Source organism: Pipra filicauda, unplaced genomic scaffold (genome assembly GCF_003945595.2).
Source record: "Pipra filicauda isolate LSUMZ 115617 unplaced genomic scaffold, ASM394559v2 scaffold2_size9829703_pilon, whole genome shotgun sequence".
Classification (NCBI taxonomy): Eukaryota; Metazoa; Chordata; class Aves; order Passeriformes; family Pipridae; genus Pipra; species Pipra filicauda.
Window position 1 is genome coordinate 168167 of NW_024104421.1, and position 71801 is coordinate 239967.

The 71801-nt window shown below is 43.9% G+C and overlaps 1 protein-coding gene across 1 annotated transcript; it reads right to left on the bottom strand.

Moving 5' to 3' along the window:
- Positions 1 to 816: 816 nt before the first annotated feature.
- On the bottom strand, positions 817 to 26995 carry LOC113990861 (myosin-IIIb-like). The gene is made up of 29 exons (XM_039383222.1): positions 26815 to 26995; positions 26679 to 26744; positions 26474 to 26604; positions 23577 to 23679; positions 21261 to 21363; positions 20644 to 20800; positions 20221 to 20323; positions 19827 to 19955; positions 18505 to 18613; positions 17185 to 17301; positions 16674 to 16774; positions 16148 to 16234; positions 15908 to 15973; positions 15475 to 15588; positions 14327 to 14438; positions 12923 to 12969; positions 12548 to 12613; positions 12150 to 12269; positions 11174 to 11259; positions 10878 to 10925; positions 9322 to 9369; positions 9043 to 9134; positions 7725 to 7847; positions 7256 to 7371; positions 6745 to 6944; positions 4705 to 4794; positions 3669 to 3834; positions 3078 to 3350; positions 817 to 1449 (listed from the first exon to the last, which is right to left on the bottom strand). Exons 1-29 carry the CDS (start codon positions 26938 to 26940, stop codon positions 1381 to 1383), a joined length of 3168 nt encoding a protein of 1055 aa, XP_039239156.1. The 5' UTR covers positions 26941 to 26995; the 3' UTR covers positions 817 to 1380.
- Between the last annotated feature and the right edge of the window lie 44806 nt (positions 26996 to 71801).

The following is a 71801-nucleotide window of genomic DNA, read 5'->3' on the forward strand; positions in this document are numbered from 1 at the left end:
ATGAGTTCTTAGAAATGTTTTGGCTGCAAAGTGGTTCTGTGTGCTACCCAAGAGGCAGGCTTCCCAGCTGCCCAGCGTTGGAGGAAGCCAAGAATACTGGCAGCCAAGGCTGCCCAGCAAAACGCCCCTGGGTTCAGCCAGCAAGACTCTGCCAACAGCAGCCTTTGACTGCCTGGACCGGTTCTGTCCTGAACACCTTCAAAGCAGCTGCCAAAACCCAACACGAGGAAGAGAAAAGGTGTGTTAACACTGCAAGGCAGTGCCAGGGAGAGCCAGGACACTGGACTGGAATAGCCACCACTTACCTATCTGGAGCCAGCAGTATGCCTCAAGATCCAGTGCAGCTCAGCACCAGAGCACAGGGCAGGAGGAGGAACAGCCACTCACACCGTGTCGCATTAGTAACAGCACCAGCCTGGACTCAGCTGTGCTCGTGCCTCTGAGGGAGGAGGGAAGTGGGGTGGGCAGCATGGTTGTCCTTCAGAGTAGGGGGATCTTCCAGGGAACCAGAGGCAGAGGGAGCTCAGCACAGGCTGCAGAGGGGAGATCTCACTGATGGTATACAGAGGGAGATGAGGCTGGTGTGGGAGGAGAGCATTACAGGTGGAGTAAGGAGTACTCCAGGAGAAAGTACAGCAAGAGTGACTGTTAGAGCTGGTAGTTGTAGCCAGGTTAGCGGCCCATGAGCCTTCAACTTCTCCACTGAGATACTTAACGTGATCCCGTGTCTACCCTCAGAGGTGTTAGCCTTTCATTTGCAATCCATGGCCAAACTGAGTGCAGGTAACAGAAACAAAGAAAACACTGAGCTCCTCCTTATAGCATAAAAAGAGATTTACTTAAAAAGGTAGAAAAGACAGTACAAGTAGTTTGGTCCCTTATATTCCAAACCCTCTACACACAGTGTAAAACAGTATGTTGTCCAGCCCAGATTTGTAGTGATTTCAGCCAGGATGAATGAGTGTTTCACCAATGATTCCCTGACTTGAGCTCTTGTCAAGGACTGGGGAGCAGCATGCTGCTGATGCAAGGGCAGGAAATTCCCTCTGCAAGAAAGATCTTCTTGACCCTTCTCAGCTTCTGCTCAAGTGCTCCTGCACTCAAAAACAAAGGACAGATCAGTTTTATTTATATCCCCATTAGCTCCCAGAGCAGCAGATACACAGGACCAAAACAGAGAGAGAAGACTTGAGGAGAAAGAGGTAGGCAATCAGTACAAGTACTTGTGACAGAACAGATTGTTGGGAGATATGCAGTTTGTGACTATTCAAAGTGCTAAGTGAGGAGTCTCCAGGAACACTGAAGTATTGACATGCAGACTGTCAGGCACTGTGGGTCCGTGCAGAGTGTGACTGCTCCCATCCTCTCCCTCTGCCAGGGTCAGACTGGTCCAGATACTGCAGTTGCAGTCACTGAGACTGGGTGAGTTAATTTCTTCATCAGTCCTGTCTAAAGGCACAGGGCCAGGTGGATGCAGCAAAAAAAAAAAAAAAAAAAAAAAAAAAAAAAAAAAAGAGAGAGAGAGAAAAAAGGAAAAAGGCAGCTCTGTGTCTGAATACATTAGTACATTCACTACTAGGCCAGGGCCAGCAGCACTTCAAGAAGATAGGGCTGAGCCATTTGGACCTGCAAGAAAGTCAAGAAACACAGCTCATTGGAGGACATAAAAGGAGGGTTTCATTCAGCTATCCCAGTGCTGCAAGTTGTCTATGCAGTTCCCACATGTTTTGTCTTTCTTCTGCCTAATCTCAGACACAGGGAGCATCCCCTGGGTATATCAATGAATGGTACGTAGAGAAATGAAGCAATTGAGTCAAACATTTCAGCGAAAGGATTTTCTCAGCCATCAAGAGAAAGACAAGACAGGCCCCAGCTAAAAAGCTTTGCCACAGCATGAATTCCAGGTGGGAGTGGAACCATACAGGAAGCTCAGCAATCCTGGTGCAAGGCTGGAAGCCCTGTGGTGGGTCAGCAGCCAAAGACATGGTCTTCTGATCCTTCTCCACTCCCAGCTGACATATATCCAGAGATTATCCCACTACAGCTTCCACCTGCCTTCAGCAACTGAGTGGGACAGGGATTTACCCACTGGAGAGCTGCACATCCACTAGATGCTTCAGACATCACAGGGTCTGCCAAAAGGCCCTTCCTGGCCCACTCCGTAGATTCCTATAACTCACCCAGTGGATCACAGTCTCAGTAACCATCTGTGCTTCCAGCTGCTGAGACCTTGTTTAAAATCCTCTTCACAGCAATAAAAGTCACTGCCTTTTCCAATGTTTTGAGTCTTGCCTTCAGCTCACTGCCCCTGCTATCCCTCAGCACCTCCCTCCACCACACTAAACCACTGCAGCTGACAACCATGGCATGCAGACAGGCATTCCAATAGTTCTAGTCCTTCCAGCCCCAGGCCTCCGACAAACTGTGAGCTCCCTCCAGCAGCCTTGCCATTGTACTGCAGGCACTCTGTGCACCAGAGCTGCTGGGAACCCAAACCTCAGCTAATTTTTCCCAGTTTTCCTGGTCTCTTTGCAGTCCCGGGATGGAAGCTGGCTGCTGCTCTCTGTTTCTCCTGCTCTATTTCTATGTAGCTTGTGGCCAAGAGATGCTCCAGGTGGAGCATGAAGGGAAGAGCCCCTTTGCTCCTCCATTTCCCTGGGAGCTGCAATTGCTGTTTGCCCTCGTGCCTCCTCCTTACCGAGTCATTTGGGCTACGCATCCTCAGCGGTGACGGCTTGAGTGCCCCTGTTCTGACATGTTCGTGGAATAGGAATTGAACTGCAGTGAGGAGCAGAGGGACAGCATTAGGGGAGCAGTGCCTGGGACACTGGTCACATCACAGCCCTTCTGCCTTGGACTTTTCTTTGGGCATCTCAATGAGCCCCTCTCAGGGTCTCCTCCCCGGATGGCACTTCCAAAGAATACAGTCTTGATGCCAAGACCACCAAACCCAAACCCATCGCCCAGGAGCTAAGAAACCAAGTGCTACTTGTGGAAGCCTCCTGTCTCCCCTGGGCAGGGCAGCTCCACATGTCCCAGAGGGGCCATGGCTTGGCAGAGGATATGCCCCCGCTCACCTGCTGGATTTCCTGCATCGCCAGTCGTATGGAAGAGCGGAGACGAGGGAAGGCTTGTTGTCTGGTCTCTCTAGAGCTTGGATTTGTCCTACTCTTGTCCGAGGTCTGTTGGTTTTGGAAATTCTTGCTCCTTCTGAGACACGGCAGAGTAGGTTTGCTGATGGAAGGCATGAAGGGACAGGACTGCTTCTGTGGAAGGGTCTCTGCTTTGCCTGCTGGTGAACTCAGCATGGGGTACTCCAGATTTTCGTAATCCAAATTCTTACTACTTTTCTGAGGAAAGGAAGAGTGGATTCAGCAGTGGTTTGTAGACCCTCCAAACAAACAGCACAACAAAGAGGAATACACAGCTGTGTCCACTGCTGACATACTGGGGTCGGGGGGTGTCATCCATCTGACAGTGCCTCTCCCCCACCCCAGGACTCCCCAGCTAATAGCGTTTCCCAGAGCCTGCAGAAGCAGCCAAGCCACTTGGCCAGAATGGGACACTCCTCAACAGGAAAACAAAAGAGACATGATGCTGCTGTCCCTCTATCCACTCAAGGCACAGTCCCCCATCCCCTGTTCCCACTGCAGATCCTTGGCATTCACCTGCCCACAGGGAACAGTCAGTATCTCCATGAAGGGCTGGATGCCCACGGTCTGGTGGTACCGAACCAGTGCGGTGAGCGAGGCATGAGCCTGGTGCTCCCCCAGGATGATGTAGCGTGCGTTGGGCTGCACCTGGATCATGTAGTGTCTGCAGCGGCCTTGGCCCCTGGGGACATGCACAGACAAGAACAGTCACGGCACAGGGCTGCAGCGTCTCTCCAGCACCTGGTTCCTGCTTCCTCCACTTGTGGTCTCAAGTGGCCAGACGTGACCAGCACCCACAGTAACAAATACCAAACAGGGGCAGGAGATGTGCTGTGCACTAACACGCTGTGCTTGTAGGTGCTGGAGAAGCAACAACCTCAATGCTTCTTTCAACCTGGTTTGTACACTCAGCCATATAGTACAGGATCTCTACCCTTGGAGCAACAGCACACCACCCAAAAACAGGTCTATTTTTTGGCAAGAGACAAACTCTGCAGTGCCCTATCTGCTACTACAAACTGTCTGAGGCATCCAAAACAGGAGAGGCTGAGCATCCTTATTGGACTCCTGTGTGGAGCAGGCCATCTCCTCCAGTCAAGCAGAATCACAGAATTCTAGAATTCTATGACTGTAAAATTCCAGGATCATAGAATTTCATTAAGTGCTCAGTTTCACAGAACCACAAAATCATTTAGATTGGAAAAGACCTTTAAGATTCTTGAGTCCAACCACTAACCCAGCACTGCCAAGTCCACCACTAAACCATGTCCCCAAGTGTCACATCTATGTATCTTTTAAATACCTCCAGAGATGATGACTCCACTCTGCCCTTTGCATCCTCTTCCAGTGCTTGACAGCCCTTTCCATGAAGAAATCCCTCCAATGTCCAACCTGAACCTACCCTAGCACAGACTGAGGCTATGTCTTCTTGTCCTGTTGCCAGTTGCCTGAGAGGAAAGGCTGATCCCCACCTTGCTAGAGCCTCCTTTCAGGTAGTTGTAGAAAGCAATAAGGTCTTCTCTGAGCCTTCTCTGCAAGGTTCATTACCTACCTGTATGTCAAGATGTAGCCTGGTTGGCTTTGGCTAATCCGAACAAGGAAGCAACCCAAAGGCTTGTCATGCAGCAGGTTTTCAGCTTCCCTGGAATCAGGAAAGAGTTTTTCAGTGGAGGGTGAGCAGATGCCTTGTCACACAGCAGGGATTCCCATCCTATCTCATGTGCTACCAGCATGGTGCTCCCACTCCAAGGGAGTAGCCAGCATCTGCCCTGTGAGTTCCTAGCTACAGGTTTCCCGACTCGGGCTTGGTGGTGCAGGAGGCATTAGGGGGCTGAGGAGGCACAATACTCTCAGCAAAAGCTCCTCCAAGCAGGGCTGCTCCAAACCTGCTCCAGCAGTTTGACTAGTGCAATAGCAACAGCTGCCTTCAAGCACAGAGCATGTGACAAAGCATTGCTGAGATGAGGGGTCTGTGCCTGTGTCCATTTCCTATGCGCCAGGGCTGAAGAAGTCAGGATACAATGGGATGGGGGGTAAGCCCAGTGCCCTGGAAAAACACCAACTTGGATTACACCAGTCTGGCTCTCTAACTTCCTGCTGGAAGGAGGTCTTCCCCCTCTCTGCCCAACAGACAAAGCTCTGCTTTGTGCTTGTCATGTGCCTTGCTCCAGGCTAAAGGTGACAGCAAATCACCAGTGTAATTCGGGATTGCTCTGTCTGCTCCATTTCATGAGGCTGAGTTTACACTGCTGTATGGAGACTTTAATCTCCACTTAAGCATCAGTGTCTTTAGTCCTTCATTGTGAAGTGCTCATAGCTACCCTATATTTGAATTTAGACAGTTTTGTCTTCCAGGCACAAGTTCCTCTCCTGCATTCTTCCATTTATGGACAAAAGCATTAATGCAGGTTAAGGCATCGATAATTATCTTAAAAAGGGAAAAAAGAAATGCAGCTACCAGGGAGTTGTCAGCTATTGTAGTGTCCTTTACTAAGCAAATGTGCTATGTAATGGTCTGTGAGTAAAGGTTCACACTGATAATCTGACAAAATCCAGGCACCTGTGATCTCATAAGACTGAAATAGAATTGCAGTATTAACAGATAAAAAGTTAGAAATTGGAACAAGATGATGAGAGTGTTCAAGTGACAGCTTGAATAGCAACACCAACACAGAAATCCCACCAATTTTGGGATACTGGCAGTTAGCAAGCATGGAGAACCATAGATTAATTTGCACACAGGTGAGACTATACTGCAATTCTGTTCACCGGCATAACCAGTATTTCTGATTATCACAGTGCTTGGAAAGTAGTGCCTAGCTCAGCCAAGAGATTAAGTGTGAGGCAGACCCAGTAGCAAAGCTTCAAGCATTTAAATAAAGGTTTTTGCAAAAAAGCTTTAGAGTTCACAGTCTTGTAATCAACTGTAAGAAAGATGGGCATTGTGGATGTCTCTCCCAGCTTAAAGAGAAGTAAATTCCACCTATGCTGCACCCTTCTTGGATGGGCAGAGGTATCAACAAAAAAACCTTCCTTTTCCTCTGTTGGGGGGCTTTGGAGGAATTTTGCCATGGGGTTCTCACTAAAGCCTGATTTTAATATTTTTTTAAACAATTGTACACTGAATTCTGTATTCTCCTGCTGTAAACTGAGGTTTCCTCCTGACCTGGACTGAGATACAAAAACAGTCATAATGAGTCAGACCAAAAGTCCATCTTCATGTCTCTGCAAATGGTCCACAGCAGGGTATAATGCAAGTGTGTATTTCCTTTCCCATTACTTTACAAGCCTCCCTTCCCTGCACAGGATCTGTATTGAGGAACCCAGAATGGACGTATTTCCTATGACTTTCCACAGTCTTTCCTTGGACCTACGTAGAATGTCAGCATTTGCATCCCATGACAGGGACTTTCAAGCTTCCTCCTCAGGGTTTGACACTCAGAGATTAAAAGGGAAAGGTTATACGGGTCACTCCCATTCCTTAAGGAAGTAAAGCCTGGCAAATCCAACCTATGCAGTCCTCGTAAGGACATGGTGGCTTCTGCCTACCTGTCACAGCCCAAGCTGCAGCCACTGTGTCCAGTGTGCTCACCTCCTGCTGATCATCCCATACAGCCAGCTTGGAAAGGCCCCATCATCCTGCACGACCTTCTCAGCCTGTGTCTCTCTGAACCAGCGGAGAGTTGCTCCTCTCCTGATTTTCTTTATTTCTGCTTCTTCTCCAGCGTGTTCCTCTGTTCCCAGAACAGGGTGAGGTACAGAAGGGTCCAAGAAGTTATCAAAAGGAGTGGACTGAAAGTGAGGACAGACAGAAAGTTGGGATGAAAGCAAAGTCAAAGGCAAGGGGTCTTTGAAGGCATCACTTTGGTAGGTGATCCCATTCCTGAGTCCCTTAAGACAAGATCAGTTGCAAACTATCAAATGCTGCTCTCAGTTTCTCAAAGGTCCTGACCATGCTTTCTAACTAACAACACTAGGAAAGGACTCACGCTTCTCATAACAAAAGTGACATTCTCCTGGGACCACACGCAGGAGAACATGTACATGCAAAAGGTAGATGGAGCAGGGAACCAGCACATCTGGCTAAGGGGCCCCAAAACTACCTCTTTTAGTTTGCTGCGTGGCCGTGGCACTGGTAGCTGTTGTGACTTATCAGAAGGATGGGGATTAGGCTGAGGGTGCCTCTTCCGTGGCGTGGGAACTGGAAAGTGGCTTCTTTCTGCAACAAGAGGAAATAAGTAGGTGAAATCTAGCATCCAAGATCCATCCTCTGTGTCCCCATGACAGGGACAGTCTCTGCTGCACAAAGTATGTGGGAAAGACACAGCCTGGCACTCCTTCCAGCAGAGTCAGGCAAACGACCTTCATGATGCTGCTTCTGCTCCCCACAGACAAAGCTACACTTTCAAAAAACAGAAATGTCAGCACCTCCCTGCCCATCATCACACTGATGGAGCCCCCAGCCCCAGGAGAGCTGAGGGCAGGCCACCATCCCCTGGAGCTTACAGCACTTCAGGGTGATCATCACAACAGTGGCCACACACGGGGGCAGTGGGAGTGGGAGCAACTCACTCTGGGCCTCTGCTTCCAGGGCCAGCTGCCGTCTTCTTTCTTTCTCTGCCAAATTCTGTGCTTGAGCTCTCAGCTCAGCCACCAATTTTACGTAACTCTTCTTGCATCTGAATCCCCTATAAACTGTTCAGAGAAAAGCTGTGGTTAGAAAAAAAAAAGTGCTGTTCATGCCTCAGTCACTCTCTCAGGGAAGAACACCAGGTAATATTCTTTTATCCAGGGCAAAGTCCTCGACACTTGAATCATGTTAATAAAGATCAATGGAAACTCTGCTGTGAGCAAGTGGTCAAAACCATGTGAGAACTGTCTTCTACTCTCTAAGTTTCCAGATCACAGATTTATAGAAATCCAACTACAGATCTAAGCCCTCATCTCTAATGCCAAGGCACTGAACACCTGAAAAACAGTCTCACAGAAGGGCCTGTTAACCCTCTATCTCCCTGGTACCCTTCAGACACCATGAAGGAGACAGGATTTCCTTGGTGTCAGTCCCCAGGATAACCTTTACCATAGGCAGCTATCCCAGGGTTCATTATAGACACTGCATGATCCCTCCTACTCTACTAGGTATTAAAGCACATGAACTGAAAGCTGCACTCTCTCAATTTCTTACTACCCACACATCTTCCCCATGGATGAGAACAATGCACAGCATGTGACAGTCTGACATTTGTCACACTGTATGGTGCACATCTGGAAGCTGCTCAGATGCTTCAGCAGTGCAACAACCCATACAGAAGAGAACTACAACAGAGAAGAACTAGGCAGGGTGACAGCCTCCTCCTCCTCCTCCTGGTTGCACTTTCCCCATAGACCCTGTGCAAAGGGAAGTACCAAACTGCCCACAGCCACTCTGGAGAAATAGGCTGCCAGAGCAGATGCTATGTGGAAAGAAAAAAAAAATCAAGCCAGATCAAGACTTCATCCTCTTTGAAAGCAGGAATGAGATCTGCTTCACTCATTTCCCTCTGCTCAGTTCAACACAACTCACAAACAACTTGTTACTCCAGAGGACAGTCAGCCAGATTTCAGAACGAAGCCAAATCACATGCCTGCCCTGCTCAGCTCTCTTGAGCACATGCTTTCTCTTTCCAAGGCTCACACTGTCTGAGGGCTGTCCCTGACTGAGGATGAGCACTGAGGACGTGAGCATTTGTAATGAGCACTTTGACTTCACAGGGCCTTGATAGGGAGATGGCACCTGCCCTACCCTTCTGTCATCTGTAAAGGTGCAGAGGTGGAGTAAGGACTGCAGAAAAGGTTCTCCTTCCCCTGGTCTGAGATCAGAGTTGAGGGACTCTCCTCTTCCAGTGCTCACCTTTCTGTATGACAACTGCTGCTCTTTCCAGTCGCTCCACACACTTTGCCAGCTGTTCCTGATGCCAATATTTAAAGAAAAGTCGTGACTTTCTGTGAAGTTGGGAAGAGAAAGATGCAGGGAGTAACCCTGTTTATATAAAATGGCATACATCATCCTTTGGACAGGCCTTTCCTACAGCCATAAAGTTCTCCCTGAAGAGAACCAGGTAACAGACTACATGTATGAAGTCTCTGCAGTTTAGGCTCCCCACTCCCAGCAACAATGATCCATACCTACCCACATATCCAGCCTTTCAGCTCTGTACTTTGCAGTATCTCCAAGCAACTGAAAAAGAGAAAAACAGTAAAATAAATAACTTTCCCCCCAAACTGAACACGATATAGCCAGTGTTTTTAGGTGCATAAGGGGGAACAAAAATGCCTCAGCAATTCTCAACAGTCAGTAACTTGTCAGTCTGTCTACCTTGAGGCACAGCTAGTATCACATTTGAGAACATCAGCAAAGGGGTTCCCAGAGGCAGATTTCCTTCAACTCCCTGGGAGGCAATTCTGCAGAGCCTATTTTATTCTTAGAACTGTTCTTCCTCATTTCGTTTTCAAGTCATTTGAAGGACAAAAGTTGCAAGGTCGGCACAGCAAGACTTCCGGGAGAAAGTCTGTTTCCAATTCCAGTTTCATTTTGCAGACTCTAGTGACAAAATGTGGGTCACTCGGAAAGATTCCCTGACACTTGGAACTGAAAGCACTACTGTAATTGCAACACACAGACAGCTTCCTCCCTCTGCCTGCAAATCCAGGCTGTGAAATCATAGTGACACTTTTTGCTAATATCTCATACAGCAAAGCAGAAGTGGTTTTACTTCTATCTCAGCCAACTTCCACAGTGGCACAATCCAAATCCACAGGAATTTTTTTTCTCAAATGCATCCTATGTTTTTTGTCTCTGAAAACACACCACGCTGCCTGTTTACAATCACCTCTCTCCCATCTACGAGATTCTCTTGTGATCTCACTTTGTTTGCAATTATTATTCAGAACCGTCAGGAAGTTCAAAGAAGCACTGTGAAGGCTGGAGGAGCTACTGCCAGGAGAGAACTGTTCCAGGAGATCATTCAAATCCTTTTCTTAAATGACTAGAAAAAAAACCCTCCTTAGCTGGCTGCCTTACGTGTTTCATTCTCACTATCGGTCACAATTGACACTGGCAGGAAGAAGGAACTGGGAAAGTGGAGAAGAGGAGGTGGGGAACTGCTGCCCTAGATGTAGGAAGGAGAAAGCTGACAGGATAAGACTCTGTCCCTCTGCTGAGATGGAAAGACATTTACATGTGTAAGGAACGGTCAGGTTCTGAAAGTGCTGAGGGTATATTTTGCCTGTAGACATACAAAATACTTGGACTAGACACATCCTCTCTACCCTGGGAGACATTCAATGATGGCTGCTTGTTCAGCATTGTCTTTATTTTCTTCTCCCATGAAGCCATTAGGAAAAGTCTAGAGAGGCCCTGCCACACTGAATTCACGGGACAGTCTTGACCACTGTTGTCACTCCCTAAATAAAGTATCTTGGCCACTTTTCATTCCACAAAATAGCAAGGCTTTATGATAATTGAATGGAATTGCTACATAACAATTCAAGAAATATTTCATTGATCATTGTACCGAATGCTTTTTAAATATTAAATGTCCTTGCTGGGATCTTTGTTCCCCACCACCTACCACCAAAAAAACCCATCCTGTTTTTGTCCCTTTTACTTGGTTTGCTATACTACTCTCAGAGTAGGAGCATCTGAAGAACAAACCAGACTGCACACAACAAAGTAAGTGTTCCTACCTTTCTTTTGTGAGGGAAACACCAGGTTTAACTAGAAGAATTGCATACCTGTGGAAAACAAACCCATGCAGACATGTAAGAGCCATATCCCTGACGTGCTGAGCTGACCCATGTCACCCTGACAGCAAACAACAATAAATCACTGTCTTTCTCACTCAGCCTCCCACAGCAAACAATCCCATGATCTCAGACAACATGAACTTTAAAGAGGCTGTTTTACTCCTTGCCCATATCTGCTTATCAAGGTTGATTCCCTAATAATACCTAAGAAGGAACATTTAGAGGTTTTAACAAACCTCTCAGCAAATTCCTCAAAGAAGGGTCTCCAGGAGAAACCATCTCTTCGGATACGGATTGTCTCCAGCAGTCCATTGTACTGGAGCTGAAGAGCACCACAAAGAGGATCCAAGAAACAAAGAGAAACAGGCCATTAGGACATCAGTTTGTTCCTTTGCAGCCAGAAATTACTTCATTCAGCCTTAAACTTCTCCAGTTCAAAATGAAAAAGTTTTTTTCTGAAAATGTTTCCTTGGTTAGAGACTGAATTTACCACATCCTGCAACTCTGATGATTAACCACTCTGAGTTAGAAGTTGGAAACCGTAAAAACCAATGACTGAAATAACTTCACCTTCCAGCCATGGGTACTGCTTTGCCTCTGTCCCTTAGAGGATCACTTTTTATTTCCAAATCTGGGCACAGAAGTACTCTGAGGCATGGATGAACTTCCTCTTAATCCTATCCTTTCTTATATACATTAAACAGGCCACTGAGCTTTCTGAACTCTTCTAATCATTTTCAGTTTTCTTTAAAGCATCCAGACCTCAGGCCTGACACAATATCCAAATACAGTCATATCAGTGCATTTCAACTCCTATCAAAGCAATCCCATTTTGGCTCCTATTCAGAGTTGGCCTGGCTGCTGGGTGAGAACAGTCTCCTCTGGAAAGGATTTTTTCTGGAGTACTGTCTGTATCAGTCACCATCCAGGAGGAGATGCAAAGGTGAATCCTAGTGCCTGAAAAGCACAGCTCATTGCATTTATGGAAAAGAAATGGGAGAGAACTAAGATTGCAAAATCTGGACCTAGCAGTCTGTGTCACAAAAACAACCAAGTACTTAGAACATTCACATGTATATAAAGTGTGGTCACTCTTTCTCTTGCAAGGGGAGACTCAGATGAGTCAGCTTCCACAGCCTTTTGCTGGGGTCTGCCCTCCCACTGAGACACGGCAGAGGTACCTGTAAAGGACAAAACACTGCTTTTCCTCACCTGCAGCAGCACCATCTGGTTGTCTACCACACCTGGTTCCTTCTGGCTGTTGGGCTTTACGCAGCGCACAAAGTGTGGGTTGGCAGAATACAACCTCTCCATGAGCACCATCAGAGAATGCTGCCAAGGGCACAGGAAGATCAACAGTCCATCAAGCCAAAACGCTGCCAGAGCCTGACATGCCATACCCTGCAGCGGGAACCATTTTCTCACCCCACAGCAACCTCCTGGGCTCTGACAACATCCTGGTCAGCCCCACCATGATCAGCCATGCTTGGCACCTGGGAAAACCCCTGTTTACACCACGGATGCTTTAACTATGCATAGCAGTCTGGAAGCTCCAATGAAAACATCACTGCACTCATCTCACGGGGCACTGCAGGGCAGCAATACCGTACCCGGAACTGAGCTCCAACAGATTGTTTCCGTGTGCTGTTGAACTTGTCGTCTGCTCCTGGTATAACCTGAAAACACACCAAAACAAAAGATCAGCCTTGGAAAAAGTGCTTGATTGATGGACAAAGAGCTCTGCTGGAAGGCAGATTGCAAAAAGGAGAGAGAATGGATTTCTGGCGAGGGAAGACAAGTCGAGCAGCAGAAGCAAGCAAAAAACACAGTAAAAAACAAAGGATAAATTGCTGCAAGCTGATTGCGGTCTGCTTTTATTTTAAACCCACTTCTGTCTGCTCTTTTTCAGCCAGTTTCTCAAACAATATGACTGTGGTAACCATGCCAACATTCATCAATTGCCACATAGACCTGAAGTTCAATACCTTGGCTTTCATATGAGGCATAAGTGTCCCCGTCCTGGAAACAGTGGCTGGAAGAACAGAGACAATAGTTAATTTTGTATCTTGGCTTGCAATCAACCATGTCTAAACATTCAAACCTCACTTCACACACAAGCCTCCTCACAAATACTGAATCACAGACAAGGCATTAGGTTTCACCATGTAAAAATACAAGGAAAGAATTAGAAAAAGGAAGAAGAAAATGCAAATGTATGAAGCCTACGATGTAGGTAATATTATCTTCTGCCACTGAGAAGACAAGGCAATCAGGTTATTAAACAAACCTAAATGACTTTCAAAAGAAATATCATCAGCAGGCATTTAACAATGCAGAAAAAACCAGTGCAGATAGCAAATGGGAAGCTTCCTTACAGCAGTCAGGTTATCTAAAGTCAGATGAAAAATTCAGGGAAGCTGAATTTACTGAGGGACCTGATAACAGTCTCGCACACCCTTGATGCGATGGTTTCACGTGAATCATAAAATCACAGAACGGTTGAGGCTGGAAGGGTCCTCTGGAGTTCACCTGAGCAGACCCCTTTGTTGAGCAGGGCCACCTAGAGCCATTACCCAGGACTGGACAACTAACCTGAGGTTATTTCTGATGTTTATGAACTTTGAAAGAGTTGGGACTAGGCTAAGTAGCTTCAGTAACAGTGAGAAAGAATAAAGACAGTCCTGAGCAGAAGAGTTGAAAAACACAGTGGAGAATAGAAATGAAATTATCAGTTTCTTGTAAATCCCAGGAACTGACATGGACTGAAGGGGACAAAAAAATTATAAAATTTGTGTTTAGCCAGCCAACTTCCAAGGAAGCATCCACCTGACCTTTCTTTAAATTTTTACTTTCATAGAAGCCGTGGAGATCTGAGGGCTTATTGATAACTGGAAAAAGGGAGTGCAGTGGTAGGAAAAAAATAATGCACTACTTCAGAGTTTTTTAACAATTTGTACCTGAAAAAGAAAATGTATTTGAAAGGAATAATCTCTACACTCATTGCCCGGGGTTTTACAAGACTCCGTTTTCAATGTGAACAGGTAGAAGCTATGACCTTAACCAGCTTCATTTCTAGACAAGAACAGAGCAAATGGAAAAGGCCAGTGGCAACAGTCCTGCACTGGCCCTGGAGAAGATAGGAAAGCATCTTAGCAGTGACTAATTAATTCTCTGGAAGAGGATACAACCTGCCCTGCTTTCCATGCAGGGGGAATATACAACTCCGAAAGCTCAGTATATGCCAGCAGCCCACTCCAAGCTGCAGCATTCCTAGAGTCTCCCAGGGGCTGCCAACTGTGAAACACACTCTCAGAATATGAGCCTGATCCCCACACTTAACTCTTGCTAAGGTGGGCCCTGGTTCATGATGGATGTGCAGAGGGACTTGCCTGTGAACAGCACACTGAGCAAGGGGGTGACACTGCTGATGAAGAGCCCACGAACATTGGCTGGCAAGGTGTCTCTGTTCTTCTCTAGGAAGCCCCTGGCATCATATTGTACCTGGAGAAAGGACAGCAAGTCACTAAAGACAGCACTGAAAGCCACCCCTACAGCTCGCCAGGAGCAAGTGTTCAACTGAATGTACTCCGGCTTCCACATGAATTCTGTAAAGACATGTGGACCCCATCCAGATGCCAATCCTGAGGAACAAATCCCTGCAGATGGCAGAGGCATCAGAACCACAGGAGTGCAACATAACATTGAGACATCCACCTCTGCTTTTTCTCCTTTCCTTGATTATAAAGTCTCATTTACTTCACTCTCCTTGCTCTCCCCCTCTTCCCCTTGAATAGGCTTCCACTCTGTTGTCATGCACTCCCTTGTTTCCATTGCTCCCTTCTTTTCTCATCTCTAGCCTGCCACTCTCCTTTCCATGTTAAATGTTAATTTTTGTAATAATGAACATCACAAACAATAGCTTAGTCAACAGTGGTGAGATTAGATTACTAAACTACATATTGCAATTACCTGAATTGTCATATCTGCTCCTGTTCCAAAAATTATCTCCAATCAATACAACTTACTTGGATCAAAGCTTTCAAAATTGGTGGCAGTAAAGTTACATGCATTAGCACTAAATCTCAAGTTGCTTAGATACCACTGAATGTATAAATAACTGTCTCCACTTTCAAAACATTAATTACCTGGCTGTTTGCACAGTGTTCCTAAGTGTTTGCAATAAAAAAGTCACTGCTATGCTGTGAAAACCAATAGGTAAAGGAACAGCCGTTATCCTGTCCTTTAGGAGTGCACGGTGTGCATTTATAAAGTACTGTTTTAGGACTAGAGTTCTAACAGAATGATTATTTCTAAAACCCTACACTTCCCAGAAGTCGCTCCACTTTCCTCAGGGGTCCTCTCTTCCTGTATGGAAATCCCACAGAATTGTAGGAGGCAAGCCGTGGGAACACATCGCTTCTGTTATTATCATTGTCAGACCATACACTCCTTAACATCAAAGCCTTTTTTGTCAGGCAACACTTTCTTCCCCTCCAACATACACTACAACAGCATTCTTCTTGCAAACAGTACATACTTTCCCAGCATAGTGAGTGATGCTGAAGCCCAAAACATGGCCTCGGGCTGGCTGGAAGTGTAAATTGCCTTTGAAGCTGCTATTTAGTTTATCCACAAAGGTCTTATCGGTTGCCTGCAAGAAAGCAAATTTCAGAATCAAAGGATCAGGCTGCAACAGAGATCTGATCAGGCCACAGAGAAACAAAGCAAAGTGTTGGAAGTGTCCTTGGCTGTGCAACAGTGTTCTGTTGTACCTTCTGATTCCTCACAGGGATGCCAATACCATTAGACTGTCCCTGATCTCCATGTCCTGTCTCATCAGTCACACACAAGGACACCTCTGTTCATCTTGCTCTTTAAAGTGCACTCCCCAACTTCAGAGCTCTCTCTGCAGCCCAGATATTCATTTCTACATCCCCCACAATATTGTCTTCCTCCTGTCTCATGCATACCTGAGGGAATGCACTCTGCTCGTCCAGAAGAGACAGTAGCCCAAGTGGCTTGGCCAGGAGCAGATTCTGCAGGAAAGGAGACACATGACACATACCTAAAGCCACATACGGAGCATCCACTCTCACCCTCACCACCCTTTGAAGATGTCCTTCCCAGGTGCATCTCCTCCCCATGACAGAAAGTGCAAGACTTCTCTCTTGGCTGGATGGAGCAATTATATTGTCAGTCCTCTCACTCACCAGAATAGGTTCATTATTGTTGAATGTGATAGTCTCCCAAGGCAGCCCTTCTTCCTTATAGGCAGCCTGCTCCATCTGGAAAATGTGCTGAAATAAAGAAAAAAGAGGTTGGAGCACCCATCAGACTTGGCTAGACAACCCTGAACATCTTCCTTCCTGCCCTGAACAGAGCACAGAGGCATGGTGCTCTCACCCATGGCATGAGAGGTCTAAGGTGAAACTGCTCTTCTGTGTGCACCCACTCACTGGTGGTGCTGCATAAAGCAGGAACACTTTCCAGAGTGTAAGTGTTACTGCTCTGACGACTTTGATCACTGCTTGATCCTTCTACTTCTTCCTTCCCTGTTCTAGTGGCTCCCCTGCCACAGCAGACAAGGTTGATAATCTCCATCCTGCTTCACTAATGGCTATTTCTGTCCTGCCAGGCAATAGATCTGTTTTCCCCCAAGCTCTCGTTCATGTGCTAGGTAGAGCAGTGCTCTGCTTTCTCTGCCACACAAGGTGAGATCGCCCTCAGCAGACTTACATGGTTGAAGAAGTGTTGCAGCTGCTCATTGGCCAAGTTTATGCAAAGCTGTTCAAAACGGTTCACTGGAAAGTTTTCAAACCCAAAAATATCCAAGATGCCTAAAAGAGGGAAGAATACACAATGGAGCCTGCAGACTGTCCTTGCAGATTGCTGTGTACACCAACACACAACTAAATCTCCCATCACCCAGCTCTTGTGGGCCAGGGAAAACCCAGCGGAGAGAAAGTCTTCCATAAGACCCCTTGAAGAGTCAGTTAGGAGGAGACCCACTCCAGCCCTCAGCTTCTCTGCTAAGCCAGAGTGCCCCAGAACTACAGCCTCACAGTTGCTTCAGATCAGCTGCCTGCTCAAAACTTCATGCTGCTGACACAAATCTCTCCAGGATCATGGTTTTGATAATGGATCCCTGCATGCAATCTCTGTGAAACCTCATGCTGTGTCCGTCCTTCACTGTGGCTGAGGGAGGCACATTTGAGAACAGAACAGGAGCAAGGCAGGCAGAACTCACCTATCTCCTTCAGCTCCACCTCAGGATCCACGTTCTCAGCCAGCAGCTCATTGATCTTGCGAACGATCCAGCCAAACACTCGGCCGTACACCATCTTAGCAATGGAGTCCCGGGCATCTGCACAGGGAGAACAACAGCAGCTCACTGAAGGGCTCACAGGAGAGCAGGGAAAACAGCACACAAACTGGCTCAGTGCATCCACCTCTAGCAAAAATGTCTAGTAGTTTATGAAGCTATTTTAATAATCAGATAAACAACAGATATCTGTCTGATTGCCCCTGCTCTCTGTAAGCATAAAAAGAGTTCTTCAATTCCAAAATCTTCACAATCTTTCTACAAGACCAGATGTGGCATATTAGGGCATTTGTGAGATCATCTAAAATGGGAAATTTCCTTTCCAAAAAAGTCATTCCACTTTCTAGAATATGCATATACTTGTTTTCCCCTCTGAAAATCTACTGAGGATGGGTCCCCTCACTGCTAAACCAAAGGAGAAGCTCCAAAGTATACTTGGCAAATTGAATGGTTCTCTTCCTTCTAGCCCACAGCTGCCAAATGTTTCAACGCTGTGGGCAAGAGAGGGATACAAATAATGAAAAACTTGCTGACATTCTAAGGAGGAGACCAAATCAACATGATCTGTTGCATGGTGGAGATGTGTATTTTATTGCCTAGAGAAAATTTGGAAAACAGAACTAGCTATTTCCCCATTTTCATTTTTTTTCTTTCATCTGTTTTTAGCAATAATCTAGAAGTTCTGTGACTTCATGCCTTTTTACTTAATTTTTAAAATATTTTATTTTATCTTAATGTTTTGGTCTGGATTATCTTGGATTATTTTCTTGTCTTATTGAAGGGGAAAAGAACACCTTGCGCTTGCTTACTTTACCACACTCTTTTCTCCTCACTCTGTTTCTGATACTATGATATCTCATTGATTCTCAAAGTTGTTTGTCCATCTATTGCCTAGAGCTCTGCACTCTGCCAGCACTCTGCAACAGGAGGCTTCCCCTCTTTTGTACAAATACCTAGAGTTCCCTTCTAGTCTGGACTGAAGAAGAAAGCAAAGCTAATTCCTTAGTTTCTTATTTAATCTCTGCAGCCTCCTGGAGATGAAACAAAAGCAGTATTCATGGTCTTACATGTGAGCAAGAGACTAAACATATGGACATCAATACACTTGCCTCTGTGCGAGAGGAATGAAAGGGCACAGAAGGACATCTTTGTTCCCAACAAGTTGCACATGTGTGGGGATACCCTTCCGTCAAGTACGGGTCAGTCATTCTAGCCAGCACATCTGCAATTCGTTATGTTTCCTACCTTCTGCCTGCTGCTGGGTGTGAAAACGCTGAATCTGCTCCCCTCGGGTCACTGACATCGTACAAACAAGACATTTTAACAGTTCATCTTCCTGGACTCCAAACTGGCCCTGGGAAAGAGGAAATAGATGAGGAGAGTCAATTGTAAATCCCTTTTGTACTCGTGGGGTTTGTATCTGTCTGTGTGTTGATGGGGTCGTGATTCGGGTTCAGGCCTTTGAGCCCCACTGTAAGGTAAGTGTTACTGTTGGCATATCACAGCACCAGGGTCAGATGTGGGCTCTGAGATCTGCATTATCCTTGCAGTGACCAAGCTTACCCTCACTCTCTTTGAAACACTTTTTGTGTTGCTCTCCCAATGCCGCCACTTTTCACCTTCTTTGGGAGCCATGCCAGTCCCTGCTGAGAGGTTTAATGACTTATTGAACAGCACCACATGCAGGTGACTGTGCAGGTGCTGAAGCATCTGAGCTTCAGCTTAGTCACATGAACCCGTGAGAGGCAGGAAACAAAGGGAACTCATACACACCAAACCCCTCAGTGATTTAACAGGAATTCCCCTCCTGTGGGCAAAAACCGAGGAGCAGAATTTCAGAAGTAGGATAAAAAGAAGTTGGCTGCTGAAAAGAGATAGGTGGTTGTTTCAGGTATTGCGTAGGAGGAAAACAGGCAAAGAGATGGGAGTGAAAACAAAGACCAAGAGTGTTGGGATTTCAAATAGGTCAAAATAAAAAGACATAGAAGTGGGAGAAATATGTTACATTTTACTGTTCTGTGTTGTTAACAAAGCAGGATAATGTATTCATCCCATATAATAAAAATGGGATGGTCCTGGGAAATATATACTTCTTAATCTGTGATAATATGATGTGAAATAGTAGAAAGTTTAATTATGGATAACCAATTAAAAACTATAGCAGTTCATGTGGTATCCTTGGACAAGATCCAGTGAAAACACAGAACTCATGTACAGATACTGCACACCTGAATTTCTTTGAGGCAGCACCATACTCAGTAACACATAACATTTAGTTTTAAAAAGCTTGTACTGTATGAAACCAACAAGGCACATGTTGACTATGTAACATACTGGTTCTAGGCACGCAAGAACCAGAAGCTGGGAAGCATCTCTTTGAGAATGAATAGCAGTGAACACAAACACAGTGATGGGGTCATACTCTGCACTTCCGGGAAAAAATTCTTTGTTCTTTAGAGGCAGAAACACCCTTGGCCATCTCCGGCAGGAGCAGCTCCTACAGTCAATTGCCAGTGGGAAGCAACATCACATCCATAAAGTTTCTGTCAACTCTTCTTGTGACTCACCGCTGCAGCTTTCAGCCATCCCTTGGAAGCTTCGCTGACTTTTACGGGCCCACTGCTCTCCTCAGGATCAAAAGTCACATTGCCCAGAGACAACACACCAGCTAAGATAGTCTGCATGTCCACTTGCTCCTAAAACACAAAAGAAAGGTGACCGAAAACCTACCAGCAGGTAACATGTAAATATGGAGGCCCCAGAAGTTGAAGAGGTTAAGGGAAGATGCACAGACAACCTGTGGAAAAAGGCTCTACACAAGGACTGGAAGACTCAGGTGATCTGGAAGTAACATGGAAAATCTAGAGGAAAGAAACAGGACCGAGCTTCAAAAGAGCAGCTAGAAATAAACCCTATGCCTGCAGGAAGCACAGATGGAAATTAAGTAACTCTAGAACTGACCTGTTCTTGGAAGCCCACCATGTCAAGGGCATTGCACACCTCTTGGTATTTGTCCTTCCAGCGCTGAGCTACATTCTGTGTACCAAATTGTCCACTTACGTACCTGAGAAAGTGCATATCCCACACAAAACTGTCACCCAATCAGTACTGTAAGTCAGTCCTACCCCAAGGGAATACAGCACATCAGCAATAGTGGAGACTCAAAGAGAAAAGAAACTTTTCCAAGGTAATATAGCAGAGACCCCAGACCTCCCAGCTTCCACTATGACCCATAAGATCTCTTCACATAGCTCCATTCAGATCCCACTCCAGCTACCATTCATCCATGGATAAAGCCCCAGGGCAGAGGCACAGTCTCCATCATGCTGTTCTCCCCTTCACTACCCATCATGAAGACTAAACTGGGGTCTGCCTTTGAAATACCTGTAGAGCGAAGGATCCAGTAACCCATACATCTCCTTCTCCTCTGAAGACAGTCCAGCAAACATGTAGTAGAAGATATGGAAATTCCTCTCCCCAGCATCTTGCTGCACCACCCGTGACTTCTCTAACAGGTACTCACTCAGCTTTGCACCTCGCACTGCACACAAAAAGGTGACAGGGTGGTGATCTGGGGGACATGAAGTTGCTTGAGCTGTCCCACATCTCTTCTTTGCTGATAAGAGCACAGCCCTGTCTAAATTAACTTCCTTGTGTCCAAGACCCTCTAGGCTGCCTACCACACTGGAAACGGATTTCTTCATGCTTCCTGTGATCTTAAGAGATTCTGCTCACCTCCTTTAGCAGCAACAAAGGCTTCTGACACAATAAGTATTACTGATACTTAGCCTGAACTATCACCCCCTTATCCTTCCTATACTCCCGCTCTGTCCAAACCCAGGCCTTATCCAAGAGGGGTTGCTCTAAGATTTTACTTAATTGCATACCCTTCCCACAGGGAGTCAGGCGCCAAAATTTTACCCTCTACAAGCTTTGGCTACCCAGTCCCCTCCCTCCAGTTCCTAACCACTCCCCAAACTAGTAACTGCCCTTTACTTCACCTGTATTTTTCTGGAAACGCAGCTGTATGTATTTTCCAAAGCGGCTGCTGTTGTCATTCATCACAGTCTGGGCATTGCCAAAAGCTTCAAGCAATGGATTCACCTAAAGCAAGTGAGGAAGCAGAACAAGCATTCTTCAAATTAAGCGATCAAATCTAACTTGCTTGGAAAAGTTTAATTTTAGCATTTGCTATTCAGCATCCAGCTGGAAAAGGATGAATATGGAAGAGCACCTATTTCATCACAGCCTGGATAAAGGAATTCAAAGGGGCAAATATAACAAAGATTAAGCAGCATGAGATTAACAAAAATAAGCACAATCAAACTGATTGGGTCTTAGTAAGACCACTGAATCATTTGTTAAAAGGTTGGTATAACAAATTTCCGCACAGTATCTGACATGGTAGCACTAGATAATTAGACTGCTACACTATAGCAATAAGCAAGGTCAACGTGGCACTCAGTTAATGTAGGTGTGGCATCTTAGCTACTGGAATTTGTAGATACAAGGACAATGAATTACATAGAAAATAAGAGAACAACCAGACCAGCTTGCTGAACTGTATGCAAAGAAGGTGAAATGATAATTTTTCTGTATATGAGGAAACAATGCCTGTCAGCTGCAAGAACTGCTCAGGGTACATGGTGGGCAGCCTGTTGAACTCAGCTTTAAGGCACGACATTGTAATCCCAAAGGGCTAACTTAGTCCTTGGATATATCTACAGGAACCAAGTAAGATGCATATTATTTCTTTACCATCACCTCTAAGCTTTCCAAGGGCAGCTCATCTGGGCTGAAGGGAGTGTTATTTCCAGTGGAGGAATTGCAGGCTGCCTCCAGGCCCTGTGCTGAGCAAACACAGCTATCCTGCTTCTGGAACCTGCTCAGGTCAGAAGCAGCCTGGCAATGTGGCCCAAGCCAGCTCTAAGCAGAGACAGCAGGTGTAGCAACATCACATTCTCACAACAGAGCACAAGCATTCACCTTGGATCCACCATGGACGATGCCACACTGAAATTAATATGCCACTCTACAGCCCAAAGCATGGCATGAGGTATTGGGTTTACATGTCAATATTTTGGAAACAGGAGGGGCTAAAGGGCGACTTCTGTGAGATGATGCTAGACACTCTGCCCACATCCAAGAGAGCCAATGCGAGCTGGCTCCAAGACAGACTTGCCACTGGCCAAGGCTCAGCCCACCAGCGATAGTAGCAACACCTCTGAGATAAAAACTGCAGCTGGAAGAGAGGAGTGACAATGTGTGAGAGGAACAGCTCTGCAGGCACCAAGGTCAGTGAAGTAGGAAAGGGAGGAGGTGCTCCAGGCACCAGAGCTGAGATTCCCCTGCAGCCCACGGCGCAGAGCATGGCGAGGCATCTGTGCCCCTGCAGTCCATGGAGGTCCAGGGGGGAGCAGAGATCCACCTGCAGCCCGTGGAGGACCCCACACCAGAGTATGTGGATGCCTGAAGGAGACTGTGACCCCATGGGAAGCCCATGATGGAGCAGACTCCTGCCAGGACCTGTGGCCTGTAGAGAGAGGAGCCCACGCTCGAGCAGCTTTGTTGGCAGGACTTGTGACCCTGCAGGGGACTTGTGCTGGAGCAGCCTGTTCCTGAAGGATTGCATCCCATGGAACACACCCACAACTGGAGCAGTCTGTTCCTGAAGGACTGTCTTTTGTGGGAGGAAGCCCACATCAGAGCAGGGGACGAGCATGAGGAGGAAGACAGTAGCACAGATAATGTGCACAGAACAGAGCTCAACCCCCATTCCCCATCTGCCTGTGCTGCTGGAGAAATTCAATTCAGTTCAATTCTTCAGATCAAAGAGACAAATATGTTTCAAAAAGAATTAGCAAGGGTGTATGAAAAGAGCAAAGATGGCAGTTAGCCAGTTAGCAGGTATGTTCCTGACAGTATAAGTAGCCAAGGAAAGGTTACTGAAGGCTGTGTGGATTCTCCATGCCTGTGTACCATTAAATCAAAACTTCATTTTTCCATTGAAATTCCTTGTTTTACCTGAAACAGGAAATGATTTGGAAAAATGCCACTAATCCCTTGTAACAGAGAACACGATAAATTATTGCAATAGTTTTCTATAATTTAAGAAACATCCCCAGCAAACAGAATTACTGACCCTTCCAATTTGTCATCAGCTATTTCACCATTCTTATATACTATTTTCTTATGTGTCTTATGTATCGTTCCCTGATTTCCAGTGGTGATTCATCAGCAGGCTTCCTAAGCCTCCCTAAGTTGTCTTGCAGCAGTGCTGCTTCTCCATGTTCAAGCACCACCCTGTAATGACCTACCTGAAGGATCTGCTGCTCCAGCTGCGAGTTGCCTTTGCATAGGTTCATTATCTGCTGCAACAATAGCTTTGCACTCTCTGTCTTCCCTGCACCACTCTCTCCACTGCCAAGAAAAAGCAGAAGAAATTCCAACAGCTGCAAAGTATAGTTGTTCTGCCCCTTATGGCCTAAGTGCCCTCAGTGCTACAGTGTCTCTGTAGCAGAGCGTGCTCTCCACAAGTTTCACAACTTTTTCAGCAAAATTGCAAGTGTGAGTACAACCCACATACCGCAGCTTTACACTGGGTGTCCCACAAGATCCTGGTCCCTCCTCCTCAGGGGAATTTTCCCCCATCTGCAAGGGAGTACAGATACACCCCTTGTCACTTCTGGATGGGATACACCAGACACACCATTTGTTCTGCTTCTTAAGAAAGCTGAATCTATCTTCTGGAAAACAAACTCCTTCAAAAGTCATCTGATACATCAACTGCCTCACCTATGCTGGAGTCAACAGCTTCCTGTTTCTCCAAAGGGATTTGCCCTATCCATATCATATCCACAACTGAATGCTGATCTTGAGTGGCAGTCTCAAATCTCAGGTGCTTCACACATCCACGTGCCTCAGCTAGCTGACACCACGGGCAGACAGGCACAGAGCTGCCTGTACCCCAGCGTCAGCACTGCACGTCACCCTGCTGACACACATCCACAGCGCCTCCGCCTCCAAGTCAAACAACCAGCACTTGGAAAGCGCAGTTTGCCTTGTCCTGGCATGGAGAACATATGATCAGTGAGACAACGTGTCCCTGACTGATAACACACCAGCTGAGAACTTCAGCATAAGCGTGGCGAAAAAAATTGAATGCAGGAAATGCTGGAGGTATCCTTGAGGGCAGGTCTCCGTCTCCACAGCCGACCTTTGAGCTTGTGGCATGCTTTCCTGCTTTGTAGCTCCCAGTGGCTCTGTGCTTGGGATCAAGTATATGTCACAGGTAGGCTGAAAACCTCGAATACTAGAGCACATACCTGATTTCAAATACAGATCAGACCAGCACCATCCAAATAAGCACAAACAAAGCAAGACCAGTTTGCCAGTTGAGAACATGCCATCCAGACAATGCCTCTGCTCAGTATGTCAGATTTATTTTTGTTTTCAGTAACTTGCTTCCTCCCCAAGAGAACTACCAGTCAGCACTCCTAAGGTTCAAGCTTGTCCTTAGACCCTCCAACAAGCACAACAGCTTCAGCAGGGCCTGCAAGCGCTATCCAGCTGCCAGTGTGTAACTGTTCCAGGCTGTGAAGAAAAGCAAAGTCATCTTCAGGTGACCCAAGTGCTGTACTACAGCATGCCCAGGTTATGACTAATGTCTGTTGTGATTGGGAAGGTAAGAGGAGCCAGTAGAATTCCTAGCTCAGGACAACTCAGTAGCCATGAACACTTGTCACGTGGGGACAGCTGCTTTGTCTAACATCAACCTCTGAAACACGCCATGCAGCCTCCCAGACTAAGCTGGAGACCCTAAAGAGACTACAAGGAACAGCAGAGCCTGGTGTGTCCTTGTGCTGTTTTGATGAACCGTGGTCTAGGAGGAGTGACCTCCTCCACCTCTACCCCAACTCCTGCTCAGGTCAGGTAATCTTGTTAATGAGTGTTTCACCATTGATAAGAGAGCAAAACCATAAACTTCCTGTGATAGCAACACACAGACCAGTTGATAGGGTTGCAAGACGCACAAGAATACACCAGACTCTCATCTCTGAGACCACAAACTGCTGGCATAAAACAATCAGAGCAATGACCTCTTGGCGAATGCTCACAGGTTCTTGTCTTCCACATCCCAAGGCAAATATGATGATTGTTCTTCATCCCCAAGAGCCCTACCAGCACTGCCTCTTGCACATGCTGACTCCACAGCCTCCACTTCCTGAGAGCAATTCACATAAAGCAAAGGCACTGATGGCCTGCAGGCTACAGAAATGAATGGGGCTCAAGTGACCCTCAAGGTCAGCTCCCAGTCCCATCAAAACACTCAGGAGTGATTCAGCAATTCAGTTCCACACTATGTAGTCTGAAAGTACTGACAAAATGGTCAGAAGCCCCATATAAAAATGGGAGTTTTAAATCAAACACGCAATTAACATTTTAACTATGATGACATTTAAACTGTTCTCTACAACACCCAGAAGAGGCGGTTTGTGCTTTGAGCCTTTCTGTTTGCTGTTTGAGGCTTTCTCTGCTAGTGGATGCTGTTTGAGGCTTTCTCTGCTAGCTGACACTACCTGCTGCCCTGCAGAGTTTCAGCAGAACAATAGTGACATCATGGAGTGAAATGTTCATGATACTGAAACACTCTTTGGTTAAAACAACACTTTTCCCCCCAACTTCTAGCACACAGAACTGGCCGTGACAATGGGATTCTCCCCAATAGTCAGAGAGCAAAAAAGCATATTTAATTCCTCCTGCTTCTTTAATCATACATCGGAAGCTCAACTCTGTGCAAACAGGTTCCTTCCACTATGTATAACCTTTATACAGCATTCACTGAGGTAGTTGTGTTGCCAGAGGAGAGTACTTTGTGACTTTCCCCGGAGCTGGTTAAACCTTTCCAAAGGCACGTCCTTCCAAAAGCGAACCTGGCATATTCAGCGTCGTGACCAGCATCGCTGGCCGAGCTGCTCCAGGAAAGCCAGCTGCTCCAGGAAAGCCAGCTTTGTTTGCCACACACCTCTGCCGCGACCTGGAAAGAGGTCGGGATGAGGGATGCGCTGCCAGCGCAGACGGATTTTGACTCGCCAACAGCACCGGAGACGGGCTTCACCTGAACCTTCGGCGGGCAGATCCCAGCGAGGGCCCGGGGGTTGTCACTCGGCCTCCCACCGCTGCCCGCCCCCGGGGACCCCCGACCACCCCTCACCTGACGAGGATGCACTGGTTGCGGGGCCCGCCGCCCCGCCGGCCCAGCATGGCGTGGTAGGCGCGGCCGGCCACGGCGAAGATGTGGGGCGGCAGCGAGTCGGTCTGGAGGCGCTGGTACCGCTCGGAGACCTGCGGGGAAGCGGCGGCGGACAGGCGTGAGCGGCCGGGGGCCGGCGGGGCGCGGCGGGGGGCGCGGCGCTCACCTCTCTGCCGTACAGCGGCAGCGGCTGGAAGGGGTTCACGGCGATGAGGATGTCCCCGATGTCGGTCTGTGGGAAGGGGGAGAGCGAGTCAGCCCGGAGCCCACCGCCGCCCCCCGCCCTGCAGCGCGGCACTCACATAGATGTGCTGGCTGAGGAAGCGCTCCCGCAGCCCGGACAGCAGCGCCGCCTCGTCCAGCTCCGACAGCGCCGCCAGGTCTCCGGCCCTGCCCGACGGGGGGCACCGTTCCCCCAGCGACACCATCGCTACTCCCGGAGCCGCTGGCCCGCCAGCCGCCCACCCCTCTCTTCTCTTCTCTTCCTTTCCCTCCCCGGCCCGCCCCGCCCCGCCGCGCTCCGCCCCGGGACCGCCCGCCGGGGCGGGGCCGCCGTTTGAACGCGGGGCGGCGGGACCGGCAGGTAACGGGCGGCGGGGGCGGCGGGGGCGGCGGGGGCGGCGGGGGCGGCGGGGGCGGCGGGGGCGGCGGGGGCGGCGGGGGCGGCGGGGGCGGCGGGGGCGGCGGGGTCCCCACCTGTGTAAAGGTGTTGGGCAGGATGAGGCCCTCGGGCTCACCTTGACTTTGGTGATAGCCCCGCCCTGAGCACAAGGCTCAGTGGGATGACCCTTTCCCCCGCCCCCCAATATCCCTTTGTTTAAAGTGGTCCCTGATCGCAGCCAAGTATTTCTTGAATCCATGTCATCTCCACCCGTGGAAAGGTGTTGGGCAGGATGAGGCCCTGAGCAGCTCAGCCTGACTTTGATGGCAGCCCCGCTCTGAGCACAAGGCTCAGTGGGATGACTCCCCCGCTAAAGATCCCTTTCGCTCAATTCGTCACTGACCCCAGCCAAGTATTTCCTGAATCCGTGTCATGCGCAGAGGAAAAAGAAATTTACTTTTAGTAAAAAAAAAAAAAAAATTAACTTTTGGTTAATGCTTTTCGGCGTGCTCACATTCTTTTTTTTTCTGAAAACTTTTATTTCTCTAAAACGCATTTTATCTAATTAAAAAAAACCCAGACAACCCGATAATGAAAAAAATGCTTAATTTTTGGTCAACAAAAACATTCTGCACAATCCACAAGTCTTTTGGTGGATCTTTTCTTATCTCCTGCAAAATATAGTACCTTTGGTTTCAACTAATCCAAACCACACTATTAATAACCTACACTGCAGGGAAAGTGAAGGAAGGCTAGTGCATAGTTTACCTACTATATTTACTCCTGCAATATTTACTGCAACATTTACTGTAATAATTTACTGCAATACTTACTCCTGCTATCTTTACTCCTCAGGGTGGCTGAGGGCTGGCTGTGGTCTCTGGCTTTGCACCCTTCCTGATAAGAGCAGTCCTAACCCTAAGGCCTATTCCATAGCAGCCACCACCCATGGGATGGGATGTGGGCCTGAGTGGCCCCTGGAGCCGACCCACCGAGTGGCTACCCTCCTGACACATCAACATTGGCTGTGCAGTGATAAAAATGGGAGATTTTTTGAGGATACTCAGAAAATTTAGAAATGTTGAAGGGAATATTGGTAATGGGGTATGTGATGGATAAAAGAGGCTAAAATTTAGGTTTGCAAGGTAAAAACAGGTTTATTAATGCTAACAAGCAAAAGCGGCTAGCCGGGCGACCGGGGGAAACCCTTGCTCCACCACAGTCCGCAAAATGGGGAACCGAAACAGCAGTAATTATAACCCTCGTTGGTCCCACCCCCCTAAGTCATGTCCATGGTCTATTGGTGAAACTTTCGCGGGCTATCCTCTGTCTGGTTCCTCTTTCGCGGGCTAGTCCAAGGTTGGCTCCTCCGTTCGCGGGTCTTTGCCGTTGCTGAGGGGCTTCCACCAATAGTATCAAAGTCTATAGTCTCTATGTGGCCGTGGTCCTGGAATTTTCCATCGGTAAACGTCATCTGATCATAGGACTCCTCGTGGCTTGCCCTCCATATTAGTCCCTATTAATATGCTTACAACAAACAACTTTAAAACACCAAGTCATTCTGCGTTGTGTTAACAGACTCGTGGTTAGAGATTTCACAATCACTTATGACTCTCAACAATGTGGTTAGTAGGATATAACAACAACACCATTAACTCCTTTTGAACAGCAAATTTCCTGGTTTTACTTATAACAATCCCCCCTCCTAATTTCCTCATAAATTTGCTGGTCAAATCTAATTGTCATAGCTTCTCCAGTTGTTTCTGAAAGGGAGATTTGATCTTCATTAGAAGACCTCCCACTCATATCTTCATATTGTTGCCTCATAGTTAACAGTTGCACTGTATCAATTCTGTTCCTAGCAAATGCTATTATCTTATTAAGGATACATGGTCCAAATATCAGAGAAGCAAACAACATTACCAGGGGGCCTGCTAAGGTAGAAACCATAGTCATTAGCCAAGGATACTGGTTATGCCAATTTTCAATCCAACTTTGAGTGACCTCTCTTTCTCTTTTTCTTTGTAAAATTCCCTCACGTAATTTGGACATAGAGTCCTTAATTACTCCCGAATGATTTGCATAGAAACAACACTCTTCACCCAGTGCTACACATAATCCTCCTTGTTGTAAAAACAGTAAGTCCAGTCCTCGTCTATTTTGTAAGACTACTTCCGAAAGGGAATTTAAAGAGGTTTCTAAGTAGGATATAGATTTCTCTATTCGATCCAAATCCTCATCCACGGCTATTCTCAGAGCTGTCAAGCCATGGTTTTGTTGGACCAGAGAGGCAACTCCAGCTCCCGTAGCTCCCAACCCCAGAAGCATTGCAATAGTTATACTTATTGGCTCTCTCTTCCGTATACGATGTTCCTTCATCTCCCAGAATTCAAAAACTGATTCTCCAGTCCGATATAACATGTGAGGCAAAACTGCAACTTGAACACAAAATTCATTATTTCCTACGAACGCAGAGACAGACACACACGGAACCAACCCAGCTTTAGAACAAATCCACCATCCACCCTGATGTGGTATGATCCACTTATTATTTTTCCCTTCTACTTTATTTATTTTAGTGCCACATAAATCCTCACTACTTGGGGATACGTTTCCAATACATGTCCCTTTCCCACTAATTTGGGACATAGTGAGACCGACTTCCTTCTCTCCCCATCTGCACTGACTCGGGTTATCTTCAGTGCTAAAATTGAAGGTAAGATTTAACCCTACTCCTTCATAGAAGGGAGGCTTTACATTATAACATAACCAGCAAGATTCGGTCATGTCTGGATCAGTATAGTTAATTGCTCTATATGAAGCTTCCACCATATTTAGCATAGATCCTACCTCTCCTTGGGATACCCTGTTCTCTGTTACCGATTCAGTGGGAGAGATTTTGACAACTTTTGCTTCCTGTGGCGTTGGTCTGGTGAGGATTGTATTTTCTTTCTCTTTTCCTAGAGTGTCCTCCCTGGATTCTTTTATTTCTAGATTTGGTCCTAAAAACTGAGAATAAGCTGTTAATGGCTGTTTCCGTATAGTTACATATTCCCCTGGATCAGCATACAACCGATCCAACCTCACTCCCCAGGTTCGACCAGTCAACCACCCTCGATCTTCATGATTGAGAATTTGAACCTGCAAATACTCACAATTGGATGGCTCATTGGGGAGTACCAGTCCTCCAAGGGCAGGGGGTGTGCAATGTGGGGGTCCCCATTGTACCCGTAAAAACTTATCCGGTCTTTCCGGTCTCCACGCAACAGCAATCGTTTCACAACCCCAATACCCACAATGGTAATGTCCTGGGTAATTACAAAAAGACCTTCCCGGATTGGAAGTGGGGCACCAATACGTCGCTCCTTTGTTCACTGTAACTGAAGGTTTCCCTCCACCTTTTCCACATTGTTGGGGAATAGTAGCCATTAATAGATCACAGACAGTAACATTAAATCTGGGAGATACTGCAGTTATCACTTTTCTTACAACTTTAGAATCCTTTGCCCTGATCAAAGTCCATTCGAAAGGTTGATGGGTAAGTCCCAGAGAAATCATTAAAACCAGTAATTCAACAATCAACAACAAATTTTTCCCCATTTTACTTGAGTCTCCTTTTCCGCTTTCAGTGATTCTATTTAAATCCCTACAAATGTATCTCTCTGCCTTCCTCCGTCTGTTCCTGTGCAGAGAACAACGGGGTTTCCAATTCTTCTCGGCAGCAGAGATATTCTTCAAGGGATAACTTAATTCACTGATCTCTCGGATTGAGACTCATCTATTTCCAAATTTTGGACTCTATTAATTAGTCCCAACAAATCAACGTAACTCCTTCGACTAGGCCTCTCTGATTTCCAGGAGAACCTTGCTCGGCAAAGTTCTATTAGTGCGTTATTCCAATTAGTCTCATATACCTCCCAAGTCTCTGGGACTAACCACTCCCAACCACAAAAAGCCTTTATTATCTCAGCTTGTGCCAATTGTTCTCGTATGGACTCAGTTGTACTGGTCCTGCACCTCATACAATAAGGTTGTCCCTTAATTGACACACAGCGCCACCTTTTACCACATTTCTTGCACTTACAGAGTATCCAACTATAATGTGTGGATCCTGGGTGTTTTATGCAGGGTATTCCGTGTGGGTTTTGTCCTTCCGGTATGTCAGTCTCTATTTCACAACAATGAGCTAAAACAGTTTGTGTTCCTACAATTCTATACAGTCCCGAACCTCCAGTCTGTTCAGGGATTCCTTCCAGGTTCCAGGAGACATAATACGATTTCCTCAAAGTCTGTCCTTGAGGTATCTGAAAGAAAGTATATAAGCTAGGCCTTACTGCTTCTTCCTCAAAATTCATTTGTAGGCTTTTACTTTTTCAAATCTTATCCGCAAGTCTCCCGGGTCTGAGGTCACTTTCCACTCTGGTCCGGTTACTGGTCCCTTCACTCGTGACGCATGGGTCCACCCTCGTTCAGCTGTCCTTATAGCAGTATCTGTAGTAAGGAGAACAACAAAGGGCCCCTCCCACTGTGGAGTTAGTGATGTTTCTTTCCAGGTTTTGATTAGCACTTGATCCCCTGGTTGAATTTTATGTATTGCCAAATCCAAAGGGGGTCTCTGTGCTACAAGTCCCTTTTTTCTGAGTTCTTGCTTTCTCTTCATTAACTCAATAATATACTCTTTTAAATACACATCCTCCATTGTTGGATGATCTACTGGGGTCCCAAACTCATAGGGCATTCCATATAACATTTCAAAGGGTGAGATACCTGTATCCGTCCGAGGTTGAGTTCTGACTTGCAGTAGTGCTAAAGGTAGGCATTTTACCCAATTCAATTTTGTTTCTAACATTAATTTAGTTAAGTGTTTCTTAATTTCCCCATTCATTCTTTCTACCCGTCCTGAACTTTGAGGGTGCCAAGGGGTATGATATTCCCATTTGAATCCTAATAACTCTGTTACTTTCTCAATTACTCGCGAAGTGAAGTGAGTCCCCTTATCAGAATCTATTGAGGTCATTATTCCATACCTGGGTATGATTTCTTCCAATAGAATTTTAGATACCACTTTAGCTGTACACCGAGCAGTAGGAAAAGCTTCTACAAAGTGCGTCAAATGGTCTACTAGTACCAATAGGTACCGGTATCTCCCCACCTTTGGCAGTTCTGTAAAATCCACTTGCATCCTTTCAAATGGTCTTTTGGCTAATTCCCTTCCTCCTTTAACTCTTTTTCTTAGATACCCTCTATTCACCTTCTGACAAATCAAACATCCTTCCAGAGTCCTTTTAGCTACATCATATACTCCTACACATACATATCTGTTTCCAAAATGATCTACTAGAGCTTGGGTACTCCAATGTGTCTGCTCATGGAGTTTCTTCATTATCTTATGGGCCAACCCCTTAGGAATCACTTCTCTCCCGTCTGGAAGTAACCATTTCCCTTGCTCTTCTCTGGCACCAACCTGTAACAACTTTTCTTTCTCCTGATTACTGAAAGACTTAGGGACATGTTCACCTTCTAATTCTTGTTCATTGATCATCAACAAAGCAGCCTTTTTTGCCTCAGCATCTGCTAGATTGTTTCCTCTAGCTGTTGCCTTTAATCCTTTTTGATGGCCTTTTACATGCACTACTGCAATCTGCTTAGGACCTCTCAAAGCTCTCAGCACCTCTCGGATTAAGCTTTCATGCACTAGTCCTTTCCCCTTTGCATTAATCAATCCTCTTTCTTCCCATAGTTTTCCAAAAGTATGTACCACCCCGAAGGCATACTTTGAATCTGTAAATATAGTTCCTATTTTCCCTTCTAGCAATCGAAGAGATCTCAGCAAGGCATAAAGCTCACATACTTGAGCTGACCAAGTATTACACAAAGATCCAGATTCTCTAACTTGAAAAGTAACTCCATCTACTATAGCATAACCTGACTTTCTCCGTCCATCTACTACCCGAGAGGAACCATCAATATAAAGCTTCTCACCCACGTCCAATTCCTCCTCTTCCAAGTCTTCTCTAATTTTTGTTTGAAGACTAATTACCTGTATACAGTCATGGACCACACTTCCCTGAGGTTCACCATACAAAAACTGAGCTGGATTCTGTAAATGAGTTACTTCCAATTCCAACTTAGAAGTATTCAACAGAACACTTTCATACTTCAATAGCCTGCTATCAGTCAGCCATTTCTCTGCTCTCTGCTTCAGTACGCCTCTAATATCATGGGGAGTATATACTTTTAGGTCTCCACCAAAGGTAACTTTTACAGCTTCCTCTACCAAAAGTGCTGTAGCTACAATGGCCTGCAAACAGGTAGGCCAACCTCTACTAACTGGATCCAGAATTTTTGAGTAATACCCCACAGGCTTCTTATGCTCTGCCCACTTTTGAGTCAGCACTCCGCATGCTGTCCCATTTTCTACATTCACAAATAAATAAAAAGGTTTCTTTATATCTGGAAGGCTAAGTACTGGAGAATTTATCAAATCTTCTTTCAAAACTTCTAACTTGTTCTCATCTTCATCTGTCCACTTCACCAACTTATCTTTAGTTAGCTTCTCATATAAAAATTTTACTTTATTGCTGTAATTTTCAATCCATTGTCGGCAATACCCTAAAAGTCCCAGTATTTGTCGAATTTGCCTTTTGCTGTTAGGGGCTGGCATCGACAATATTCCCTTCACCCTTTCAGGATCTAATCCTTTACACCCTTTACTCAGCCAGTGTCCTAAATACTTCACTTTCTCTTCTGTAAACTGCAGCTTGGACTTAGACACTTTCAGGCCTTTGCTACCCAGGAAATTCAATAGCCTAATACTTTCCTTCCTTACAGATTCAGCATCTTTTCCAGCAATCAACAGGTCATCAACATACTGAACCAATATTACTCCTTCACCCGGTTTGAAGGATTCCAACAATTGCTCTAGAGCCTGTCCAAACAGATTCGGCGATTCTGTGAACCCTTGAGGCAGAACTGTCCATCTTAGCTGCTGCTTTCTATGAGTGTCAGGGTCTTCCCATTCAAAGGCAAAATAACCTCTACTCTCCTCCTTAAGAGGACAAGTCCAAAAAGCATCTTTTAGGTCTATCACACTATACCATTGATGTTCTGGTGACACTTGGCTTAATAAAGTGTATGGGTTTGCAACCACAGGAAATCTTGTCACTGTCCGTTTATTCACTTCTCTTAGATCTTGTACCAGTCGATAAGTCCCATCTGGCTTTTTAATAGGTAATATGGGAGTATTATGAGGGGACATACAGGGTTCTAGCAACCCTTTTGCCAGCAATCTTTCTATAGTAGGCTTTAGGCCCATTTTTCCTTCATTAGGAATTGGATACTGCCTCACCCTAATAGGTTTATTGGGATCTTTTATAGAAATTTCAAATGGCTCTATATTTAACTTTCCTATTGTATCAGAAGTATGCCACACTTCCGGATTGATTTGAGTCTCATCTTCTGCCGTAAGGGCATAAATCTTTACTTTCAATTGCTGTTCTGAGATTTCTAAATGAATTCCCAACTCAATCATCAAATCTCTCCCCAATAAATTATACTCTGCCTCCGGAACTAGCAAAAATGTTCCTAATGCAATTTTATTGGAAGCCTCTATTTCAACATCTTTTATTACCGGTACTTTAAAAGGCTCCCCTTTTGCTCCAATTACTTGAACTTTATCAGTTGATATTATGCAACCTGGAGGTAATTGTTGCACTGTCGATCTTTCAGCCCCTGAGTCTACAAGAAACTCAAGAACTTGTTGCTGAGGACCCACTTTTAGTTTTATCAAGGGCTCAGTATTCTTTGGGGTCCCCAGCAGATAGAGCCCCTGACCCCTTCAGTCTTCTAAGAAGACTTGTTCATCTTTCTGCTTCTTTTTGCAGTTCCTCTGAATGTGTCCCTTCTGACCACAATAGTAACATTCAAGTTCCCTATAATTAGTCCTCTTATTCTTTCCCCGTTGTGACCGATCATTGTGACTAAAAGATTCTTTCTTCTCTAATTCTTTGACAGCATTTTGTTCCCCTTTGATGGCTGCTACTAAAACCCTGGTTTGTTTCCTTTGCATATCCTCTTTTCTTTTTTGTTTTTCTTCTTCTCTTACTTCATCTCTTCTAACATACACCTCCTGAGCCTCTCTCAGCAACAAATCTAATCCTTTTGTTTGCCAATCTCTGTTCTTTTCTAGTTTCTTTCTAATGTCTTCCCAAGACCCCTGGACAAACCTAAGTTTGAGTACTGCCTGTCCCATAGCATCATCCTCGGGATCCATTCCTGAATACAGTTGAAAACTTTTTCTTAGTCTCTCCAACCAATCAGTAGGTGACTCCTCTTTTCTTTGATATTCTTTGAATGCCCTGTCTATATTCTGTCCCCTAGGAACAGACTCTCGTATTCCCTGAACAATTATACTTCTTAAATCATCCATTAAAGCTCTATCCTCTGGCCTTTGGTTATTCCAGTTAGGTTTTTCAATAGGCCATTTAGTTTCAGCAGCAGGACCCTGCTGATGCCTTCTGTCCCAGTTTCTCATGCCAGCTGCTCTAATCATTCCTCTTTCTTCTACAGTAAACAAGATGCCCAGTATTGCCTGCATCTCATCCCACGTATAGGTGTTAGGCCCTAAAAACTGATCAAATCTTTCAGAAACCCCTATGGGGTCTTCTAATAAATTTCCCATTTCCTTCTTAAAAGCCCGTACGTCCCCCGAACTGAGAGGTACCGATACAAATCCTATGCCTCCTTGTCTCCCTGGCACGGCTGTTTCACGAAGAGGGTATAGCTGAGACTTCTGAGGGGGGTGTTCAGCTATTCCATGAGCCTCTGTTATATCATTAAGTAAGAAAGACTCACTAGCTTTATCGGCTGACAGGTGTATAGAGGTGGGCAACAAAATGGCGGAGTCCCGCTCTTGTGGGGATAAAATGGCGGATTCCCGCCCTGGTGTGGATAAAATGGCGGATTCCCGCCCTGGTGTGGATAAAATGGCGGATTCCCGCCCTGGTGTTGATAAAATGGCGGATTCCCGCCCTGGTGTGGATAAAATGGCGGATTCTGACACCGTTGGAGCACTTGGTGTCACTTCACTATCCTCACGGTACGGAGGGATATAAGGGGGAGGTGAACTCCGGAGTTCAGAATCTTTATTACAATTAACTTGCTTTCCCTGTTCTTTAAGTGGGAATAGCCGAGTAGGGGTACTAGACCCCAACCAGATAACAGCATATTTGCACTCCTCCGGACAATAGGGTCTTTTTTCATTAACGTGAAAATTCAGCATCTCACAAATCCAACTTTCAAACGAGCCATAAATCGGCCAGCAAATACCGCTCCCTATTGGTCTGCCTCCCCACACTTCAATACAATAATAGACCATCGTCTCTCTTGATTTCCCGAGAGTGTATGGGTTGTTATTCCAACGTTTTAGCAAAATTCCTAACGGGCTATTTGCTGGAATGCCCTGCGACCTAGCCTCAAAGTCGCTGCTTTCACATCCTTTTTCTCTCAGAGAATCTAATTTCGTCTCACCCACAACACCACTTCCCTTTTCGGCTGACGAATCTCTGACACAGCTCTCCCTGTTCTGTGAACCGCAACTACCTAACGTAGACTGCCGTTTTTCTCGAGAGCTCCTTTTTACTGAGTTAATTTTACTCCCTAGTCCTTTCCCTTTTAGGGAACTCCCGGACCTCAGGAGCCGTCCCTCGTCAAAGGACCTTCCTGGCTGATCTACTGCACAGCCACCCATGGGTGGGGAAACCTTGCTCTTCCCCGAGCCCATCTTCTGGGGTGCCTTCTCTCACACACACACTCACTCAAATCACAGACGCTTCCCTCCGGTCGTGGCCTGGTCCCTCGCGGGCGACAGGAACCGCACTACTGGGAGGTCCACAATCACTTCGTTCCTCTCAGGGAACGTCTCAGACAGGCACACCCCAGGACTCCCTCCCAACCGCCAAGGGGGGAACGCAATACTCACCTCTCCGTGGGCGAGTCTTCGCTCTTTCCGGCAGTGCCCCGAGCACTGGAGCGGACCTTCCCCAACCAGACAACCCACCACGTAGCCGCCTCGCCGTTGATCGACTACCGCCCTCAAACAGAGCTCACCTAGCTACCCCTGAGCTAGACGTTGTCTGGACCCGCATGCAGAGATTATGGAGATCTGCAGAACACACCTTTTTCTTTTGCTTGTTCGCCTTAATAAACTGGTCGGTATGGAGAGGCTGAATGAAAGAATCTCCCGGGGCCGTCCAAAAAGGGACGGGGGCGCCCTTCCCCAAAGAGTGTTTCTATCACTCAGGGGTCTCCATCCGAGTCACGGCACCAATTGTGATGGATAAAAGAGGCTAAAATTTAGGTTTGCAAGGTAAAAACAGGTTTATTAATACTAACAAGCAAAAGCGGCTAGCCGGGCGACCGGGGGAAACCCTTGCTCCACCACAGTCCGCAAAATGGGGAACCGAAACAGCAGCAATTATAACCCTCGTTGGTCCCACCCCCCTAAGTCATGTCCATGGTCTATTGGTGAAACTTTCGCGGGCTATCCTCTGTCTGGTTCCTCTTTCGCGGGCTAGTCCAAGGTTGGCTCCTCCGTTCGCGGGTCTTTGCCGTTGCTGAGGGGCTTCCACCAATAATATCAAAGTCCATAGTCTCTATGTGGCCGTGGTCCTGGAATTTTCCATCGGTAGACGTCATCCGATCATAGGACTCCTCGTGGCTTGCCCTCCATATTAGTCTCTATTAATATGCTTATAACAAACAACTTTAAAACACCAAGTCATTCTGCGTTGTGTTAACAGACTCGTGGTTAGAGATTTCACAATCACGTATGACTCTCAACAATGTGGTTAGTAGGATATAACAACAACACCATTAACTCCCCTTTGAGCAGCAAATTTCCTGGTTTTACTTATAACAGAAGATTTGCTAAGTCAACCAGAAAGTAAAGCAAATTTATAATCGCACGTGTCCTTAAACAAGGCTTCAAGTGATGACAAAAATAGGATGGATGTTATTGTAAGGAGAGTTGGTAACTGTTTGTATTTTTAGATACATAGTTTCCATAAAAGCTGGTGTAATGGTGGCATAGGAAAAGGATGCATCCTATGAGCTGGGCTTGTTGAGGCTTCTCTTGGAGGTTGTTCATTTGGTCCCACTGGAGCATCTTTGCTATGCTCTGGAGATCCAGCTGTCAGCATCTTTGCTGTCTGCAAAGTGAAAAAATAATAATGGCAGAGAGGAAAACCTTAACTGGTAGTCTCTTAAAAAACAAGAGATTTCCATTTTCCATCCTTTATTTCCTCTGAGGACTGTCCTGGTTGGCCAGACTTGCTCCAGGACCTGCCATTGAAGAAGGGAAGTTTTAGACAAGCTTACTTGCAGGAAGGAAGGAAGGAAGGACGGATGTGTGCTCCTCGAGGAACACTCCAGACTTGCAGCTGGGCTTCACAGCTACCTCTCACAGCAGCAATGCACAGTGGCTGACTTCCAAGTCAGCTGTGCTTTTTGGTGTTTGTTTTTTTTTTTCTTTTTTTTTTTTTTTGCCTTGGACTAGGAGCTTCAGGTATCAAGGAAAAGCTACGTGACTGAAGAGAAAAGTAAAAGCACTCGCATTTCCCACATTTCTGTATCTGGTTTCCTTGCCAGTGGCTGTCGCGTGAGATGGTGATACTGCTACACCCAGTCCTGCACAGTTGTGCTGGTGCTGGATGCACTCCAGCTTGTTGAAGGAAATATTATTCTTTTTATCCCTTCCCTGAGGGCAAAAATCCTTCCGTGGTCCATTTAATTACTGCAGGTTATTGTGATTGAAATTTCCACTATAACAACATGTGCCAGGAACTGCGGTGTGGTTTGTTCTGAAGCCTGACCCTATGCTTACTGATTTTGCTGGCCTGTTTGGGTTGGTCAGGAAGCAATTCCCTCCCACATTTTCCCCCCTCCACTTTTAGCAGCATAATTCTGTCAGCAGAAGCCCAGGTGTAGCTACACTCATTCCAAGCATGAAAGTCCTCTTGGTGCTGTTGCTAATCCTTCTGCAGAGTCCTTTGCCAAAATAAGCTGTGTCTTGGCTAGGCAATGGCATTTACTGGTATGGCAAAAGTAAGACACCAGATCCTTTCCAAGACCCTGATGAAGGCACCCAACGCTTTCCTGGTGTGCTGAGAAGACTGTAGAGTGTGCTCCAGCCTGGGTTGTGTTTGTTGGCTGGAGCCATGACGTGAACAGACCTTCTGCACTGCAGCTGGGCAAGGTGTTACAAAGGAACTGTAGAATCCCCACAGCTGATTTAGAGGAGACTGTGGAAGCTGCACCACAGCTTCTGAAAGTTCAGTTTGGATTTCCCTCACCCTGAGCAGGGTGGGAATGGGAGACCAGTCTGCTGAGGAGGCTGTATGCAAGAGAGGTTTGTCCCGGAGGGGTACACCGACTGCAGTGTTGGCAGGGTATGTGAGCCTCTGCTGAGCTTGTATTGTCGTGGGCTCGCTGTTATCGGTTCCTGAGCTAGCTAGTCACGTCTAGACGGTGGTGTAACAATATACCATAAATCAGGCTCGGGATCTTTCCAGCCTTGCACAGGAAACCTGGTGCTCCGCGCAAAGCAAATGTCCACAGGCGTAATCACAACAAGGCTGTGTTCCCATGTGCTGTGATGGGCAGCAAATTCAGTGCCTACAGAATCTCAGCAGGTTATTGCTTGGAAGGAAGTAGAATGTTTTTTATTTTTGCATCAAGTAAATAACTTCTTTCTGAATGCTGGGAATGCACTGGGGACTTCAGCACCTTCATCCTCTACTGCAGTACTGGCGTCACTCCGTTTTTCAGTGTGCTGTTACAGTGTCCATAATTTCCAGACAGAGGTCAGGTCTGTGCCTGCACTGGCATTACCATTCCTTGATCTTACTCTATCATACAATATGGATCACAAGGCTCTTTTCCTCTTCTTAATCTAACATCCAAGCCCAAACTGCGAAGAGTCTTGAAAAATATTTCAGAAACATGATTCATGAAGTTTTTTAACTGAAGTTCTGTGAACTTTAATTTATTTTTTAAGCAGTTTAGTCTTGTTAGTTTGTTTTTGATTTAAAAACTTGTTTGATTTCAAACCTCTTTATTGCAGGCCTTATAAATATCTTGTGGGTTGGAAGAGAACTTTTACCCTAGTTACTAGAAACTAGTTGGTTTTCTAGTTAATAAAAGAATCTGTGATTTGGGTAATATTCTAAGTAATATTGTAATTAGCATAAAGCTGCAGTGCTTTTCATTTCTCTTTGAGTAGAAAATGCAACCATGTAGTCCACCTCTACAGGAAAAATGGCAAAACCGTGGATGTTTTGCTCTGATTCATCCTTCTTTCACACATGGCTAAAAGGTTTTGAAATCTGATAAGGGTTCAGGCCCTTTTTGTAGCAGTAAACAATTGCAAATAATAGAGCCATGTGTACGCGTGTTGACTTTTTGTTTACTTTTCTAAACCCTCTTTGATCTTATCGTGGCTGCTGGCAGGAGCAGCGATCAGCACAGGCTGGAGTGCTGTGTGCCCTGGCATTCCCGCTCCGGTGGAGGCTCTGCAGGGACCTGACCGCTGCCGGGACCCCACGCCCGTACCGGCAGATTTCTGGAGACTGACACAGGAGAGGGCTAGAAGGCCGTCCCAGCCATCTCTCTTCCAGCACAGTTCTTTCTTATCACTCGATGATGTGTTTGTTTTGTCTGTTTTTCTGCCGGTCTCTTTGTAAAAATCTTAAAGCTTTGAGAAGGGTGAGTTTTTTCTGAAGCATGTAGGGTTTTGGTATAGGACCCCGTTGTCCCTTTGATGGAAATCTTCAGCGGAATTTTCAGATTTTCTGTAATCCTGTTCTTGTAATCCTGTTTCCTGTAATCCTCTTCTGATCTCCAACCAAAATCTCCTCTCCCCACACACAATTCCTTTTCTTACTTCTCTACCACTCTTCAATCCATTCCACTGCTCCGATGCTGCCATAGGATCCCCTCATTCTTCCTTCGTTTTTGAATTCCCTGTGCCACACATAATGTTCCTGGTAAGGTAACCTTTTAGGAAAGATGTGTCACCTTTAGTCTAACGTGTGGCAATTACTGATTAAGACATCAAACCCTAGAGACTTGATCGTGCTCATATTTGTACATACACTTGCACAAGTGCAATTCTCTGTGTGTATTCCAATATTTTTTTAGTCTTTCTGGAAATAAATTATAATTCACTTTCCAAGTAGAAACATCTACATTTTTATAATTTTTCCCCTCATCTCTATGCCAAGTGTATCTTGGCTCTACCCAGAGACCTGATTAAAAATATTAAAACACACTTACCAATGTGCAGTGGCTACATTTATAGCATCTGACTTGAATGTTTGTTTCATAGTCTGGGTTGTAACAATCTGATTCTCAGACTGCCATTGACGTCAGTTTAATAGGAAAATTCAAATAGAACCTGTATTAGATTTTCACTATTAAGTTAACAATAAGAACTTTCTACAGATGCCTTACGTAGACAAGGCTGTTAACAGATATATTACATTAATGAAAATCAGGCCTCCAGAAACAGAGACTAACTTTTTTTTTTTTTAAACAAATAATTTTGTTTTCCATTTTCTAAATCACAAAAATATTTGGTTTTTTAACAGTGCTAACGGTTTAGATGTTAAGTATTAGGAGGAGGCAGCTCTTGGCCATTCATGGTCATGTTGCAAATCTCTTAGCTTTTTCGTTGCTGTAGAGCCCTTCCAGAAGTGTTCATTTGACTGGTTTTGTTGCTCTCAAACTCAGCTTTTCCTCTCGGTTTCTGTGGCACACCATGTTTATCAGCTCTTCTTAACCTGCTCCAGTCAAGGTCCTCACTAGGTACTGATACAAACAGGAAAACTCTGGAGGTACCAGGTTGGGTCACAACAAACATCTCTCAGTGTTTGCACCACCTGTAGTGGTCAGTAGTCCCCGCCGTGAGGACTGTGCAGTGTACTGAAAGCAAATGGTGGAGAGAGGAAATAATGTTGTTGTCCTTTTAGAGGTGGATGAATTCTGGCACAGACCACGTAAGTGACTTGCCTGTACTTAAATCAGGAAATCCAGGCATGGACTTCCCAAGGAAGTCAGAATGTTTTGCCTCCTCTGCAACAGCAGAAAGGGACTGATGTTATCTCCAGAGATCACTTCCCTACAACCTTCAGTAGAATTAACAAAGCCTTTGCATTCATGCTCCATTCCTTGGTGAGGAAAGAAACGGGGTTTCTTGAAGGGACCAGTTGTGGTACTCAACAGGGATGGTGGGGGTCCCTTTCTCAATTTCAAGTACACAGGTACATCTGGCCTTTTGCCTGGGGGATACAAATTATTGGCATCCCCAGCGTGGGTGTAGACCCACTGAAGTGCCCAAGATGTCCATGTTACGAGCTAAGAGTGTTGGGGAACACATTCAGTGCTCAGGGTGCAGCTGCTGTGAGAGCTGCAGGTTGAGCTCTGGGTGGTGAGAGCCTGAGACAAGAGGCCAGGAGACCTGTGGCACCGCCAGGTGACTGACACGGAAGGAGCTGAGGTCCCCCAACTATCCCACCCTTGGACTGTGAGGGGATAAAAGCACAGGAATTCCTTTGTTCGGGGTCCCTCCTTGGAGGCACCAGCTCGAGCTGTGTCTGTGTTACTGCACCATGAATAAATTGCTTTATGGAATGGGACGTCTGAGACTCTGCTGTAGGAAACCCGGGATTGAGCTGGTGAGGAAACCTGGTCTGACCGTGTGAGTGTGGGGGGGTGTAGCTGGGAGGGGGCCTCAATCCCAGCTCAGGTAGTGTGAGTGCAACTCCTGGATGGTTGGACAAAGAAGTTTCCCTAACAACAGAATAGTGCCACACTGGCACCAGCTCTGTTTGCATGGTAGGCTCTGAATCTTCTCCCTCCTATAAACCACAACGTGGGCCCAGCCCAGCCTGCCCGTGAAGCTGAGGCTGTGTGTGCACCAGTGTATTTCTTTTTTCGTTTCATTTTGTCTTTGCCAGCTGAAATAACAAGACTTTTAAGACACAGCTGCATTGTGCTACTGTGGCTCAGGGATTTATGTTACTTTAGCAGTGTTAGGCAGGTATACTGCACAAAGGGGCACAAAAAGTGGCATTAAGGGCTTTGTAATGAACTTTCAGCATGTGACAAGGGCAAATGAAGGGGTGCTTTCTACTTGCCCTCCCTCCACCCCCTCTCTAGAGCCTGAGATTTCATGAGGTGTGTTTTGGATGGATGTAGACTTGCTTAAACACAGTTCTTTTACTTGTCTGCCGCTGAGATGACAATGTTCCATTGAAATGTTTGACAGCCCGAAGTAACTGACAATTATTTCACATGTGCAATGTTTATCTCCGTGGTGTGCAGTGTGACAGCTCAGAAGTGACGCCGACATTCAGTGGGAATCTCACTGTTCCTCCCATCAGCTGTCCTGGTAGCCTGCAACGTTTTAAAAACACTCGGTGGTTTTTACATGTGAACAGAGGCTCTCTGTTCAAAGTCACGCCAGGTAACTTTGTGTTTCCTTAGCCTTTTTCATCCCCTGGCAGGATAGTATGGAAAAGTGCATCAGGAAGTGGGGACTAGGGGTTTATAGATTAATAAAAATTGGAAGTACTGTTCTTAATTTTGACCACACCAGCTTACAGGAGATCTTGTGAAAGGTCATACATATTTCTTTGAATAGTTGAAAGGACCAACAGCATCTGTTAATGTGACTTGGGGCAAATACAGCATAGGGCTTTGGACACAGACCTGCCAGAGTAGCTGAGTACTGTCTTCTTGTTTGTATTTTGTTTGCAGATTCCCATGAGGAGAATCCCATAGCCATGAAGATCAGTGTCCTAACCTAAAACACCTTGAAGTTTGAAATGGTTTTAAAGCTTTAAGAATGTATAATCATCTGTGATTAATCTTCTGATGATTTCTTTATGTAGTTACCTAGTCAAACTCTAATTTGCACTCTGTTTGACTAGGGATGAGTTGTTATCTCAGGTAGGTAATGCATGTGTTGCAAAGGCCCTTCAAATATAAACCAGCTACACAATTACTGGAATGCTTACTAGGCAAGTGATTAATAGTGCATTTGCTGTAAAAGACACAAATATCAGAAGATAGGTAGTCAGTTTGACGGCAGGTGGGAAAAGTTGCTTTTTTTCTGTTCTGTTATGCTTTGAAAAAAAAACCCCAACAAATAACAACCCAAAGCCTGTCCTCCTATTTACTGCTTACAGTGAAAGGCAGACTGATCTGCTTCCAAGTCAGTCTGGCTTTCTGATTTTCATGGTTAAGCACAGTGCTTTTCATTATAAAGTCAGAGACAAGCTGTAATACGTTCAGTATCTCTGTTTCCTTTTACAAAGTTAATTCTTAGAATTTTTGGCAAATTGACTGTTCATTTGTCAGTGTCACCTTAATCTACAAAACAGATAGTGAGCAGCTCCTTCATCTACTTTTTCACGTCTTTGTTTAAAGAAATAGACAAAATAAAATACAATTTGCTGAGATCTTTTCTGAGTTCATACATTTTGTCCATATTACAAAGGTTATTTTCTGTGTCTATAAGGTGGTGTTAAGTTTTTGCAGTAAAAGGAATTTGTGAAGGCTGTAGGCATTGCCATGGTGAGAATTTCCTCTATACTGACATTTAGGTAAAGGACAAAATGCAGGGTCTTTTATTAGTAAGCCACATGCCTATTTTGAATGTGGCTGTGGATTTAACTTACTGTGCTTGGCATAACAGGACTCTTCTAGGTCTGAATTATTCCAACCTTAAAAAAAAATAAATCCTAAGAAATGCTGCAGCTATTTGGACTGAAAATTCCCTTCTTTCCTATTAGCAACTGAGATTTATTTTGCTGTTTAACTAGCTGGATCTTTTGTTTGTGAGAATTGGCATCCTGCAGTGGCATGGTGTGTGTCCAGTAGTGAATGTGAACCTACATTGTAATGTCAGGGCAGAGTCGGCAGCGGGATTTATTATCGAACCGGGCAACTGCTGAGCTTTGTGAAGCACAGGCAGCCCACAGAGGTTCAGGGATGGGTGACCTTGGGTTTTCCTCTCCTCCTGCAGAAGTGAAATTTGGGGTAGAGCCAGGCTGGGGGGGCTGTGTCCTGGCTGGACTCTCCTCGGGGCCATGCAGGGGGTCTGGTGTGGTCCAACATGTGCGTTGCCTCGTGGCTCTGTCTGGATCTGGTCAGGGACCTATGTGGGTGGTTCTGGTGAAGCCCAACTTATACCATAGGTGTTTTATCAGTAAATAATGGCATTTTTCTTTTGTGGTGTGAGGAGTTACGCAGCTGCATGTTTTCAGTATTATCTGCAGCGAGCATATTGACAGCATTGTGTTTTTCTTCTTTTCCTAATCCAACTGGCTGACTACAGTGTTGCTTCAGTTCAGTGCAAAATTCTGAGCTGTGGGTGATATAGTTTGACAGTTCAGGCTCCCCAGCTGCTGATTGCTGGTGATACATGAGACACCTCCAAGCAGTGGGTGAAGGCTTTGCCGACAGCGTGGCTCTGCGCTGGCCGGGCTGTGGCAGCGGTGACCTGGCCCTCTGCAGAAGTGGATTCCCCTTTGCTCTCAGCAGCTACTGTGGAGCCCGAGACAGTGCTGGAACCTGTTTTGTCTGCTCAGGAAGCAGGAGTGAGGCCAAGTATGTTGTCAAAAACAACTAGGTGTGAGGTGACGCTGCGTGAAAACTTTTGAAGAACAAAATGTATAGCACTCAGACTATTTGAGGTAATCAGAAGCTCTGCTACCCTGACAACAACACCTAACATCACAGAGATCATTCTGCTTTATTCCTTGTTTTTCAGGATGGAAGCATGCTTGCAGTAATTCCTAGGTGGTCTCTGTATGTGTGTGGTGATGTCAGCAGCCTGGAGAATTAGCTTTGCTGAAGTTTACATCTGCTGACTCATCTGTTTAAAGAAGTTGTTTCTTAATTTTCAGTGGGTAATAATTTTTCTCCTCTCATTCAACATTTGAGGAGAAAGAGATGGTTATGAGGTTTAGCAGGGGCTACCACAGTTCAGGGTTTCCTTGCAGTCATTTAACTTACTGCATATTTTAATGGCTGCAATATACAGAAAGCCTCAGTTTCATGGTTCTTCTTGGACCTTGTCCAGCTTCTGCTGTGAAAGTACAATTCAGCAGAAAAACCTTTTAGAATATTTATTTATTTTTAGTATCCAAGAGTTCTGCATGTGGTATCCTGCATCCTCATGAGAAGAGTTGTAGCAGTGGTGCTTTGGCACTAATGAATGCCTTGATATCTCTGTTTGGGTTTTTTTCCACTGTTTTTTTCATTGGGTAACAGAAAGTGAAACCCCCCTCTGCTTTCCTGCCCTTAAAATCCAGTTTTGCTGCTCTTCTCTCTCTCTCCTCTCAACACCCCTTTGGGAACGAGAAGGAATGGTGTCTCTGGCAAAGAAACAGGTAGGGTTTGGTTGGTAAGTGGAACTGATTTAATTAAATCTCCTTTTCAGCCTCATAATGGAGTCATTCAAGAAGGCAGAGGAGTTGGAATGTGGCTTCTGTGTCTTTTTTTCCTCTCCTTTCTCTTTCCTTTCTCTATCCACACGGTCAATGGGAGTAAAACGGCTTCCTAAACAAAATACTTTTTTATTTTATCCTGACGGTTTAAAAAATAGGCTACCTTAAAATTTAAATCTGATTTTTAGTAGCTCATCTTCACATTCCTGAAAATATTGGAACAACTTTAATGCATGCATAGTATTTGCTCTAGACACATGGCAGTGTGACAGCCAGGACTGCAGATCGATCTAACGCCACCTGAAAACTCACAAGCATTGAGCAATACAAATTTAATGCCACAGAAGTCTGCTTCCCGTCCTAATTAGCTCATGGCCTTGTATTATTAGTTTTGCTCTGTCAGTGCACTTTGGTTTTGTTATCTTGACAATTGATGTCGATGCTAGCATTGCTCAGGAAAATTGGACTTGGAATTTTGTTGAAATGTTTTCTTGTTTTTGGAGCCAGAGTATTTTGCAAGACTCATCAGTTTTGATATTTTTTCTTCAGGGGAAAATGGAATAGAGTTCTGAAGAAATTCAGAGAGAAAGTGTGTGCATGTGAGTGTGCAGATGTGTGGTAGGCAGTTAAGGGACTGGCTTCAGATGTGGAAGACTTGGTTCAGCTTCCTGGTCTGCATGGTACAGAGCAATGTAGGATGGAAAACTACTCTCTGACCTTTGAATTGGGTGGAGTAAAAACTCAGTCAGTGGTTTCTTTCTGCTAGGAGATTGCTCTGACTAATGGTTTGCTTTCTTGAACTGGAAAGCAGGGATTTTTGATTTTCAGAATGAAGTTGTCACACCAGGATCAGCTGCAAACGTTAGGCAGAAATACTGGTCTTTCAACAGATGGGGTGACTCGTGTGAATAAATCTGAAGGAACTAAGACACGAGTGAGATAGTTGTTTATGGTACTTATATAGTGCCATAGAATATATGGTCACCCTGTGACATGGGTAAATCTGAGCTGGCTTTCTTACCAGGAGCAGTAAGACTTTTCCCTGACTAAGCAAAACGCACCCTGGTTCACTCTTCAGCTATATTGTTTTAGATATTTGACCTCGCTCTGTACTGCACTGCATCAAGTTGAGAAGATGTATTCATGGTTCTTATAAGATTGTGCCTTTAGCTACCTGTTTGTGTATGTCCATCTTCAGAGGGGGAAATGAATGCAAATATCTCATGCTGTTGTGCTTGCTGGAAAACATGACTTCCCACTTAGTTTGCTGCTGTTGTGGTTGTTTATTGTTGCCCTGAGAAAACAGAGCTGCACTGCCTATGGGCTGCTCTGAGTTCAATGGAAAATTGTGCTCTCTGACTTAATGTAGTTTAAACTGAACAACCCTGTGCACGTGTTATGGCTCTGCTCCATCAGTATGCTGTACCTCATCCATTTCCTACATACTTGCTTTGTTGGACATCTTTTAAGGCCAGGATAATTGTTATTTAACTTCTTGTCTTCACATCTCCGTGCAGGAATGGGTACAGATTACACGTACAGAGAGTCAATGCACACGCTGAACGTGGATGAGAAGCCCAGAGCAAAGCGGAACAGCTTGTTCTCTCTTTCAGAATTGAGCAAGGGCAATGATTTACTCAGTGTCTGCAGTTCGTAAGAGTCTGTTCTTGTAATCCACATAACTGCTCCAGAGAAGTAAAATTGGTTGTGCATAGGTAGATCTCTGACACAGTAGGCTGAATGTTGACATTGTAAGAATCCTGACTCCAGTCTCATCATCTCTGTGCAAATCCTCTGACAGCATAATGTTGGTTGTTTGCTTAGAATTGTTGTAGATGGATGATTTTTTAAGAATTTTTTTTTTCCTCGGTGCTAACAAATCAATGCATATTCCCTATGTGTGCATGTTCCCATATTGTACAATACAGTGCTTTTCTTTCCTTGGGGAAATGGCCCTAACTGTGTAACTAGAGACTTTATAAATGCTGTAGAACAGCTGTGCTCAACACGCCAAGGACTTTGTTTACTTACACATTATTTATTCATGTATTCTTTTTCTTTTTCCAGCCCCCCCAAGTAACGGTGCCTTTTTTGTTTTCCTTTTTCTTTTTTTTTTCCTGAAACTCCTTTGATGGAGAATTCAGCCTTCTCTATGCAACACCATATTCAGGGGTTTCATGACTCATTTGTAGTTGGAATACCTACTGGGGCAGTACAAGAAGCTTGGATGCAACGAAATGAATCACCATGACAAGCTCTACGTAAGAGCTGTTTGGTAAATGTTCTGATACAAGAAAATGCCAAATGAAACAATTCCTTCTTTTCTTCCTTTGGCATGAGAAGCTGCTGCCCTGAAGATGAAAGCAATTATTTGTTAATTTCTTAGACATGTTAAAAAAAGTAATAAAAAATTGAATATGCTTTAAGAGTAGGTGCTGCTTGCAATATGCTGTGGTGTTGCAATCTGTGTAGAAAAGACTGGGCGTGATCACTGGCTTTAGCATTCAGGCTGAGGTCTACATTGACAATAAATTTTTGGGGGGAGTCAGTGTTGTTGTGGGTGAAATGGATAAGAGATTTTTTAATAGCCGCTCATTAGTGGGTTCATACTGTTGGAAGTCAGGGCTCCATCCCATTCTGCATGGCTTTTCCAACTGTGGTCAGGAGCATTCGATGCCGCAGAGAAGGGAGAAGAAACCAAGCAGCACATTTGAAAATGGATGGAACTTTTTTTGAAGCAGTTTTGTGAACTGAGTAGATCGTCTTTATCCAGCCACGCTTCCAGGGATTGCAGCATAACAGTGAGATGGCAGCACAGCCCTCTACTGTCTTTAATAGTTAACCTATTTAGGTAGCACAGTGGTCTGAGTGAATTTTGGTAAATGTTTCCATTACTGTTGTATGGCTGCAGTATGCTTTGCTCAGCCATCATCATTAGAAGGTATTTTTTAATTAACTGCATCTAATCTGTGTTTCAGTAATGGGAGTTTAACTGAAGAATTAATTTGGCCAAGCTGTGCTTATACAGGGCTTAATATAATAATCCATCCACACACACGTGTGCTCTCTTGCTTGCACTTAGTTCTGTCTCTCTGTCTCTCATCTTTAGATCTTGTGTTGCTTACTGGGCTTCAGTTCTGTAACTTGAGACTCCTAAGGCTGGAAACTGTTTTGAAAAAAATACTTTATTTTTCTCAATGAAAACCTAAAAACATTAGAGCTGGACGAAGTGTATCTTAACTTCTTTCATAACAAGTAGGAAGGAAATGAGTTCTGATGACTAATTTACTCTTCTGGTGGAGGGGATACAGCTGGCTGACTTGCTGGCTCGTTGCAAGGTGCAGTGCTGGTGTGGTCATCCAGTGCTAACACGCAGAACACGTTGCATCATGAAGCTGCCATCCTAGTTCTAAAGGCCAGTTTCAAAATCAGATGAACCCCGTGAACCAAGTGATGAGAGTTAAAGCATAGTCAGAAAATAATTTGAAATCATCATTAAAAAGCAGTGAAGCAATTTTTTAGGCAATATCTTGGGGTTTTTTATTAATTGAGTTTAATGGTGTTGGTATTGCAGATAAAGCATTCTAGTGAATTCCCACAGAGGTGTCTATGGAGACTCAAGTAGCCTAATTCTCTTGTCCAGGCATTCATTTATTATTGGCATTGATTAGGCAACAGATACAAACCTAATGATGGACTGTGGCCTGGTTCTTTTGTTCTGAGACTACATAAATGTTTTGTTACCTTTTTTATATTTTATCTAAGAAGTCTTGTGGTAGCAGATCCATGTCTCTCCCCCTCATCTCCTGCATCGTGGTCTAAATTAACCCATGAAATAGTTTTACATCTTCTTGCACTCATGGAAGAGAGAGGACTTTGAACTGATCAAATGAATGACCACCTACAGAAAGAATGGGCACTATAATCTCTCACTTTAATGAGGAATAATTTGATTCTGAAAAAAAAAATTGCCACTGTAGAGAAAGTATTGCGGAATAAAAACCGCTAAGGAGTTAGCAGTTAGAAAACTAATTTAAAAGGATCATGAGCTTTTTTTAAAATATGGAAAGTATTTTTTTCTCCTCTTCTGAGCCTTTAAAGAACCTGCAAGTCATGTTTTCAAGCTTTTTCTTTTTATTTCTCCACAAGCATGAGAACCTTGAGATATCTTTTAAAATAAACAAAACAAAAATCCTACAACTGAGATATTTGGATTCTCATGCAGTCTTACAGTTGCAGCAGCTGGAGCTTTGGGAAAAATGTGAAGCTTGTAATAACAGTCACCCCACCCAAATGGGTTAAAATCTGGACTTCCAGGGGATTACACATTTCAATTAAATGCAAGACACAGTGATGGGAGCAAGGTCTTGAGCTGAGTTCCCATTACACATGCTTATTCAGATGGACAAAAATTCAATTAAGGGAGCTCAAAGGAAGTGGGCAGCATTAGGATGTGTGAAGTTTGGAGAAATTCTTCAGTTGTTCTCGTTCCTTTCTTCTTAGTGTCTTTGCTTTTACATCTGTGTTGCACCTCTGATTCATCCTGTTGCCTTTCCTTGCTTTTAGAAGCAGAGAAGTGCATAGATTCCCTGGCCTCTAAACCTAAAGGATCTCTTCTTTCTATGTGTGTTCTGTCTTCTGCAACACAAGCTTATTTTTATGATCTTCAGGGAACTGAGGATGTTGGGTGGGACACGATGCCAGGTATGCCAAAGGCTTTGCAGTGCTCACGTGGTTGGGATGCAGATGGAAACAGGACAAGAGTTTCTTGTTGCAGTAGTTCAGGTTCCCTTGTTCACCTTTTGAGGCAGGTGTTTTGGATGTTTCTATTTGGGTTTTTGTTCTGTGTCAGGAGCAGCTGGGGAACTGGTTCCAAAATATCTTCTGATGAGCACACTTCTGCAGCTGAATTTCTCTTTAGTTCATAACTCATAGTTCCTCTCTCTCTCACCTGGTGCCCAGGACTGCCACGAGCCACTGCCATAAGGTGGCTCATCTCTCTTGAACACATTTTGGAATAGGTACAAGCACCTTAGACAAAACATGCTTTTCAGTAAGAACTAGTCTTTAGGCCTGTGATATCTTGGGCAACAATTTGGCTAATTGTAGAGAAGCAGAACAAAGCTGTTCTCAAGCACAGTGTAGCATTTCTGGAATGAGTGACTGCTGTGCAGTCAAACTTTCACTTCTCCAGTCCTTAATGAGTGACAGGCAGAGCAATCTTCTGTCATAGAGGCACAGATCAATGTCTAAGAGTAACTCCTGAAGGCTGACTCAAGCACTTGGGTGGATGGAGATTGATCTGTGGCAGTGAACTGAATTGGATTTTTGTGATGGAGTTGGTACATTTAATATGCCCTGCCATGTAGGTTGTTTGAACAGATACCAAAACTTTTTGTCCGTTGTTTGCTTTCACCCAGGAGTTCAGTAAAGGACTTCTTTTATGTCTTTAAAGTGAGTTGCTTTTTTTTCTAATACATGGGCATTCTTCCTAAAAATCAGAAGCAGCAACATGCTTGTAATGAATGCTCAGAACATCAAAAAATCAAGCCCAACCAAGAAATGCTTTGTTTCCTATCCAGATGCTACTGTTGTGAGAAAACATGGTGATTTGCAGAGTGCTTCTGTTTAAACCCTCACAGTAGTTTGGGAGTTTCTGTGGGGTTTTGTGTCTTTCATTTTTGCTTTGCCCTCTACCTTTTTTCTGCTGTATGTGAGAGATGCCTCCGAAATCTTTCCATCCCCTTGAGGGGAACTACCTGCATAGTCACTGGAAGATAGTCATGTGCATAAAGCTGCTTTTCCTTATGGGAAAAGAATTTTCTATTGGTTTTGGTGTTTTGGTTTCTGTTTTCTGGGGTTTGGTTTCTTTTTTTTTTTTTTTAAGAAGTGTTGTCATAGCATGGAAAAAGGAAAAGGTTTAGTGTTTTGTAGTTCAGTAGTGCTCTGTTTTAAACCTCATAAAAGGGATGTTTCTGTCTGCTCATGGCTTTTGTACTTTTTAATTAAATGAACAACAAAAAAAAGCCTATCTGTTGTTACCCATAAATATTACATGGCTAAACTTGCTGTGGATTTCCTACAAATTGCACCACCTATCAGAGCTGTAGGTTAATCAAAGGGCACATCTTGTTAACCCTCTTTGGTGCTCTGGGTTTTGGGACAAAATGCTTAATGCCAGCAAATAGCCCTTAGTGGTGCTCAGAAATCTTAACCACTGTGGACCCAGTGGCCCAAGAGCAGCTGGGTGAAATGGCCATCACAGCCATGGATGCAGGGCTGAGTGCTGCAGGTACTTCATTAGCACCTGTGCTCCTGAGGATCGTGCCATGGGGTCCTTGGTGAGCAGGTTAAAAAGGACTGAAAGCTGAGTAGCTATTTAAGTAGGAGATGAGAGCGAGGGAGAAGCAAGGGGGGCTGACTTGGAGAGGTGAAGCATTTCAGCGTAATGTGCTTTTATTTAGTCTTGGTGGTGAAAGACAAAGGCCAGCTTGTGATTAAATTCTGGCAGGGCAGCCCTACAGCTCCTTCCCCTACCCCCTTTGAGGCTGGCCCTGTTGCTCTGCCTGTCTTCTGGCCTTTTCACTTCCCCCGTTTCGAAGTCCTGCCAGGAATAGCACATTTTATACGATGCCAAATGTATAAATTCCTCAGACCACTCGGTCTGGGAGGAATGTACTAATGGTGTGGCTGACTGAGTTTTAATCTGGGATGTTTTTAATTTTCAGACCATGTTAATTTATTTTGATCTGAAAATTACAAGATTTGATTCAGTTCTCCATTTTACAGCTTCTTTTAATACATCTTGTTTGCTTTTTTGTTTTTATTTTCTTTAAATTAGGCTTTTCCAATCTGCAGTCACACCTCCTTTTTCTATCTTTGATAACTGATAAAGAGGCTTTGTAATGCAGTATGCTGTGAATCCCCTTGAGATGGCAAGATCAATGCATATATTCTAGTTGGTTTGTGTCACACATGGCCTTTATGCCAACAGCTGTTTACTAAACATCCAACTGGAACTGGTCTCCAGATTGTTAGCACCTATTCAGAAATGCTCTGTTCTGTGGGATCCAATTTTGGGATTTTTACTGTTTTATAGCTCTCCTCACTGGAAAAAGAAGGTAGACTCCAAGCTGAGGGAGTGATAGAGATCCCTGTGGTATTTTTGTTTTTCTGTGACATGAAGTCTGTTTTTAGAAATTTCCTTTTAGTATGTTTTATTTTACACTAATGGCACAGGCGTCACCTGTTATCACTGCTGTATCCAATTTTAGTGTGAAGCTACTGACTTCACTGACTGAAACTGGTGTATTCAGTCCTAGCTGCTTGCTCAGTCTCAAACGTAGTGGGAGATAATAATTGTCTGAGTGCCTCTCCTGAGTTCCCAGTGAAGAATTTCCATTCCTGGACGAGCTTTTAACCATACTGGAGTTCTGCATCCTCCTCTTTTGTAGCTTTTATCCGTGTTAGCTCATTTCACACAAACACATTTGCTTTTTAATTATGGTTTCTTCCCAGTAGCTGTCTTTTCTTCCTGACTGCTGTAACAGGAAAGTATGGCCGTGACAAAACTTCTACTGCCATGCCATTAGCAGGTCTGTGATGGAGCTGCACCAGCCAAGCACAAGCAGTCGATCAGACAGCACATTTATTAAAGCCCTGCTTGCCTGGACCCACAGACTGCTTGGGCTGTGCCCTCCCAAGGGCAGGATGAACAGCCTTCCTGCTCCAGCAGCCACAGTGGCATGGCTGGGAACTGGAAGTTGCTCTCTGGACATCAGGGACGGCTGTAGCAATATGTGCAGCAACCAGTCCAGAAATATGGCCACCAGTAAGTTTATCATCTGCCTTGGGGGGTGATGCCAGCACAGCCAGTTAATGCCTGGAATTAGGAGAGGCTTCTTAAAGTAGCTGTAAGTCAAGGAGCTCTGCAGAAGGGGCGTGGAAAAATCTTTAGTTCCTGCGTGTCAGCTGGATTTTTGCGCTGCCTTAGTTTTACTGCACATGTAGTTGATGGGGTAATTTTCCCCCCCCTGCTTTTTCAATAGACCCTTTTCCAGCTCTTGATATAGTCTCAACTCTGTTTAATTTATTCCTTAGAAACCAGGAGATCTTTTGCTGTTTTTAGCCCTCGCAGACTACTGACTGGTTGTTGATGTAGAGGCTGCCTGCTGGGTGCCAGTACAGGCTCCGTATTGGCCGGTGGAGAGAGACAAGCTCTGCTTTGTTCGGTCCTTTCTCAAACCTTACCACCAATATGGTGGGCAGATGGCAGAAACACGAGCCCTGTGTAAATGAAACCACGGTGCTCGCTGTGAGAAGGGTTCAGGGATGGAGAGCCGATGGCCTGTGAGGAGGAAGGGATTGCTGAAGGGCAGCAGAAACCTGGTGTCCTGAATTGTGCCACAAAGGATAGCAGGGGGCAGGTGTGCGTGTGTAAAATTTTAGCATTTTCTAAAGGCAGCGAATTGTAACAGAATCTTTGACCAAAACCATCACAGATCTGTTGAATGTAATGAAAATCAAGGCTACCACCATGCCTCCCATAACACCAGGAGAGGATGAAATTTATATTATTTTCCTCTCTAATCACACATCCTGTTTCTGCAGTGATGCTGTTGGTGAGGGCACTATAACAGGTGAGCAAAACAATGTTGCCTGTGCTTTTGTCCTGCAGAAATTGCCTGTTTACAATACATGGAAGATTTAGTGCAGCACATTGTGACCTTGCACTAGGTAATTATGTAAATGCTCTGTGGCGCCTCTTAAATGCATTTCTGTGCTGTTTGAGTTCTGTGGATGGACTGATTCCTTCTAGTCTGCATCAGAAGACAATGCAAAGGAAGAAACACACCATGGGGGGTGGGGCAGGACAGCCAGTACGTTTGGAAAAGCTCTTCAGCTGGATGCTCATCTCAGTTATGGTTGTCCCTCTGCCAGGTTGTATCATTTGGGGAGTAAAGGAGGCTTTCATGTCATTTTTCTCTCTGGAGAAGTCTAAGATCACTTGTCCATGTATATTGTTTTTGTATATAAATACGTAAACATTGGAGCAGTGGTGGTAAGAATGAGTATGCAAGTTACAGCCCATTTTTTTTCAGAGATTTCAGGCCAAGCCCTTGCCTCTGGAGGCTGGGAGCATATGTGTCTCAAGAATTGGCTCAAGTAAAGCAAAGAATAAATTCCTTGAGTGCTTGCTATAGAACTCTTGAAAATCAGCATCACTCAACTGACAATACAATGTTAAAGCAATACCAGTCTTAAAGTTTGCATGCTAGAAAAAAAAAGTCAGATTTTGTGTGGCAAAGCTGCCTTATGACCCCCTCTTGGGACAGGCTGTTGCCCTTCTAAAGTGAGAAATGGCAGTAGAGGGATTTCTTTATCCTGGGACCTTAAACTTTTGGTGCCCAAATCACAGTAGGCCACCCTAGGGCAAATTCCTTGTCATCCAGAAGCAGGATAGTTTGTTTGAAGCTGTACTGATACGTGCGTGCGGTACAAACAATTGCTTTGACTGTGAAATTTTTCTTCTGGCTCTTCCTTCTTTTTAGGCAGTTAGACACAAAAGCTGAAACTGGAACAAGGCCACATGTTTAACAAAGCCTAAGTTGATTGCTTTCTCTATTGTATCACCATCTTTATTATTTTTTTTCTCCTTAACTAAGTTAAATCAAGGTTAAATCAAACAGGAAAAGATGTTGTTGCGAGTTATTATCTTCTTTAAGACAAGCATAAAATAGTCCTATTCCACTCTTCCCATGCTCAGAAAAAAAGAAAACAGAATGAAAAGGGTTGGGTCAAGTTAGCAGAATTGTTTTACCTCTTCCATTGTGTGTGCTCCTCTGTATGGAACTTCATGCTGTATTACAGCAATTTACACTGTGACAGAAAGTGTTCAGAAGCCCTGTTTTGAGTAAATGTTTAACTTTTGATAAATGCTGTATTGTTCTAGCCAAACAGCAGTACAAACATGTCACCATTTGGTGCCTTTCCAGCATGCACACCTTGTTCTTCTGGGATGCTTTTGTTAAACTTGAATGAAATCAAGGTACATTAGGTACTCATCTGAAAGATAGACACAGAACTCAGCCAGCACTCTTCATAGTCTGGTTCATCCTTGGTGTAAGGTTTTTGCTGCCCATGGAGGGATGAGCTTGTCCTGTTACATGTCTTTTCTTGCTGGTTGTGTTTGAGAACAGGTCCATTTTTCTGGGACCATCTCTCTTGTCTGGAAATCTGTGATGAGTAGAGATATACCATCATATTGTTTTCTCTTCTGTCCAGATAAGATCAGAAGGTGGAGTGCCAGGGTGATATTACTCACTGAAGTATTGCTTTGGTAGTCAAAGGCTGAGGTGCACTGTGTAGAATTACAAGCATCCCTGAAGGTGTGGGAAAAGAGCTCTGATCAAGCAGATCAGCAGAACTGAGCTGCAGTTGAGATGGGAAAAGTAAGGATGTTTCAGAGACCATAAAATAGTGCTACTATTTCAGGAAAAGGGGAATGTTTGGTCTAGCCAGTGGTTGCCTCTAAAAATACTTCAAATATCATCTGAGTCAAAAACAGGACAGGCTATATGCATATTTACCAAAAGAAGAAAATTAACCACCAGGCATCTTGCCTTTTGGAACATTTCACTGTAGGTGAAAAACATTGTTATCCTTCATGTCTGTCAAAATTTCCCATGACAAACTTGATTAGAATAAGCAAGTGTGAGCCCAAAAGTACATCTAGACCTGGCAGCAAATGTGTGAGAATAACTCTGGTACAGAGGTTTCTACCATCTTCTTTCCCCTTCTGCTGTCAGGCTGTTGCTTCCTATTTTCTGGAAAGAGATTGAGAAACAAAGCATGTTCATGAGCAGAAGTCACAGTAACTGCCTAGAGCAAACAGCTCAGTCGTGAGGCACAGAAATGAGGACTCATAAAAATGGACAGCTCTGTGCTTTAAGCCAAAGCTATTTGGTATGATTAAACAGTGCCCTTGAATATGGATAAAACTCTATTCCTGACTGACCACTGTGTACTAATGGCAGATTTGAGCTCTCCCGAAAGGAGGACTGGATGTGCTGAGAACGAGACAGTAAAGATGAGAACCTGCAGCGTATTCATCCAGTACAAGGAAATAATGTAGGGAAAATAATTACAGAAATTCCAGCAAAAACAAATCTCAGTGACTTACAGATTGGTTCTTTGAACCAATGAAACAGTGCTTCGAGGTGATTTTTTAAAAAAGTAGCAAGTGTGGTTTTTGTAAAATGACAAATTTCATCAGCATCAAGACATTTTTAAACAAGACTGAAAAGTTGTCTAGAAGAGTTTTACCTTTTGCTCAAGAAGTTGAAGCAAGCACAGCTTTTTACAGCTTGAATTTTCCTGGGAATTTGGTGGTGAATAATCCACCTTAGTAATCCAAACCTTACACTGATGCAGCAATGTAAATATCACTCGAACAGGGCACTCTTTTAAGTTGGGACATTTTTATTTTAGGCTTTTTTTTTTTCCTCATGAAAGCAGGGCTGTGTAAGCATCAGTAACATGCATATGGTTACAGTATGATGAAAAATTTCTCATGTTCCTTGCAGTTCCTGAGTCAGCTGGTGGAGGTTGGGTGGGGGAGTAGGTTTTATCCAGCTGTTGCATCACCAGCACATGGCTACTGCAGGTGTAACTTCCGAGCACACAGTCTGAACTCGTTCTGCATCTGCATTTGTGTAGTGATTTGCTAAGGGCTTGAGGTACTGGAAGCTTTCTTCCTAATGTCATAAATCATTACATTGTTTAGGATTCTAATGGATGGTCCTCTTTCTTAGTGTGTTGTGTGTTTTCTACACTTCATTTTTGCTTGTATAAAGAAAAATTACTCCACCCCATTATCCTTACTCCTTTTTCTCAAATATTAATGTGTTAGTGCCTTGCCCATTTCAGAGTTGCTTTTTTTCTTTTCTTTAAAAGCAAAAGATCATCATCATTAGATGATGATGATAGTTCTCAATATAAAATTATCTTTATAATGCTTTACATAGTAAACAAGCTACATCTTAAAATACTTTGTGGGACCTTCTGGTAACTTGGACAGTATGCAAACAGATCAGCATCTCCATGGAAACCTCAAAACCAGCCATTCAAATCCAGTGGGACTATATATCTGCAAGAAAATATTTCATTAGGAAAAAGGTATTATATGCTGAAGCTTAAGGTAATAAACTTGTGTGTGTATTTTATAGTCCAAATCAGTATTGGTGTGGCCATAGTCATTGTCTTCTTGTGCAGGGCTGGATCACAATGACATCTTTCACTGTTTGGGAATTCCCAAGTCAAGCTCCTGCATCCCATGCCTCTGTAATGAAAGCCAGTCTTTGTTTTATTGTGGGAATGCACCCATGGATGTTTAAAGAGGAGTATGTACGTGTGAAAGAGAGTTATGGCTCAAATCTGGGGAAAGTTGTCCCCAGGAACTTGAGATGTGTGGCCAAACCTGCTGGTCTTCCCCTCGCTGCAAAAGCCAGATGTGACTCTTTGATCTTGCATTTATTAACGTGAATGTGCTACCTACACCTAATCAACAGCCAAGGCACTGGACCCTTCCTGGTGCAGTGACCCACCTTAGCAAACAGAACAATTTGCCTGTGCCCATCCAGCCTCTCCGAGGAGAGGGCTGGGGAACAGAAACAAGCAGTGATGGATGTGCTGCCTTAACAGACTTGTGGGAAGTGCTCAGGTGATGTACCTGGCGTAGGGAGTATGTGTTTCTGAAACTTGCCTTTATTCTACTTAAAACTGTTGATGTCTTTAAATTTGTACCGTATTTCACCATCTGAAAGTTGTATACTGCTGCAGTGCACGGCCTGGAAAACGTGTTTTTGGGCAAGTAGGACTGGGCCTTTAATTTTTCTAGCTGAAAGAGCAACAGTGAAGCTGCAGCTTCGCTTCACATACGTGGTTTCTGCAATTAAGGGCTGCAGCTGTTCTACTTTTTTTGTCTCTGTGACGCAAATCAAAGCGCGCAGCAATGGTATTGCCTGGGGGCAGAGAGAAAGCTACTTGCTCGCTTCCCCATGCTGATAACTAAGCAGTGATGACAAGAAACTGGGGCAAAGGAAAGTTCAAAAGCAGAATCTGAATATTATAAATGACTGGAGAAACACAGGTGCCTCTTCTTCAGCGCAAAAGGAAAATAGAACCGTGCGAGTGTCAGAAGAAATGATCAGCTACGCAAAGGAAAAGATGTAGGGCTGTAAATTTTGTGGTGCTCAAAGGAATTCTGACATGTACAGTAGTTGGGGTCTGTGTGCTATCAAATATACAGTCAGCCCCATTTTAAACGTGATTAATTTTCACCTGGTGACTTCAACCTTAAGAACCTCGATTCTCTCACTTTCTCATGTGAATCCCCTTTTCACATGCATTTTGATATCGGCCTGAATGGTGAGTTCTTGTTCAGAGTCGTTATGCTCTCCTTTCACAGGAGGAAATGGTAAGGAAACAGAGGTATTGAGGGCATCGTTACTTGTCTGAGGCCATGCAGCAAGCAGAGGAGAGAGTTTGGATATCCTCATGTCTTGAATCACAACCTGCTTTCTCCACTAACTTCTAAATTGATTTGTGCAGCCATCCCAAATCCGTGGATTTGCTTATGTTGTCTGAACTGAACTTCATAGGTGTTTATTACAGATAAATTTTGTAGGTTTGGTGTGGAACTGAAATGAAACTAGAGCTTTGTTCAGGCAGCAAAGGTACTTAAACAGTGAATGCAAACTTCTGCCAGTGAAGTCCTTTCTGCTGGGTGTTGCTTTCTCTGTGCCCCAGCCCTGGCAACAGGCAATTTCATCGGGAGGGCAGGAGTTGCAGGGATTAAGGCATCCAAGGCTCTGCTCAGGATCTCCTCTGCTCTCATGTTTCACATGAACTCCATCCATCCCTACTGCATTGATAGTCTCCAATGCCTCTCATTTCTACTCCCTCACCCCGAGCAAGTGAGGACAGAAGTTTGGTGTTCTGTCCCTGTCCTTTGTATTTCTCCTGAATGATTCCACAGCTCCCCAACATTTCACAGCTCTCTCCTAATTTCTTTTGTTTCTTTTATTTCTTGTGTTCTCAGCCCTGTTCCTCCTCCTCTATCATATCTCATAATACCACTCTCCATCCCTCTTTTGCCTTCCAGTGATTCTCCTGTCGTTGATTAGCTGTCCTTCTCTTTAAAGTTTTCCCACAATTTTCTCCCAGATAAAGAAAATGGTTGTACCTTTTTGTGCTTTCCATAAATGACTGTCATAAGTGCTCAGAATGGAGAGGGAAGCAAACTCAGTTTTATGTGTAGTCCAAGACTTACGTTGCCCACCAGATGTTAATCTTTTGGGGCACCTCATGAAGTTTAATTCCACAATCTGGAACAAGTTAGGCATGGTTGAGATCTTTGCAAAAGTGCTGCATATTTATTTAATGGGTGTTTTTAATAGTAATTTTGAGGAACTTTACTTTCATTATCTTACAACTTGGCCATTTTGGGTGATCTTGTCAGAGAGACAGCAAATGACACATCTGCGATACTGCAGCCCCCTCCAACCTCTCAAATTCATGATCTGAAATAAGACTTACTAGAAAACAGATTTTATTTTCCACATGGGTAGAATAATGTGTTTCTATGTCACCCTGCACAGTGAGCATTCAGTCACCCATATACATAATCTTAGGCCAAATAAAGAAGAATCAAATGTTGCAGGTGCAACTTAAAATGTGCTGTATGGAAAGTGTTGGGCCACTTTGAAGTTGATGGCTCCAGCCCTGCCAGTTGCTTGTGAGTCAAGTACAGGCTTGAGTCAAGGCTTTTTCTTCTGGTGGTACCTGCATCAGCAAACCCTATAGAAAATAAATCCACATTTATTGCAAGGCTGGGATTTAAGATTTTTTTTTTAACTCGATCTTTATTTTTTTTTAAAATAGATTTTGGGATTGAATAATTAACATCAAGCTAACTAGTTTATAGCACTTGACTTAAAATAAGGAAATAGTTTTGAAATATGTTTGTATGTTTGCTACTAACAATTTTATAGGTAATAAAGAAACTTGTTGACTCCTTTGCTGGAAAGCAGATTTATGTCTTGGTTTTCATGGCTGGAGGCTGAGGAAGTGCAAGTGCTTTATGATGGTACCTTTTGAGTAAGATCTTCAAAAGTACTCAGGAGTTTTTCAGTCATCTGAATGTTACTGGGTAGCCCGCAAATGACCTACTCACACTTGTAGTTATTCTTTCCTAAAGCATCATAAGATTTTACCTATGGGATCCCTTTTCTGTAAATGCAATTTCCTCAGGCTGATGCAAAAAGTCTCTCTGAATTCTGCAGTTCCTCATTTAGTTAGGTGTTCTCTCGACTTAATGAGTTGCTCGACTGTATGAGCATATTTTCACAAGTCTTGTCTTTTAATGTAATTTTTATACTAATGTTTAGGGTGATAAGGGAACACTCCTTTCTATTTGACCCAGTTGTAACCATAATGGCAAGTGAAGTTAGGACTGGAGTTCTGACTTTTTTAGAACTCCACTCCTTCATGAGGAGAAAGTGGAACTTCAAATTCTGGTGTATACTGAGTATTTATTAATGATATTTTGTAATATTTGTTTCCCATCGTTCTGCTGTCTTCAAATTAGTAAAGTAATGAATACTAATTAACTTTCTTATGGCACATCAGTACCAAACCTTATAGTTCTTACTGTAAAATGCTTTAATATGAACTTCAAATGCAGTATTAAAATTTATTAGTCATTCCCTAAAGCTGATTGATATGCTAGGGATTTTCATAGGAAAAAATACCTAGATGAGATGCATGCAGGGCTAGCCTGATTTCAATAAATTTTAAAACTTTTTCCTGCTGTTTATAGTTATGATAATTGGGTGTTAAAGACTTTCTACTGAGGCTGATGATGACTCTCCTTCTTTATTACTTCCTGCTTCTAATCACCCTTGAACTGGATTCATCTCTGCCACTGACATACTACTTAGCACAAAAAGTCCTTACCACTATTTGTAGGATTTTCCAGGGTTTTGGTACCGATTCATCAGCAGGCAAACTGTTTGTGGTTGTATTTTTTGCAGTTAGAACTGTTAAATGTGACTGACTGTGGAGTTTTGAAAGGACACATGTGCTTTCCATTTCTTCATGAAGATCAGGTTGTCGCTGTGTCAGCCCCAATCCCCCTGTGTGCTGCCCATGTGCAGCTTTAAACTTCACCTGTGTGATACTCTAGGGCTGTATAAATGATGATCAGAATCTGCCACTTGTCTTGAGGGACATCTCCTTTGTTTTTAAAAACAATTTTGAGTTGGTAAGTAATTTATCTGTTTTTTGAAGATAACGCCTTGCCTTCTAAGTAATCTGAAATGCTACTCCAAAGTGTTTTCCGATACATTTATAAGGCCTTGAACAAATCGAGGTTTGCCCACTAGTTGTAAAAATGTTTGATCTACCTCCAGATTATAATACTATAATCTGGTCCCCTGAGTCACTTATTGGACAAGGTGAGGTCAGATTTGTAGCAGACGTGTTTCCATGCTTGCAGCTCAGACTTGCTTTAAACAAGTGTAAAAAAAGACATTTTAACTTTATTTTCTGAGATGTTATGAGTTTTAAAGGTGTAACAAAATCTGTGTTAATTTTATGGGGGTTTAAATAAATTCCAGTGGTCTGCTGAAGAAAAGTTTCTTACCTTTTGCTCCCTCCTCCTCTGACAGATTCCCCACTCTGTCTGAATGATGCCTGTAAATGGAAAGTGCAGTAAAATTATTCATGTAACTTCCTAGGAAGGGGAAGAGTCCTCCTCTGGCTTTGAACATCACTGAAATCTGTATTCATTAGACTGTTGAATGTAGGGATGACTGCTGACAATGTTACCTTTGGCAGTAGGGTTTTGGTCAGGTACTGCTTTGACATGGGAATTAAACAACTCTGCTAAGCAGCATCAGCTGCTTGTAAGAAGCAGCTCTCCTCTAGGAGAGATGACAACAGTTGAAAAGAAAAATGCTGTAGAAGCTGTCATTGCAGCCTCCAGTTTTCTGGGAGGTTTGTTTGGTTTTTTTGCAGTCTTATTTCAGCTTTGCTGTTGGCCTTCAAGGAGACCTGGCTTCAAGCATCCCAGTTCTCTGTGGCTGTGCTCCCATGATCTCAAACCTGGGGAACAGCACTGATACCCGGATTGAAGTTAATGGGATGCCAGGAGAATTAGTTTCGGGTTTTATACATTTGGTACCAAGGAGGAGTGTGTGGGAGAGTGAAGAAGATTGCCATGCAGATTCGCCCCCTCAAAGAGAAATCTGGGAAAGAAGAGAGTAGTTAAGTTTTGTTCTTAGTGGTTGAGTTTCTATGCACTTGTAGGTTGGGGTGCTGAGTGGAGGTGGGTTAGCAGTGAAGTACTGGAAATAATCAAACCAGTCTGCAAAGATATTTTATTTACCTGTTGGATACTTTTAGTTCAGCCTCATACATGGCACAGCTGAGCACAGTGTACATCTCACATGCCATAAGTAACGTTAGTTCTGTTGCTGTGTTTTCATCACCAAGGGCGTGTCAGTGCTAATTGCAGTGGGAATTTGGGAGAGTCTTTACAACTTTCAGCAAAAGCAATTGGTCTTAGTTCTGGCTGTTATATCCTCTGTTTGGAAATTCAAGCAGTTGCATTAGCCAGCACAAATGAACGCTTGTGTGTTTGCATCTTGCATAGTGTTTTTCCAAATTCAGGCATTTCAATACTCAGCAGCTCTTCAGGTTCAGTCTAAGAGAAGCAGGGAGAATTTGAATGATAAAATGACCTGTTTTCTAGGTCTAAATCTGTTTATGCATGTTTTCAAAATAACTTTGCTTTTCCTTTTCTCTGTTTTTATGTGAACTGCAGCTAAACTTGTTTTTTCCATTACTTTCGAAGTTTGGTATTTAACTTTCAGATTGTTTTGTTTGTTTATTTGCTTTTTCCTCTTGGATAAACTCATGGGCAAGACCTTAGGGTACCATTCCATTCTTTTTACCTGATGTAAAATGTTAAAATACTGTCACAGAAGCAAGTAGCATTACTTTTTATTCCCATATTTGCTGTTTGACCACTTAAAACTTAGGATTCTCAGCCCTTCAGCCTCTCTAACAAAATGGCTTGGTTGTGGAATAATTTATGAATTTTTACCTGCTTATGGGAGGCTGGGTTTTGGATAGTTGGAAAGAAACAGGCAGGAATTATAACTACTGTAGTTTTTAAATTATTAATACACTACATCTTACATAAGCACTGAGCATGGGAGGAAAGAAGTTTCAACTGAAATGTTTTGGGTTTTTCTCCTAGTGACAGCCCTTCATTGGCCTAAGGGGATTTAAAAAATACTGTTATTCTATTCTATATTTGTATTAATGTAGTTTTCTTTTGTGCTTACAACCTAGTATTAAAAGTACCCAACTGTATTAAGAAAGTAGCTCTTGGGAACCCTCCTTGAATTGCTTTGCACAGGTTTGGTGCCTTTAGAAGGCCGAGACCAACAGATCTAGAGATACAGGCACATCTTGTCTTGGTGGTGCAAGTGGTCACCTGCACGAGGGGCATTAGTCTCTCCTCTTGTTTAATTTCTGTTGAAATCTCTTCCAGCGAAAGAGATTTAAGAGAGCAAATGCAGAGGGCTCCACATTGCTAGAAAGAGAAAGAATATTTGTATCTTTTGATGAGTTCACCTTCTACTCTTCTTCTTTCACCATCTAATGTATTCCTCCTCCATTATTTGATTTTTCTTTTACTCCCTCTGTTACTGTCAGTAACAAGGGAGATTGTTTTGGTTATGGGACAATGCCAAATGCATCTTTTAAGTAGTTTTGCAGCTGGACACGTGCTGTTTTCCCATGTCAACCACACTACTTGTATTTGTATGTAGCTGAAAGGAAATTGTAAAGGTATAGATAAGATAAACAAGAATGAAAAGCCATGCTAGGATCTTACAGCAAGATTTTCACGTTTCTTAGGTGCAACAGCCAAAATATCCATCTCTGATTGATTGGAATGTCTCTATTAAACTCAAAATAAGCGAAGCGCTAGATGCGTTAAGCTCAAAATAAGAGGCAGTTAAAAGGGAGAAAGGTGTAGAAAATGTGGTCCAGTGTATCCCCCCCACACACCTCCAAATGTGTTGATTTTAAATGCATCCATAGAGCTACATGGCTTGTTTGCAATTCCTCATAATTATCAAATGAGCACTGCACGGGAGCAGACAACGGTAATCAGACAGTCGATTAGTTCCTCTGCTTGCATTTGCATCTATTTTCATTTACATTACTACAAGGAGTTTGAGAGGATTTGCAAAGCCTGAAAGCAACATGAGAGGTGAGAATTACGTTTGGCTTTCCTTTCTCATGGCCTCCAATGAAGTTTTTTAATGTTTGCTCCCAGATGTCCATTTGATTGTGGGGAGAGAGAGAGACAGGATTTCTTCTTTGCTGATTTCCACCTAACAAGAAAGCTCAGTGTGCAACAAAGTGCTCAGCGTGGAAAAAGCTTTGGAGTGCACTGACAGTTTTATTGACTGTCCCTTTTGTAGTGACATGCCAGCCTCCTTTGAAATGATAGTTAGCAGAAGTGAGTGAATACACATGGCTTTTGTAAGACAGTGATAAATTGGTGGACAGTTGGACCATGATGGCTTCAGGAGTTACGTGTTTGCCATCAGTGCCCCGAAGCCATTTATGTTCTGTGTCAGTGGGGTGTATCTGAATACCATATGTCACAAAGACTAATGTCCTCTCTCTTCCTTCTAATGGGCACGGCAGACACCACACACTTGGAAATTTCCGTGCCTGCCTCTGAGATAAACAGTAACAGGGCCAGCTAATTGTGTATGTTGTTAAACACCAGAGCTGTTCCCTTGAAAGGTGGACCCTGGCAATTAATGAGAGACATTAAAGGGAGTGAACAGAAAAAAACTATAAAATAAAACACATTTTTTTTCCTGACATGGGGCTTGGTGGTAGCAAATTAGATAGGCCCTTGTCCAGACCTATTGCTGCTTCAGTGTTAGGAGAGAAGTTAGGAAAAGGGGTTGGAGTGTCCTAATTTTAAGAGTACTAGATGATACTTTACGCACTTGTTCACAGAGGCCAATGAAAAACTAACCCTGAGACAGGGAAAATTGCCTTTTAACTGGGACCAAGAAACCGAATTTCTAAAAATGTATAATCGGCCAATGTGGTGTGCAAAACTCACTGTTGGCAAGAGGTCAGGTTGCAATGTCCATACTTTAAAGACAGGGGGTCCTTGTGCAATATGTTAGTGAACAAGCAAACTGTTCTGGAGCAAGGCTTTGGGGCGAGCACAGTGTTGTCACACATGCAGGGTGGAGTTGATTTCAGGGATGCACTCCGGATTTAGTGAATTCTGGAATTAATTAATCTCTGAATTGACAGTAAAGTTAAGTGCTGATACCTGCGTTTCTACAGGCTTTCCCTTGCTTCCAGTCTTATTTAGTGTAATAGATTTAATAGAGTTTAAGATAAATGGAGCAGTCCCATACTTTATTTTAAATGTTAGATGTTTTGGGAATGCCTGTGGCCAATGGTTGAATGACCAGCACTGTAAATCACAAGGAAATGGCAGCAATACAAAGGATAAAACCTATTGATTATGGATGCATTTCATCTTTTTGGGCCAGTCATGAAAAGACTATCCATACAGTAACTGCTAAGATCATGGGTCTGTTTAATGTTTTTAGAAGCACCAAAAGTATACTGTAGCACAGTCCGTCCAGTGATGCTCATCCTTCCATTCATGTCTTGCTAAATAAAAGGGGGGGTGTGTAAGTTTCTGGAGCAGAGGGTGGCTGGCACTTGTTCTTTAACCAAAGAAGCTAAAAACTGGGAAGGAATGGCAGTCGCCATGTAAAGGGAAAGACCAGCTGGAAAAAAGAGGTGATCGTTTCCAGACCGGGTCAAATGTACAAAAGCTCATATTACACTTTCTTACGTATCTGTTTGTCTGTGCTAAACTGTTTAGGATTTTTAGGGCATATTTGGCATGTGGGAGAGGGGTTCCTCTGATCAGTACCTGCCTTTGCTTAATGCTTGAGCAAATAATATCAAAGAATTAGTAGGAATGGCCAAAAATGCCCATTTATTAGAGAAACTAGAATTTAAACCTTAATGACTTTGGAAGATTTGAACACTGTTACGAATGTACATCTTTTACAAAACTTTGCAATTTTGGAACACTGCTTTTGTTCTTATGTAAACTTCCTGTTTAGTGAACTTAATCTTCATTGCACCACAGCAATACAATAGGATCTAGTAAAATCTGAGTCCATTTCTTTTGCTACCTCTTAGAAATGTGACCTTCAAATCTTCTCTTTGTTTTGTTCTTGAAGAGAAATATTTTGTAGCTGATTCACTACTATGCATTTGTGCTTTGTGTTTTTTTCTGTTGCTTACTTAGTCTTCAAAGCATCCTCTAGCTTTAAAGGAACTTCTTCAGACCTCAACTGATATAGATCTTCATGCTCCCACTACAGCTAATTAAAACAAAGGGAGAGGTTAAGTGTCCTAGTCAAGGTAATGCAGTGAATCAGTACTGCAGTTTGGAATGGGAGAGAGGGCTGCTTCCCATAAATTCATTTTCCCATTAGGCCGATGATGATGAGCTGTGGAATGAGACCCTACAATCAAAAGTGTGTCCCTGGTAGTTTTGTTTTGTTTTTGTTTAGCCTGTGTTGCATTCCTAGTCTGTCACTTCTTAGTTCCTGGGTCAGTTTTAGGGAGCTGAAGACAAGTTGTGCTGCTGGGCTGGACAGCAGAGGTGGGTAATGAGAAGCAAGAAGGTGGCAGAAGGCAAACCAGTCCTGGACAATACTGTGGGGGCCCAAAAGGGCTTCAGAGCATGAGGTGAAAGCTTTTGCTACAGTGGTGTGTGCTGGAAAGCTTTGTTGGTGGTTGTAGTTCTGCAAAGCTGGAGTAAAGAATTTACAGCTGATGGGCAGGATGTGGTCCACAACTTATAGAGCCTGTGGCCACATTTCCCCGCTGCTGTTCGATTTTGTTGTGGGGTGTGTACGTGAATGTGTGGCTCATCAAGCACATTTGTAGGACCCAGGCAGCCCTCAGCCTGTGACCTTCCCTGGGGAGATGTGAGAGGCAGAAGGGGTGTGATGTGCCAAAGCCAATTGCAGATCTGGAGAGTAAACCCCTCATCCTCCCTGGTTGCTGAGAAACCAAGTTTACATCATGTAATAATTTGTGTGTTTATGCTGGAGCCCTGAAGTAGGAGGCTGGTACTGAAGGTGACATAAAGCACACTCCTTGTCTCTTCTAGGGAGTGTGACAGCTTACTCACAAACCTTTGGGCTTAAACAGGAAAAAAAAATTGATGTAAAGATCTCTGAATTCTAGTCTTTCAGTTCATCTCAACATTTCATACCCGATGATGCTTCAGGTTGAAAATATTGTTATCTGAAATAATAAATTGACTAATTTTAATGAGGTGTTGTTGGTTTGTTTTTTGGTTTTTTGTTTTTTTTTTTGAAGGAGAGTTGGTTTTGTTTCCTTGATTCAGTCTAATCCTGCTTCCTGCGATAAATGGCTTTCCATGTAATGGGTGCACTGATTACTCCAAGGCACACATCTGCTAAAGGATGCCTTTGAAAGTCAGGCTAATTTGTTGGATAAGTGGCAGATTTCTGATTGCAATCTCCTTTCAATACAGAAGATTACTTAAGCAAGACAATAATCCTCTCTATTTTTTTCCAAGCCTTGGGCTTGGCTGTTTTTTGTTTTTTTTTCATCTCTGTCTTAATCATCCTACTCTTAATTTTTCCTGCTCTCTAGGTACACTTTGGTTTCTCTTTCTTCATAAACAGTTACCAAACACGATTACTGGCAGCTTAGGTGTAGTACAGTTTGCATATGACGTTGACACAACTGTGAACTCAGAAGCAACTCTACATGAAATTACAGGTTTATGTAGTCTACTCTGGCTTCAAAACAGAAGTCATCTACACTGGATTGTAAAATCCACATAAAAATGGCATCAAAACACAAACCATCTATATTAGATTCTAAAATCCACATAAAAATGGCAATTTTGGAAATAGCTGTCAGAGAACTGCTTAGCTGAAATTTTCAATTATTGCTACAAAGGTTCATGTGGAGCCTCCTATCTCTCTGGTTATTATGCCTGCATCTCTGTGTTGATTGTGTGCATAAGGGCAGAGAGACTCAGTATGACACAGACACAGTATGACATTATTGTATTCTCTAATAAATGTCAAATGTTAAGCACTTCCTTTTCTTTTTTTTTTTTAATAGCTCATAGGCTAAATCTGCACTGCAAATTTTCAGAATTTAGGGATGGGAATTTATTTTCTCCTTTATTAATGCTTACAATCCTCTGTGTATGTATATCTGTTAAGCTAAAAGGGCTTGTATTTAACATAGCCTGTTTCACTGCACAAACTGGTCATGAACTGCACGAGTGAAACCACTTTCTGGTGCCTGGGAGCTGCATTAGAAGGCTTGGCTTGTACACCTGGAATGTCAGAACCAGGAAAGTGCTTTCTTAGCACTTTTCAAGCCTTATTTTAAAAGTGGGTAGGTATGAGGAATTCCACTTTGGGGATACACCTACTGAGAGGCGAGTTAACTTACTCACACTTCAGTGTATGTAAATGTTGTTTCTCAGAATGGAAGCTGGGTCTTCTAGCTCTCTATAATGCTGTGGCCACTGTATCACACAGCCTTCATATATAAATTAAGCTGTATTTTTCATATATGTATAAAATATGTAAAGTTTGCTTAACCAGACAAAACTATTGCTTTTATGGATATGGAGAAATAGGATTGACAATAAAGTGAACTGAAGACTGGGCAAAGCTTCCCATCTTCAGTTTTGCAAATCAACAGTAGCCTTTGGGATATTCTTTTTGCCCTGATATTGAGTGTGCTCTGCCAGAGATGCAGCACAGTTTTCAGACATAACTGCTTTCCAGAGGAGAGGCCTCTGAGGATATCTCTTCACTCTTACTGGTACTCTAGAGTTAGTGCTCAGATAGGGTGTCTGGCAGAGGGAAATGACTGTATGGATGAAATATGGATGTACAGTTGGGTTAAATTGATCTCTTTCATGCTTATTAGAAGAGCTATGGATGGAGAAAACCTTGAGATTATTTTGTAAACTCTACTTTTTCTTTTTGATGCCTCGTGATCTGTTTTTAAAACAGCTAATTAGAATATATAATTGATCAGGTATTTGTGTTTTCTCGTTCCTAGTCGTTTCATAAAGAACAAGTTGAAAGCTCTGTAGTGTTCTTAGTACTTTCTTATGAGTTTATTTTGAAGGGTTTTTTCCATTGTACTTCTATTTTTTTTCCCTTTTTTCCACAATAAAGTTTGAATTTGGAAGTGTGTGCGAATTCGAAGTAGCAGAGTTAGCGGTCGTCTCCTCTGGCTTTCTAAAATAGTGCAAGGCACTGAGTCACTTCTTGCCACTAATAAGTTGCGTCATTTTGCCAGGATCAGAATGTTCCAGTCTCAAAGCAAATAGTTTTAAAAGTGAAAAACCGGTTGTTACCATATATGTGTGTGTGTGTGTGTGTGTGTGTGTTCATACACACACACATACACACACAAATATGTCTGCTTATCCAAAAATAATGATTGATCCTACCGTATATAGGACAGTGAATTAATAATCACCACTTCTTTCCACTTTACCACCGCCTTCAGTTTCAGCACAGGAGGAGATTAAAAAATTCAGATTGCACTGTTTTTAAAGGTGAGGTTTATAAGCATGAATGAGGAAAAATGTGGGGAGATTCCACACGGGGGGATGAAAAAAAGGTAGAGAGAATGCTAAAGTTGTTATATTAACTTCTTATTGTGCTTTTATTTTCAACATGTTCAATGTGTGATTTGTTGTATCTTGTCTTGGAGCGATTACTGTCCTAAATGTGAGTTCTGTTGCAACGCTGTAAGGTAAATTCTGCAAAAAGCCAGGTGTGTTCCTGCTCCTAGTTGTTTGCTCTGCTGAGCATTTGATATGTTGATTTGCAGACTTTATCAAACAGGAATGAAAAGCACCATTTTTACACTGATTATTTTATGTCTGTTTATCCTCATGCTTTGCCAGCAAACCTGGTTCTTTTTGCCATCGGGATTTCATCAGGCTAAGTCAATG

What these genes read in the sequence shown, in the direction of transcription:
- LOC113990861 (XM_039383222.1), bottom strand. Translation starts at nt 26,940, where the DNA reads ATGGTGTCGCTGGGGGAACGGTGCCCCCCGTCGGGCAGGGCCGGAGAC. An exon ending in CTGGATCCTTCGCTCTACAG is followed by an intron (nt 20,324 to 20,643) that starts GTATTTCAAAGG and finishes GCACTTTCTCAG; the next exon opens with GTACGTAAGTGGACAATTTG. An exon ending in TCACTCACTATGCTGGGAAA is followed by an intron (nt 14,439 to 15,474) that starts GTATGTACTGTT and finishes TCCTTTCTCCAG; the next exon opens with GTACAATATGATGCCAGGGG.